We start from the raw sequence: 61,690 nt of genomic DNA on the forward strand, positions 1-61,690 counted from the left end.
CTCATTGAAGTCAAGGGAATTTTGCTACTGACTTCAATTTGTTCAGGATTCCTCTCATTGGGTATTAAGTAGTTTGAAGCTGAAAGACTTGATTTGCCAGGGAAGGGCGAGGTGTCAGGGTGGTAAGGATTTTTAATCTTTCTCTTCATTTCACCTTCTGCCAATGGAGCTTCCCTCCCAATTGGTTCTCACAGGTCTGAAAAAACTTAAGACCAGATTTTCAAATAACCAGCTGTTTTCCTGAGGAATTTCAACTCAGCATGTCCACGCTCCAGTCCAGTTTCATGTTTTGGGTTTTGTTTTGTTTTTTTTTAGTGAATCAGATTCAAAATGTTTATTCTCTAATGTTTTGCAACTTTGGGTGAAGAATCAGGGTGAAGAATTTGGGTGAAGAATCAGAGCTCCCTGCTCTATCTGATTTACATTCACCCCGGTGCAAAGGCCCAGCAAAAAGCCCACGAGCAATTTAAATCCCCTTCATAATAGGTCTCGTGCTCTTCCTCTGTCAACGAGAATGGTCAGACAAAGAGAATTACCATCCTGCGGGAAGTTCTGGCATTTCCACATTTGTTTTCATGCCCCAATAGTCCAAATGTAGGAACTTTTCATGGAACTAAAAGTTCTGAAAACGTTTCAATTTGAAAACGTTTCCATTCAACATTTTCAATAAAAACATTTAGTTTCCAGTCAGGTCAACATTAATCTCTGTGTCCACTTGAGCTTTTGTGGTGCCTCATGGGAGTTGTGGTTCCAAACCACTCATGCTCCCTTTCTCCTATATGGGCCCTGCTCGCTGGCCAGATTATATCTCTCATGAGGCACTACAGTCTCTCCCTGATGCTGAGCCATTTTGAAATTTTTTGACCAACCCATATTCTACCCTCTGTGAGCCTGAATCCCTCCCCTTTGTTTGAGGAGAAGAGTAAGAAGAAGAGTCTCCAACAGACGTTTCCCTCTCCCATGGGTTTTTCCACACGGAGAGACGTGATCTAGCCCTGAGACAGAAATAAGTGTCAGCCAACACAGGTTGGAAGAGCGGCCAGGGATGAATGGGAGGAACTGGCAGTGGGAAACTGCCTTTATAATTTGGTGAGGGCACAAAATGAAATGAGAAACTTACTCAGTGAGAAAACTGACTGGCACATGCAGTGCAAGAGAAAGGAGGCCCATGTGCTGTTAATTTCCAAATTCCAAAAGCTTGACTCCCTTGGGATAATTAACTCTGCTTTTATTCATTATTTTTAAAGGATGGGAAAAGGGACCTCGTGTCAAAAATAGCTATCTTAGTAAGATAACAATAACAACACCTAGTCCTTATGCAGTGCTTTTTCATCAATAGACTGCAAAGCACTATGCAAAGGAGGTCAGGATCACCATCCCTGTTTTTCAGATGGGGAAACTGAGGCACAGAAAGGCAGATAGTTGCCAAAAAGTCACACAGTAGGCCAGAAATAGAACGGAGGTCCTCTGAGTCCCTGTCCAGGGTGCTATCTACCAGGCCACGTTGCAAAGACAAGGTAGTATACTTCTGGAGCTAAATTTATATCTCCGAGTTTAAAGTACATTTTGGCCTTAAATGTTTGGAATAGAAGAGGCTGATATTTTCAATCAGCTGGAGAAACTATCTGTCTAGTGTTTTACACTGCAATGTTGCAGCGTTTGTCAACATCTCAGCTGTACACCACGCTTCATTGCTTCAGTTTTCAAAATAGTATCACCTTTATAGATTTTATGCTATGAGTAACACAGGGATATAAATCTAGTTGCCTCGTGCAAACAGATTTTATGGTTCACCCTATCGTGTAGATACAATAGCTGCAGGGGTTAGTAAAAATGTAATTCACTAACCTCATAGTAATTAGAAATGGAAAAGACCTATTAAAACACCAAGTTCAGCCTCTTGCAAAGGACGAAGAGACTCCCCTGATGGAGACTGTGTGAGATGTTCACAGAATCCAAGATTTTAAATCTCAAAGGGAGCATTCTGGTCACCTAGGCGGCTCTCCTGCATAACGCAGGCCAGAGAATTTCACCCAGAAATTCGCGCATCAAGCCCATATTAAAACCCATATTAAAAACGGATATTACATCAGGGACACCCTAGCAAATCATGCTGGTTATGGGGACTGTCCTGGTTAAGGCCCTAATTCATTCAAACACTTAAATATGCACTTAAGTCCCTCAATAGGGCTTAAGCATATGCTTAAAGCTAAGCGTGTTAAATGTTTTGCAGAATTGGGGCCTAAGAGAAGACACCATTTAAAGAGGTATATTGAATCCCTCAAATTTAAATGAAAATAACATGCTGGCCTGAATTAAAGGGCAAGAACTGAAATAACACTCCTTATTTCTCATTTGTATTTCTTCTTTGTTTGGCACTGGAGGGCCAAACTCTGTTGCGACTTGAAGTCAAGGCCCAAACTCCAAGATTCAGCCCTTAACAAAAACGCAGGAACTCAGAATTTCCCACTTATTTAAAACCTAGTTAAATACCAGTTATTGGCTGGCAGCAGGGCTCAGTAAATTACACATACCGCTTGGAGTCAGGTGATCTAGGTTCTGTTCCCCAGCTCTGGCTGCGAGATTTTGGACAAGTTGCAAACTCTCTGTCCTTCATCGGGCCCCTCTGAAAAATAAGCATAACATCAGTGCCTCTTATCATTTCCCTTTTAAATATATTGATGCAAAATGCCAAGTAAATACGACCAATTATTATTAACACTATCTGAACAGCTCACCATTAAGCCGAATGTATGACAATTCCCTCCTGGCATATCCACAGTCGTCATTATTTAGGATTATGAAGCTTTATGGACACCTAAACAAGCTAAATTGGTTCCCTGGGAGATTTCCCCAAAATATAGACATTCCAATGAAGTGCACCATAATTAAGAGGAGTTCATGTTACTACTAAGGAGAATTGAAGTGTGTGTGGGAAGCCAGTGTCCTTGCTTCTGAAAAGGCTTAAGATGCCCTTTCACCTCAATGCACTAGGATATTTACTGGCATATTTGCCTTTATTGTACAAGGCCGTGAAAAGCTGTGCTCTAATAGTAGTTGGGGAATGGTTGTACAATATCATACCAAGAAATCTTATGAACAAAATTGTTGAGTGAAGTTCTACGGCCTGTGTTATGCAAGATGTCAGCCTAGATTATCATGGAATCATAGGACTGGAAGGGACCTCGAGAGGTTATCTAGTCCAGTCCCCTGCACTCAGGGCAGGACTAAATATTATCTAGACCATCCCTGACCGGCGTTTGTCTAACCTGCTCTTAAAAATCCCCAGTGATGGAGATTCCACAACCTCCCTCGGTAATTTATTCCAGTGCTTAACCACCCTGACAGGAAGTTTTTCCTAATGTCCAACCTAAACCGCCCTTGCTGCAATTTAAGCCCATTGCTTCTTGTCCTACCTTCAGAGGTTAAGAAGAACAATTTTTCTCCCTCCTCTTTGTAACAACCTTTTATGTACTTGAAAACTGCTATCATGTCCTCTCCTCAGCCTTCTCTTCTCCAGACCAAACAAACCCAATTTTTTTCAATCTTCCCTCATAGGTCATGTTTTCGAGATCTTTCATCATTTTTGTTGCTCTTCTCTGAACTTTCTCCAATTTGTCCACATCTTTCCTGAAATGTGGCACCCAGAACTGGACACAATACTCCAGCTGAGGCCTAATCAGCGTGGAATAGAGCGGAAGAATTACTTTTCGTATCTTGCCTACAAGACTCCTGTTAATACAGCCCAGAATGATGTTTGCTTTTTTTGCAACAGTATTACACTGTTGATTCATAGTTAGCTTGTGATCCACTACTGCAGTTGTCCCTTTGGCCCTTAAAATCTCCGAAGCTACAAGCTGTTGAATTCACTGGAGTTGCTTCAGATTTACACCCAGGTGTAAACAGGGTCAGAATCTGAACATTATGAACAACTCGTCTTTCAAAACTTAAGAACACCATTCATCTGACCCTACTCAGGCACGACACACTTTGACTTCATGGTGGTAGCGATGCCTAAGGACTGGACAAGGGGATTGGTCCTGCTTTGAGCAGGGGGTTGGACTAGATGACCTCCTGAGGTCCCTTCCAACCCTGATATTCTATGATTCTATGATTCTATGACAAGGACAGTGATCCCTGGAAGCAGAAGGGTGGCAAAGCCGGTCCGTTCTGAAGCAAAAAATGCTAATGGTGCTGTCTCAGCAGCTACAACTTTCCTACTTAATTCCCCTCAGCTTGGAAAATGAAAGGCTGTTTGTGCAGAGTTAAAAGCAAACCCCGAGGGAGCCTTTGGAAAAAATTTTTTTTTAATAATCTCTGCAGTGAAAAGTACAGGTTGGAAAATTCTGGTTACCTTATGAGTTTATAAGTTGCCAGGATATTATGTTCCAGGTCAGCCCAGTGATTAGCGGGTTGGGAAAGATGGGCCACTGCCAGGCATACCAAACTGATTCATTCAGCCAAATGATCTGAGATCTTCTGTGACCAAGCCCAGCTCTTCAAACAGATAAAAAGGGGGAACACTCCAGACCTGAGCACAGAACGATCTCTCTCCTCCTTTGCATCTCATCCCAACAGCTCCTCACGCCTTGCGATTGGAAGCCATGGCTCAGAAAACCGTCAGCATTAGGTCAGGTGGAGCCACTAGAAATTTTAGTGCCTCCTCTGCCGTTATCCCAGGTAGCCGAACCAGCTTCAGCTCCATTTCTGTTTCCCGGGGAGGTGGTGGAGGTCTGGGACGGGTCAGTGCTGGTGGTTTCGGCAGCAGGAGCTTCCATGGTCTAGGTGGAAGCAACAGAATTTCCGTTAGCGGAGGCTATCACGCTGTTAGATCTGGATATGGTTATGGATTAGGTTACGGTGGGGCTGGGTATAGGATTGGCGGAGCTGGATATGGGTTCGGTGGTGGATTCGCACCCGGAGCTGGTGGCATCCATGAAGTCACTGTCAACCAGAACCTCCTGGCGCCCCTCAACCTGGAGATCGACCCCACCATCCAGAAGGTGCGGAAGGAGGAGAAGGAGCAGATCAAGACCCTCAACAATAAATTTGCCTCCTTCATCGACAAGGTAAGGCATGATCAGCTTCATCCGTGAAGCCTATCCTGGCATGCATGCCATTGGCTAGTCAAGATGTGTTAAATGTTCTATGATTCATATTGTTCTCCATTATGAGTGACAAAATCTTCACAGTCAGTTCATATCTGGGTTTTCACTCTGCACCCTGGTCAGATCCAGGGCATTAGTTCCACCTGCTACAATGATACAGTCCAGCCATGAAATATGGATTTCGATCCTTCATCATCCCGTCTCTCAGAGTTCTGTAACATTTGCATATGAAGTGCAAGATTCTTGACATTTTTTACTCACACAATTAGCTGGGGAAAATACTTTTGTTCTCTAAAACAGACAAGTTAAAACAGCATTACCCTCTTTGTGAAAGCAGGCAAGGAGATTTTGTGCCGTGGCTGGTCAATTTCCATTATGCATTTGCATGAGCATCTCTCTGAGCCTGTTTTCTTGCCAAAAAAAATAGATTGTCTAACAATTTGCATAAGAGTAGTGATTGAACATGAAGTTTAAAACAAATTGTAGTGCCTCTCTTTTAAGTCCCACCTAAAATAACATCTGTTTATCACTTATTAAGCACCCAACAATGTGAATAAGATGTAAAGGAAGATATGGTCTCAGTCCCAAGAGCTTAAAATGTAAAATGTTTACTGATGCTACAGTGTTGTTATCGCTGTGTCGGTCCCAGGATATTACCTCACCCACCTTGTCTCTCTACTGGCACCACAATATACACGCATTTATCTAGACAGATGGAAGCAATTGACTATTAGCCCCCGTTTTTCTGACTTGTGTGGTTGTGTATTAGATGTACATGCCCATTTAAAGCCATAATGCATGTAAGACAAAGTCCCGGACCAGGAGACCTTCACATCTAGTTCATAAGAAGTGTGGCTGAGGTGTTGTCTTTTTCCTGGTAAGTTGATGAGGCTACTTCAAATGCTTCAGTATTTTGTCTGATGGGATTCAGGTCCGGTTCCTGGAGCAGCAGAATAAGGTGCTGGAGACCAAATGGTGCCTGTTGCAGGAGCAAAAAACTGCGAAAAGTAATATTGAACCCATGTTTGAGGCTTACATCAATAACTTGAGGAGGCAATTAGAAGCTCTTGGAGGTGAAAGGCTTCAGCTGGATGGAGAGCTGAAGAACATGCAGAACACAGTAGAAGATTTCAGGATCAGGTAAGCAAAACTGGAAGGAATTCTATTCTGCTACGCAATGCTCTGCTATTGTACTCAAATTCTTATGCCATACCCATCGGTGTAGTACTGAAAAACAAAGGCCAGGTCTGCACTACAAACTTATATCGGCATCGGTACGTCACTCAGGGGCATGAAAATCCATCCCTGAGCGACGTAGTTATACCGACCTAATCCCCGGTGTGGACAGCGCTATGTCAACAGGAGAGCTTCTCCCGTCCACACAGCTACCACCTCTTGCAGAGGTAGATTATCCATGCAGATGGGAGAAGCCCGACACACCTGCCCTGGAGCAGCTACGCTGCTGCAGTGCTGTACATGAAGACAAGCCAAGAGGAAATAAAATGACACAATGTACAGAACTGCGTATTCATGCACCCTGACTGTTATACCATCAGCAGGTCAGTGGCAAAACTCTCACCGATTTCAATGGGGCAGGGTTTCTTCCCTGACTTTCAGAAGTCCCCAAAATTCCAGTTTAGGGACCCAATGCAGAAAAGCACTTAAGAACATGCTTGAATTTAAGCCCTCTTCCTGAATCATGATGCTTTTCTGAATCAGGGACTTAGAGCGTGTCGTTATGAAGTCTGCTGGGGTCAATGCAGGAATTACTGTGTGAAATTCTATGGTTTGTGTGACTCAGAAAGTTTAACTTAATCATCACCATGATCCCTTCAAGCCTTGAAATCTATGACTCTCGGGATCTGTTTCCAGGGATGGACCGCACAGCCCCAAGGGTTCACTCTGGCCCCATTTAGGAAGCACTGAGCATGCTCAGTGCTTCTGCTGAACCCGGCTGCCCTCACTCCCCCAGTATCGGCAGGCACGGGTTGTCTCTGAGGAAAGCACGTGCATAAGTGCTCTGCTGAACAGGTATGAATTGGAGCCGCTGTCCTGAAATTATCCCCCAGAATCTCTGGCTAATGGGAAAAGCCTGTGGCTTGTTTCATGGCTGTACATGGAGGCGGGGAGTTGAAAGGAGCATGGGAGATGCTTGCTCTCCTTGTCGATTTTATTTTAGTGGGTTTTGGAGGGGCGTTGTTCCGCTGACTTTTTAAACAAATTTGTCCCACAACAAGAAATACATACTCAGTTTGGCTTTTACAGAAATAGGCACATGCTGAATGAATTTTCCTTCTGTAGCAGCTAAGATACATATAAACCTATGCAGGCTGCCACTTTGTTCCATCATAACGCCCTCTAATGGGTGTTGTATTCCCGAGGCGGAGGTGTCTGAAATCTTTCCTTCCATGAAGAGTCAGGCTGGCCTGACTTGTTTTATTAGCTGCACAAAATCTCTCTTTAAATTGTAGCCCTTAATCTTCCCCTCAATGAATTAACTTATGATGGGCTGGGCAGCAGTCAGTGTTTAGTGTTAGCCTTTATACTCCCGCAAGTGCTCAGTGGTATCGCTATGTACTACCAAGCAGGAGAGTCAAATCCTGGACTCAGACTCTGGATTCTTCATGTACCAGAAACATGCACTGGGCCAGAGTCTGCCCTCAGACCCCCTGCATTTGCGGCTCCACTGAAGTCAACAGGACGAAAGGCATCAGTGCAGAATCCAGCCCCTACTGACTAACGCAGGTGTGGCACGGATGAGCTCAACCAGGTCTCCTCCCACCCCTTCCAGCCTGAGAAAAGCTACAGGGATTACAAGACTTCTTTCATGCAGGATGGAAAATTAGAGGAGGATAAAACATGCCTTTAATGAAGGCTTGTAGGTTCTCTGATGACATCCTTCCATTGTCTGGCCCCCGGGTACCGTATTTGTAACTAGACTGGTCACATATGCCTGCCACAATATAGGCAGAAGATACACAACATCATCCTGCTGCTCCTTCTGATGTCCAAGGAGGCCTGGGCCCAGCTGGTAAATGGTCTATCAGAACAGGCTCTGCCAATTTCCTTGATAGCCACTGTAAATATCTTGGCCATTAGTAGCAACAGCCCAGGGTATGCAAGGAAAAACACATGGCAAGGGCTCGGAGAGTGCAGGCAATGGCTACTAAACAGTTATACTTACACCAGCCGTAACAAGGCTCCTGTCTACCCTTCTTCCTGCCCAGGTACGAAGATGAGATCAGCAAGCGCACGGCTGCAGAGAATGAGTTTGTGGTGCTCAAGAAGGCAAGTGATCTCGATAAAAAAGGAACAGGGGACTTATTTTTTTAAAAAAGAATCGTTTGTATTTGTTTTACACTTTCAAGCCTGAGAGATCAAAGGGCGCAGCGCTCCCCCCAATCCTCGCTGGAACCCTTCTTGTAGGTAGAGCTGGCGGACCGGTCTGCCTCTCCTTCTGCCATCCAGCCAGGATAATGATGGGCCTCTGGATCAGCCAGCAGCACCAGAACTTCCTCTCCTAGGGCCTGGCCCAAAGCCCAGGGGACCAGCTCCCAAGGGACACTGAGTCAACCCCAGCTGTTAACCTCTACCCTGGCTGTTCTGCCACTTCTCAGATTGACACTACTCCCATCTCTCCATGCATATTTAGAGCATTTACCCACTCCCATCCAGCCTTCCATGTGCTCCCCGTCTCACACAGCCCCTGCCCAGCAATGGCTAGAAGTTAGCCCAGGAGCTGGGAGACCCAGCTTCAATTCCCTGCTCTGTTGCTTGGGTAAGTCCCCTAGGCCCAAATGCGCAAAAGGAGTTAGGTGTGTTAGGACCAGTTTGGGGACGACAAAACTCCCACCGAGTCCCGTAGGTGCCGAAACTCACTCTGCGCCGAAACGTCTGCCATGAAAGTTAACAGATGTTCACTCCCGCTGGCCGCCTATCTCCCGCCTAAGACCCAGAGCGATTCACAAACCACGGAAGAGAAGGCGTTCGGTGGCCCTAAGTCACATACAGGGCCTGATTCGGTGGGCCTGCTCTAGTTCATACCAAATAGCTGGGAAGGGAGACCTCCCTCCTAGCTTTTAGCCCACTGGTTAAGGGATGTGGGAGATCCCCAGTTCAGGTCCTCTCTCATCTGAGGGGGAGAAGTGATTTGAAGAGGGAACTGCTGCCTCTGAGGTGAGAGCCATCACCACTGAGTTACAGGATATTCTGACCTAGGACTCCCTTACTCTCTCCTGGTGAAGCTCTTGCATACTGGATTAAATAATTAGAGTCATGGGAGCAGGGGAACTGGCTCCTGGGGCACCCACCTCCCAGGTGAGTCCTCTACCCACCAGGCTAGAGTCATCTACCCTGCAATTTATACCTGTGCTGAGGGAGAGGGGGGCAGATGGGATGTGGCGTGTACGTACTCTAAATGCCGCCAAAAGTAGGATGCAGTGTAAATGCACCTTCAAAGAGTCAGCTGGGGCAGAGTCATCTGAGCACCACAATGGCTAACTCCTTTTGTGCCTTCAGGCCTTAGTGGCTCTGTGCCTCAATTTTCCAACTGTGAAATGGGGATAGTGCTTCCCCGTCTCATAGGGATACTGTGAGGATAACTCCATTAAAAGACTGCGAGGTGCTCCGTAACCTTGGTAACGATGGCCATGTAAGTCCCTTAGGTCCTGAACAATCCAGGGGGCAATAGACAAAGGTGTGTAAGGAAGTTCAGTGCCCAGCGCCCATGGGATTTGGGTGTTTAACGCCCTCAGATTGCTTTGGAAATTCCATTCAATAGCTACAGGGAAGATCATGGGGGAAAGAGACTGTTTAGAGCCACTCTACATTTCGTCCACCGAAAGCTTTTTCATCCAAAAACCACAGAGATCAGATAGCCCATACATCTGGGTTGTTCTCCGGCAGCTTGTGTTAAAGCCATGCTGGCCCTCACAGGGGAACACAGCTATGCAGTGTTTGGCTAGACAGTCTCTGTTCCTATGTTTTCAGGATGTGGACATTGCCTACATGAACAAGGTGGAGCTGGAGGCTAAAGTGGATGCCCTGACTGACGAGATCAACTTCCTGAGAGCTCTCTATGAAGCAGTAAGGACCATTCTAATTTTCCCAAGTCCCCTGGGGCAAACCTAATGCCATTTTTCACCCCACCCACCCCAGAAGCCAACTTTACATCAGAGAGAATCAAACCACTCAGAGATACATGCTCATAGCCATGCATGGAGTTTACAGGGCAGTGGTTCCCTTTATGTTGGTGTTTTACCATCTGTGAAGAAGGCTCAAAACAGGAGAGGAGGAGAGATCCAGACCCCAAAATGTCATTTTTCTTTGATTTCCAGGAATTAGCTCATTTGCAGTCACAAATCTCAGACACGTCTGTCGTCCTTTCAATGGACAACAGCCGAAATCTGAACCTGGACGGCATCATCGCAGAGGTCAAAGCTCAGTACGAGGATATTGCTAACAGGAGCCGAATTGAGGCGGAGTCTTGGTACCAAACCAAGGTGAGTGGCACTGGAGTTCTGAGAGTTTGGACTAGCATATTCATCACTAGGTTTGATGGAGAGACGTTCGTCAAACCAGTTTTCTGTGGAAAAGTGTCGTTCCAACCAAAGCGAAAATTTCCGCAGAATTGTTATCGATCCAGACAACATTTTAAAAAAAGAATTGGAGGGGAAAGTTTCAACATTATCAGAACACGTTTTGCTATTGAAATGACTTCTTGTTTCAAATTTATTTTATTTTATTTCTTTAAAAATAATTTTAAAAGGGATCAAAATGGAAACAAAACATTGAATTCATCGAAGCTGACCCGAAACACAATTTGCGGGGAGGGGGGAGAATTTCAGTTTGTGAAAAATTTTGAAATTTTGACTCTTTGCCCCAATTCAGGACAATTTTGTTGTGGTTGTTTTTAATCTCAAAAGTTTTTGCAGGATGGAAAAGTACGCCCCAAGAACAGACCTAGAGTTTCACATGGGGTTGTACACACGAAGGCTATCCCATACTGCCTTTCATACCGTCACCGTTATACTGATATTTTCAGTATGCTAACTTGATCAGAGCTAGAGCAGGTATGTCTACCTGAGCTGGAAACTACACCCCCAGTGTAGATACACCCTTAGAAACGCATTTCACCTCCTTGCCATATGGACCTTGAATCTTACTGAGGCAGGGGAACGGTGAAATGCGTTATAGTTTCTAAGCAAGAGCTGAATTTTAGGATATGTCTACATTTGGGTCTGGGTTGTGATTCCCAGCTCATGTAGACATACTAACCCACCTCGAACCTGTTGGTCCATATTCGGGGCAGCTAGCCCATGCCACCGTTGCCACTGCCCATGTGATCCCAACTACACTCCTATTTCTAGCACACCAGCTCAAGGAGAGCTAGGGCAAGTATGTCTATGCAAGATGGGAATCACACCCCTAGCTCTGAGCATCAATGTAGCTACCCACAAAGGAAGAGGTGGAAGAAATCGGTTCCCTTTAATAGTTTCCCGTGGCTCACTGTGATCCCCTATGTTGCCCATTTCACCCTCCTCTCCATGTCTGACTGTGTCACCTCTATCCCCCCCTCCCTTCTATCACAGTATGAGGAGCTGCAGCTGATGGCTGGCAAACATGGGGACGACCTGCACAACACCAAGATCGAGCTCTCTGAGATGAACCGCATGATTCAGAGGCTCCACTCTGAAATTGACAATGTGAAGAAGCAGGCATGTTACATTCTGGGACATGGGCGAAGGGGAAGGAGGGATCTCAGAATTTCAGGACTGGAAACCCTCCTAGGAATTCAGGACTGCCTTAGCAGCAGCTCCATGCTACCAAAAGTGTGAGAGGCAATGGCTGGAGCATGCTGTACTCCAGCAATAACGGGCAGTGTGGACAGATGGGTTCAAATCCTGGCTCTGCCACTGGCCTGCGGGTGACCTTGGGCAAGTCACGTCACCTTTCTGCTTCACTTTCCCCTTCTGTAAAACGGAGATAACTACACTGAGCTCCTGTGTAAAGGGCTTTGAGAACTACTGAGAAAAAGCACAATATAAGAGGTAGGGATTATTATGATGATGGTGCCGAGAAGGCTGAATAAGTTACACAGCCCTGAGGTTGTTTTAGGGGGCAGGGGCTGGAGGGGGAGTCAAGCTTAGAGATCTAGGGAGCGCAGAGGTGGCTTAAAGGAGATCTGGACCAATCTCTATAACCCTGAGTTTCATATTGAGTCAAGAAATACATACAGACTCCCCCCAACTTACGCAATCGTTCCGTTCTGGAAAGCCTTGCATAACTCGAATTTTGCATAAGTCGGAAACGTATACCCATACGTTGCGCAAAAATTTCCGCAACTCGAAAATCCTATTTCTGGCTTATAGAACTTTTTCCGTAAGTGCAAATTTGTGTAAGTCGGGTCTTGCGTAACCCGGGGAGTGTCTGTACACACAGTTCAGTGATACGGGCCACAAGCTTGCAACCTTTCTGCTAGCATCCTTGCCACCCCTGATTGGTCCCGCTGAAATGCTCAGTCTGGTAGATTGCAAATGCACATGCGCTCCCAATGGGATTCATTCATCATACGCATTTCCTGCCTTCGCAGTGCGCCAATCTGCAGACAGCCATTGCCGATGCCGAGCAGCGCGGTGAACTAGCCCTTAAAGATGCCCAGGCAAAACTAGCTGAGCTGGAGAAAGCCCTGCAGAAGGCCAAGGCAGACATGGCCCGCCAGCTGCGGGAGTACCAGGAGCTAATGAACGTCAAGCTGGCGCTGGATATTGAGATCGCCACCTACAGGAAGCTGCTGGAAGGAGAGGAGAGCAGGTGGGTGGGCTATACATTAGAGCTGGCTGAAAAAAATACGTTAAAACAGTTCTGGACAGAAAATGGCTTCTCGGTTTAAATTGTTGCAAAAAAAAATAATAAAAAATCAGTTTTTGTCAAAAAAAACCCCAAAGTCCAAAAATTTCAATTGCTGAAAAGGAAACATTTTCACATTCCCACTGAAAACTCCAAAAAAATTCAACCAGGGGGAGGGGTTGAGGGGAGGAAGATTGATCTGGGGGTGAAGTAAGTGAAAGCCTGAAGAGTTTCAAAGACATTTTTTAATAAAATGGGAAAAGGGTTCGTTTTTGTTGAATTTTGTGCAGGGAAAAAGAAATCAGCCCTCCAATCTGCAACAGAAAGAGGAGTTATTAAGGCCTGTGAATATGGGACACAATTCGATGCTCAGAGGATGAAACTGAATCCAGATCAGATGGCCAAAAATATTACATGCGCACCACTTAAGAGACTCAGGGTATGTCTACACAGCAACTAGGCACCTGTGGCTGGCCCATGCCAGTTGACTCAGGCTCATGGGGCTCGGGCTGTGGGGCTGTTTTGTTGCTGTGTAGACATCTGGGTTCGGGCTGAAGCCCGGGCTTTAGGACCCTGCGAGGTGGGAGGCAATGAAACAGCCCCGCAGCCCAAGCCCCGTGAACCCAAGTCAGCTGGCCTGGGCTGGCCACAAGTTTTTCTTTGCTGTGTAGACGTATCCTTAGGTGTTACATAGGTCTTTTGCACTGGCCTTCTGCCCAGTGGTGAATTTCAGGGACAGATCTTCCAATGATGTAAACGTTGGTATCACTCCACTGACATTGACAGGGCTAGGCTAGTGTACATCAGCTGAGGTTCTGGTCCTAAAACTGTATTTCAAATTTCAAACATAGAATGTATTGATCTTCCTACAAGTTAATGGGTATTGTTTCAATTTCGCATCTGAACTTCACCAAGGAAGACTGGTCTTACTGTAGTGCTAAATGTTTTAGCCTTCTAAATTACTCAGTACCACAATCCTGGGCGGCAAATTGCTTATAACAATCATAACAACACCTTCCTTTTTTTCCTCCTCTAACAGGCTAGCTGGAGAAGGTGTTGGTGCAGTGAACATCTGTAAGTATTCTGGCTCCCAAATGCTAGATGCTCAATGAGATGACAACTCAAAGAGAGTCATTATTCCTAGGAAGAGCTAGGGTTTGCTGATACTGCAGAGCAACTGAAATACAAAGGGATGGCGATCAATTGTTCTCCATGTCCACTGAAAGTAGGACAAGAATTAACGGGCTTAATTTGCAGCAAGAGAGATTGAGGTTAGACATTAGGAAAAACTTTCTGATTATAAGGGTAGTTAAGCTCTGGAATAGCTTTCCAGGGGAGGATGTGGAATCCCCGTCATTGGAAGTTTTGAAGAACAAGTTGGACAAACCCCTGTCAGGGATGGTCTGGGGTTTCTTTGGTCCTGCCTCAGCACGGGGGGCTGGACTTGATGACCTCTCGAGGTCCCTTCCTGCCCTACATTTTTATGATGCTATATGAGGCTGCAATAAATTATGGTAGCAGATATCAGAGGGGTAACTGTGTTAGAATTCACAAAAACAAATTGTTTTTGTGAATTCGTTGTTTTTGTGGATACCCCTCTGATACTTAGTACCACGCAAGGTAGCAGATATGTAATGCATTCGGGGTTTTGAAGCTCTGTATGGCACAGTTGAGACAGCAGTACCCCGAATATTTCTCTTAGGTCAGATCTCGAACATGAGAACGTCTCATCATGTATTTGGGGCGCAAATCACCCTTGTGCAAAGGGGCAAGCACAAGGCACGTGAACCTCCTAAATCCCACAAAAGTGGCGCAGAGTCTCTGTGCGTCGGAGTCTGAATAATAGTGATTTCCACCCTTGGGCCTACGGAAGGCAGTGAGAATACTCGTGTGAGAAAGGGCTATTGTCAGTGGAACGGAATGCAAGGGTCTTGCCCCGAGAGCACCTTTTGTGACCAGAAAGACATCAACAAACCAACAAGAATCCAGAATTAGACCCACGGTCTGGAGGGTAAAGATTGAAAGACCTAAATGGGTCCTATTCTGCTCTCAGTGACAGCGGGAGTAACGCCATTGAGGTTGGCAAAGTCATAAAATCAGTATAAATGGGAAGAATTGGGGCTGTACTACATAGTTTGGCCCAATAAATGATAAGGAGAAAAAGCATATGGGTCCATCTCTGAGAGACAGGTACTTGTAGACCAGGAAAGGAGAAGCGTTAAATTAAATGAGCAAAGGGGAAACTTTAAGGGAAGCCAAAATTAAGCAGCCTGATTTCAATGGGATTTAGTAACCTGCCCCCTGCAGGGGGAGAATAGAAACTCTGCATGAGTATTAAGCAACTGCATGGTGATGAAATATACTAGACAGCAGGAGGATCTCCAAGGGACCTGGTGGAAACTGTTTGAATCCCCAGGTTCAGCCATTTGAAACAAAAGGTTTGCCTTTCCTTCTGTGACTGGCAGGCTGCTGCTCCGTGCCGTCTAAACCTCTGCTTTCTTCCGCTTCACAGCTGTGGTGAGCTCGGCCGGTGGAAGCAGCTACGGCGCTGGGGGTGGGCTGGGCCTGGGGGTCGGGCTGGGAAATGCGGCCGGACTCGGCTACGGCATTGGAGGAAGCAGCTTCAGCGCCAGCAGCGGGAGAGGTCTGATGGGAGGATTCGGAGCTGGAGGGGGAAGCAGCTCCAGCATGAAGATCGTCTCGAAAACCACCTCGACCAAAAAGAGCATCCGCAGCTAAAGCGCCAACCAAGCCCCCAATTCACCCCAGCCTGAAGAGAAGAAATATGACACTGCCTCCTTGTGGCAGCACAGCCCAAACCATCTCCAAGGCACAGGCTTGCAGGGGAGGAAAAGCTCCCGGTAAATACCATTTAAGAGCTGCATGAGGCACCTTCCCATTAGGTGAGGCATTTATTGGCTTAAGGAAGACAAGCCTTTTCTCCACCCCGCTTAACTCGCAGGCGTAGCGCATCAAACCCCAGCCGGCGCCTTAACGGCTTCATGCGAATCGTGAATGAATAATCGGCCCTGCTGGTTAACGAGTTCCGGGGCGGCAGAACTTTGCTCATCGAAATTAACAGATTTTGATCCTCTCGCTGCTCTTGCTTGGATCAGTGTAAATCCGGAGTAACGCCAAATCCAGATTTACACCAGTGTAACCGAGAGCTGAAGCTGGCCCTATGCATGGCTACATGTAAATGTTTTTTCTCTAAATAAACATCAGGCTTGCCTAGTGAGTCATGTTCCCATCTTTGTGTTCCACATTAGTCAACTAACAGAGGCCTCTCTCTCCCCCTAGTGCTTGGAGGTGCAATATCTCTCACCAGCGGGTTTGGCGAACAGGTGTGTTACATCCAATAAGAGGCGGTCTTAATATTTCTGAATTCATCTTGGTCCTACCATATCCCCTTTCTCTCTGGGGTATTTTTCTCACACTACCTGCGTCATATAATATAGTCTTCGTTGCCACTGGTTCGTCTTCTATACTAGACTACCGCTTGCTTAATAGTCAGTGGATTCGCTACTCAGCCCTCGTAACTCATGCCTATATCCAATGGGGCATTAGCACCCACACAGCCACAGGCTTCTAGATCCTGTGCAAACCTCACAATTGAACCAAGCTCCTCTCTGTCAGCCAGGAGAGCATGAACATGAAGTAGAGATAACACAAGATCTATGGCTTATATGTGCACAGTAACAAATACACAGAAACGAAAGGGTGAACATTATGCTTTGGTGACTGTTACGAGCCGTATCACATGTAAAAAATGTCTGTATCTCATTGCCTGTGTTCTTCGCTTGTGTTTTTATCCAGGGGGCGGAAGGGGAGGAGGTTCCGAGCTTTTATGTACCACGATCCCCATTACCACATTTCCTATTACTTTATGCTTGTGTTGAAGTATCCTGATTTCATGAAACTTCTTCAGTAAACTGCAATCAACCTATCTGTCTGCAATGTGGCTTTATGGTCTGTTATGCAATTTACTCAAAAGCCTAACTTTATAACACGTTTTATAAGACTGGCCCTATGCACAGATGGAATTATTCATTACTTCCCATATTTTCCTCCTAGCTATTGCAGTCTGAGAGACAGAGTTAAGTCGAAGGTAGCATTTAAAATATTTGGTGGGAATTTTCCCTCTCTGCATATGCTGCCTTGTCTACTTCTCAATTCAAGGCCACGCAGCTGTTTGCTTTTTTCTTTTCGATTTTTTTTTAACTGTGCCATTAAATTCACATCAAGCACTTTTAGTGATGATCATCTTTGCTCCCTGGCTGTGTTCAGCTTCATGAATGTTCTGATCTGCATAAGAGTTAATTACCCAGAAGGACTCCTTCAATAGTTTGCCTTCTAGCAGAAGAGGAAGGGGTCCTGCAGGAGTCCCTAAAATCCCAGCTGCAACAATAAAGGTCCTGATTCTGATCTCACATTAGTTTTACACCAGTCTAACTCCATTGACTTCAAAAGAGTCATTCCTGAGGCAAATCGGTGTAAAGTATCAGTGTCACTCCACTGACTTTCATGGAGTCACTCTTGGTTCACATACGTGTAAATGGGCTATGACTTCACTGGAGTTACTCCTGATTTACATTAGTGAGTTCAGCAGCAGGACTCGCTACCTGTACACAAATGCGAAATGTGGGTTGTGTGGTTAACACAGAGAGCAAATTCAAACGATGTTACAGTGTGGTCTGGGGACTATGGTGTGACAACACGATCCCTGCCTTGATATAAATGTCTATGTAGATGGTCCCTATTTGGGTTCACTCCTTTGTGAAAGAGAGGAAATGAGAGCACACAAGAAAAATGGAAGGAAGCAGGAGCAATGTGGGGAAATGACAAATAAGAAAGAAATAGGGATGAAGTGAGAGAAAACAGATGCAGAACCCCCAGCCCTCCCTGCCCCCCAGCCCCTGACTGGGGAAAAAGGGGGGCAATGAACATATTGGGGGCCCATTTTAACCACTGTATAAGTGAGACAAAAGAAGCCTGATCTCTCGTTCCTATGTCCTACATGGACTGATCTGAAAATAATTAATTAGAGCTGAGCAGAGGATGGAAATTCCATTTCAGGGAGAATTTCGAGATTTCAAAATTTGTCTTTGATCCAATTAGGAATGAAACTGGAACATTTCTAAATTTGCCACTAAAGCAAAATTGTGGGGGAAAACCCTGGATCAATCAAAAGGTTTCTGTGTTTTAATTTTATATCATAATACAGAGTGCAAAAAGTTTTAAATTTCAAAATGAGAAAGTCACTTAAAAACTAAAAAATCAAAACATGTCCCTTTGTAAATGTCAAAATGGGACATTTCAATATTGTCTCCAGAGCCCAGGATCTGGAATATTCTATCACTTTGGAGAGGTTCAATCTAGTTTCCAAACTTTACCACTGAACAGAGCAAATCGGAAAACCTCCCAACTTTGGGAAAACATGACTCTAGATCTGACCCCTAAATCCCAGCTCTATAGCTTGTGTTGAGAGCTAAAGTCCACATAACATTTTCCTCTTTAAGGCTCAAATCCGGAGATCTGTACTCTGTGTCAGCCTGTGCTTTGTCACTGCATGGGTACACCATGTGGAACAAGGAGGCTTCCACACCACCCATCGCACAGCTTCCAGACACAGCTCCTGTGCCTGAGCACAGGGACTGCTCCCTACTAACGCCCCCATGAGGGGTGGGCAAGGGGAGAACGGAGGTGGGACCAAATTTCTGTCCCTATTCTCACTAGCCAATGGAGCTTCAGGCCACGATGGGCGAGCTCATGCTGACGGGTGGCATCCTAGCGTGCCATCATGATGCCAAGTCTGCTAAGAACAGAGCTCACAAGTTTGTGTTGGTTCAGCAGACTTGAACAAGGCTGGTTCACACAAGCTGATTAGTCTGAGCTCTTTCCATGTCTACAGTTATAAACCTGAGAGAAAGAAAGAAAGAAAGAAAGAAAGAAAGAAAGAAAGAAAGCTAATTTCATGTCTTTAGTTTTACAGCAGATGCCAACAGACTAATACATGTCTCAGGTGTTTCTCAGGATCTTGGGTCCAATCCTGAGAGATGCTGAGCTCTCACGATTCCTGTTGGGCTAAATCACCAGAGGTGTTAATCACATGTACCTCCCATTCAACCTCAGCCAGCAAAGGTGCTGAGTAGGAAGGTGTGGAACAGCTCCCTAGTTTGTGCACGTCAGTTTCAGGAGTCAAAACTGTGACCCTGCCTGCCAATAATTGAGACTTCCTGTGAATGTCAGAAGAATCAGGCCAGGGTTGAACTAGCAGCTGCAGATACATAAAAGTCTGAGACTTCCATGGCCAGATCCTCAGCAGGTGTGAATCACTGAAGTCAATGGAGATTTTTCACCTGCTGATAATCCAGCACAGTCGATACTGAAAAAAAGACCCAACACAAAAAGATCTGTCCATTTTACCTGTGAAGACTTGACCAAACTTTCTTGTTCTCTCACGCTCTTAAATTCAGATCTCAGTGCAGACAAGCCACCCCAAGCACAAGGATGATTCAAACATTAATTTTACAAAGGTTTGTTTAAAGAAATCCATGAGAAAGCAAATTATGGACCCAATTCTCCTCTCACACACCCCAGGTTTACCCAGGTGTATTCCCTCTGGGCCTGAATTTGCTCTCTCTTATACTAATGTAAACAGTGAACAGCTCCACAGATTCCAAGGGAGTTACAGCTGTATAAAACCAGTGCAAAGGCAAGGACAATCGGGCCTACTGGTAGAGTTACACCAGATTTACTCTCGTCTAATTGAGATCAGAATCGGACCCTATGATCAAATCACCAGAGTGTTCCCAAGCCTGTGCGGGCAACTTAATAAACAAGATACATTTTTTCCCACAAGACAATTACTGCTTTCCTAATTCGCTGTATGCTAAGCCCATCAAAAGATGGTTTTTGCTTCTCTTTAATCCCTATTATAAAAAAAGGGAGTTTTACAAGCACAGTTTTTATAGAGCTGGGATTCCCTGCAATGAAACTAGACCGTCTCCTATAACTTATGATAGGTGTGTTTAAGTATAGCTCAAGTTGCTGCTCAGCAAAATGTGCAGAGGGGCTAACACCCCAAGCTCATAAACCTCATCATTACCCAGCCAAGGCCCGTTCTCCTAACAGATAAAAAGGTGAAAGCATCAGTTCTGATTTCAGAAGGATCCACGCTTGGCTACTTTTCACTCTGCTGCCCTGCTCAAGCATTTCTTAACTTCGCCATCTGCCTTCATTCCTCCTCTAATCAGCTACAATGTCTTGCCGATCCTATCACATTAGCTCTGGAGGCGGGGGTGTCCGGAATTTCAGTTCTTGCTCGGCTCTCATACCAAGAAGCATGAAGCAATACAGTTTCAGCACTGTCTCATCTCGGGGAGGCGGTGGCGTGGGCTATAGAGGGCTAGGATACTTTGGCAGCAGAAGTCTCAGCGGCGTAGCCTCTGGCAAACCCAGAATGGCTGTTGGTAGCTGCCATTCTGCAAGATATGGGTATGGGAATGCTGATCTTGCATATGGCTATGGCGGTGCTGGCTTTGGCTACAGAGTGGGTGGGATCGGTGGGCCTTGTCCACCCACTATCACCACTGTCCAAGTCAACCCGCTCCTGCTCCAACCTCTCAACCTGGAGATCGACCCCAATGTTCAGTCGGTGAAATACCAGGAGAAGGAGCAGATCAAGTGCCTCAACAACAAATTTGCTTCTTTCATTGACCAGGTGAGATGGGCGATCACAATCTTCACTAGCGGTTCGCCATGGGAATGTCAGACACAACTCGCACAGACACTTCAGAGATGAAGCCTGAGATTTTCTATAGTTTTTAGAGGTTCAAAATGTCTAAGGGATTTGGAGTTCCCAAATAGCCTAAAATTACAGTGAGGGTCTGATTCTCATTCACCCTAAGGCCACTTTATGGCACTCCAGCAGTGCAAAAGGGCCTTAATGGGGGGTATAAATACACTATCAGAGTGGGGTAAAGTGGTTTTAATGTAAATGAGAATCCGGCTCCAAGTTTCTAATGTTATATTCAGAGAGCTCCTTGTTTTCCTCCCACGCCAGCATAAGTGCTGATTTCAGTGGAGTTACTTCCGATTTACATGCGTGTGAGAGACTGTCTAGGATCTGCACTGTTTCAACCATAAATAGTATATACCAGAGGAACGCTTCACTTTCTCTGTAACTGATTGATCCATTTCTCATGTATACCAGTATGTTTCTGAATAACCTCATTATAAAGAGATGAGCTCAGAATTTTACATTTCTGTTATCTCCATTCTTCTGAAAATACATGCATGACTTGTGTCTTTTCTTTCTAATTTTGCCAATTCTGGGGAATCCCTTCTGGCAGTAATATGAGAGATTTCATAGATTATAAAGCCAGAAGGGACCACTCTGATCATCTAGCCTGACCTCTGTACAATCCAAGCCATAGGACTTCCCTGAATTAATTCCTTGTTTGAACTATTGCTCCTATTTGTTACGAGTCTAATGCATTGATACGTTTTGAAAGCTTCAAAAGTGAACTTTCTTCCTCTTGGGATTCAGGTCCGATTCCTGGAGCAGGAGAACAAGGTGCTGGAGACCAAATGGAGCCTTTTGCGGGAACAAAAACTCTACCGGAATAACATGGAGCCCATGTTTGAAGCTTATATCAGTAACTTGAAGAGGCAGCTGGAGAACCTGGGATGTGACCGAGCTAATCTGGAGACAGAACTGAACAACATTCAGGACATTTTGGAGGATTACAAGAGAAAGTAAGTGTGAAAAGATGCAGTTTAATAATAGGTTGTTAAACGAAATGTCTCCAAACATGTACATAGCTGCATGCATTGTTGACTCACCACTATTCAAGAGGGTGGAGAAGCTTCTAATTATAGGTAGGCAGTTTCAGATATATCTTGACTAACTAAATAACTGCCCGGCTTTTCAAAGATGCTGAGTGCTCAAAAATCACAAGAACATCAGAACGGCCACACTGGGTCAAACCAATGGTCCACCTAGCCCAGTATCCTGTCTTCCAACAGTGGCTGGTACCAGATGCTTCAGAGGGAAAGAACAGACCAGGGTAATTATTGAGTGATCCATTCCATCATCCAGTGCCAGCTCCTGGCAGTCAGAGGTTTAGGGACACTCAGAGCATGGGGTTGTGTCCCTGACCATCTTGGTTAATAGCCATTGATGGACCTATCCTCCGTCAACTTAGCTAATTCTTTTTTGAACTCTGTTATACTTTTGGCCTTCACAACATCCCCTGGCAATGAGTTCCACAGGTTGACTGTGTGAGGAAGTACTTCCTTTTGTTTGTTTTTGTTTGCTTATTAATTTTACTGGGTGACCATAGGTTCTTGTGTTATGGGAAGGGGTAAATAACTCCTCCTTATTCACTTTCTCCTCACCATTCATGATTTTATACACCTCTTCATATCCCCACTTAGTAAGCTAAAAAGTCCCAGTCCTTTTAGTCCCTCCTCATATGGAAGCTGTTCCATACCCCTAATCATTTTTGTTGCTCTTCTCCATACTTTTTCCAATTTTAATATATCTTTTTTGAGACCTGGCAACCAGAACAGAACACAGTATTCAAGGTGTGGGAATACCATGGATTTATATATTGGCATTATGATATTCTCTGTTTTATTATCTATCCCTCATCACTACTGATCTTGGCCTTGGGTGCCACCTCTAGGCAGCCAAGTTTGTAAATGTGTTATTTATTCCACAAATATACTATAGCTACAGCATAGGGTTGCCAATTTTGGTTCAACGTATTCCTGGAGGTTTCATCACATGACATAATCTTTAATTAAAGATTAATCTTCAATTCCTGAAGACTCCAGGACAATCCTGGGAGGTTGGCAACCCTACTACAGCTCCTGGTACAATGTAATCTTTCTCCATGGGCCTCCTGGGTGCTACTGGGATATAAGTAATAAATAATAATATACTAGGACATTATCACTTTGGGAGAGCTATACATTACACCAATTATGGGTTTACGCTATTCATTAAATAATCTGCTTGAGGAGAACTTTACAACATTTTAGTTAAGTAGAGCTCTCGGCAGATAATGTGAATGTGAATACGTACAACCAGGCTTGGAAGGATTAGATTTTTATCAGTAAACATCAGTAAAGGTCAATTTCACCATACACACACAAACAGATGAAAAAATATTCCCCTCGATTTACAGGTTGGCAAAGTAAGAGAAATGCTGCTTGAGACCTCTTTAGAGGTTGATTTAATTATATTTATTTTGTGCCTTTTAACTTGCGATGGTGACAATTTGTTTCTAATGATTATAAATCTTTACGGTTTTGAACCACAACATCTACTGTCATTAAATAATTTCTGTCTGACCCCGCCCCATTCTCTGAGCCCCCCGCATAATTTCCTGCAACGGTGAAAATGTAAATAGATAACAATAAAAAAAAACTGCTTAAAACCTATAATGGTGCACAATTGTGAATATTTAAATCAATACAAATTTCAAAATATCCTCAAATAAATGTCAACATTCTCTGTTGAAATGACAAAAATATCAAATTCTGAAAACATACAACATAAGGCACATACAACATATGGTACATCAACTGACTGAGTGCACAGTTGTTCTGGAATTCCAAAATGCACCACAATTTTTGTTCCTTGGCAGGGGAGTGTGTGTGAGATCCATATTGTTTTCTCAGCTGAATAGCTAAACAAAAAATAATCCTCTATTCCCCATCAGGTATGAAGAGGAATGCAATCGTCGAACCTGTGCCGAGAACGAGTTTGTAGTACTTAAGAAGGTGAGCGCAGATAGGCTACAACCTTATCAAACACCTGCTGCCCAGATGTTAATAGAACACTGATGGGATATAGTGATTTTAAACTCATCTGAAGGAAAAATAATGCAAAGTTCATACTTACATAAATAGAGCAGGCTGAAATTATTTGAAATGCCAACCACTTTTTCCTGAAAAATGTAAAAAAAAAAAAAAATCACTTTATTTTGCCATTTTAACCACTTGAAATAATAATTTGTCGAATGATGGTTAGAGGTGAAAAAATTCCAACGTGCATATGTGACGTTAGAGACGAATATTTTTAAAGATATTTAGGCACTAATATTTAGGCAGTAATATTTTTAAAGATATTTGGTATTGCTCCCATGAAACTCACCTAGATGCTTTTGAAAATCCCACTAGGCATCTATCTGTATCTCCAGGTATCTAAATACATTTGTAAATCTAGCCTTTAGTCTCACTGAAAGTCAGCAGGATTTAGATTCCTAAGTGCCTGAGTTACTTTTGAAAATGACGCATGTGCTTCTAAATCACTCAAGTGTTTTGAAAATATTATCCTGCGGTCTTTGTCCATTAGAGCTTTTGAGGATGCGTGCTTCCTGGAAACTTTAATTCCTCTTATCAGAGACATTTAGGGCCAGATTTTCCAAAGTACTCAGAACTAGAGTTGTATGAATAACAGAATTGTTGACTCATTGGCAATTCTGAAAACTCCAATGGGAGTTAGACGCCCTTTGAGCCTTTTAAAATCTCCCAGTAGCCACCTAGCCTTACCCTGGTTTGGTCCTTCTGGCTGTTGATACAACAGACCATTAGGCTGGTCTATGGAGATGACCTATTTATCTTCCTTTCTCCTGTATATTGATTATTTTGCATGTGAAACTATAAAGATGGAAAGAATGAAATAATATGGAAAAATTAAACTGCTTAGAAGTGACAATCCAGGTGATGAAGTTATTAACCCAATTTTGTTCTAGCATTAACAGAAATGTCTTATAATCAATTAGAAGTGCTTTCACTGTATTTCTGATTCTCTGCAGGATGTGGACTGCGCTTACATGAACAAGGCAGAACTAGACGTCAAAGTGAAATCCCTCATAGATGAGATCACCTTCCTGAGACACGTGTATGAAGAGGTAATTACATTTCCTACTCCAGTCAGGCTTTTATGAGGAGAAGAATACAATGAATGCTGGTATTTTCCAAAGGGCTTTATGGGAGTTAACCTCCCCAACTCCTGCTGGCGAAATTCATGGGGTGTTTGGTGCCAGACTCCTTTAGTCTAAGAATCAGAGAGTTTGCAGCCAGAAGGGACCACCAGGTCATCTAGTGGGACCTCCTATGTAACACAGGCCACTAAACTGTACCCAGCTTCCCCTGTATTGAGCCCAATAATCTGGATAAGGCTAAAGTATTACAGACCTGAGGAGACTAAACTACTGTGTGCCACAAGCAGGGGACAGCAGGGACCAAGATGCACCAGTGCCTGAGACCCCTTCAATGGCAGAGAATTGAAATTTGGAAATCCCTTTTAAAACCCCTACCTGAAGAGAATAATAATGCCTGGTGGCAGATGATCTGTTAGAGGAACGAAAGAGACAAAGGCCTGGTTGGTGTAAATGGGCACATTTGAATGTGCCCATTTACCTCAGAGGAGGATCTGGCCCTCTTAGTCAGCTGAATCTATATCGAGCCGAAGGGACTAGTTCCATGGCGCGATCCTTGGTAAGACCCACAGGCCCAGATCCTCAAAGGTATTTTGGTGCCTAACTCTCATTGAAATCAATGGGAATTAGGTGCCTAGCTACCTTTGAAGATCAGGGCCTTAAGGCCTGATTTTCATTTACACTCTGGTCTTTCTTACACCTTTCTTACACCACTCTGGCAGTGTAAAGGGGCCTGACAGTAATTTACCGTGGGGCGACATTTGCACTTGGTTTAAGGCCTCTTTCCACTGCTAAGCCCTTAGGGCCAGTTTCTTCTTTCACTTGCTCTATGCTGACGCCAGCTTAGCTCTACTGATTTCAGAGGACTCCTTCTTTGTGAAAGAAGAAGACGTCTGCCTCAGGCCTGGTCTATGCTTAAAATTTGGGTTGACATAGCTACAGTGTTCAGGGATGTGAAAATCCAGACCCCTGCAACCACAGCCGGGTGCAGAAGAAAACTTCCACCAACCTAGCTCCCATCACACCAGCCAGAGGAGTTTCTACAGTGACGCACAGACTTACATTATGGGCTTACGAGGACATAGCTACAGTGCTGTAGCGCCCACAGTATAGACATGGCCTCAACCAACCTTGCTGGAAAAAGAGATTAATGGACACATTTAACTGAAAACCGGGTGCATTCAAATAAAAAATCCCTCTCCTCCATTTTGGATTAAATGTGAATCTGCAAAATATGTAGGAAGTATCTTGTTACCTGTGAACAGAGGACCAAAGCCAGGAAAGCACCTAGAAGCAAATGACTGATGAATGTAATGTCTCCTGCAGGAAATTGCTTACCTCCAAGCGTCCATTTTGGACACCTCCATTATTGTGCAAATGGACAACAGCCGAGGACTGAACATGGATGACATCATCGCTGATGTCAAAGCTCAGTACGAGGACATCGCCAACAGGAGCCGAGCTGAGGCAGAGTCCTGGTACCAGTGCAAGGTGAGAAAGGGATTATGGATGGCTCTGACACTGATCTCATCAAAGAAATAGTTCAACCCACATGAATGAGAGCGCATACAGACAGGACACTTTCCGTAATTCAAGAGATGCATGAAATGACAGACAGGCTATGTCTACACTACTGTGGTAAGTCGACCTACGCTACGCAACTCCAGCAACGTGAATAACATAGTTGGAGTCGACGTACCTTAGGTCGAGTTACCGCGGGGTCCACACAGCAGGAGTTTCTCCCGTCGACTTACCTTACCCTTCTCGTCAGGGGTGGAGTACAGGGATCGACTGGAGAGCGATCTGCTGTCGATTGGGCGGGTCTTCACTAGACCCACTAAATCGACCCCCGGTCGATCGATCTCAAAACGTTGATCCTGGCTGTAGTGTAAACCTGCCCACAGTGTATGAAATCTCCCAAAACTGTGTTAGGATTTAGTCTCAGTGAAAAATTATCAAGATATAGGCTATATCCTCAGCTGTTCACACTTAACTTCAGTGGAGTTACACCAGTTTATATCTGCAGAGGATCTGGTTTTACGGAAATATTATATCTTCCCATTCAGATTTAAGGCACTTTTTAAAACTCGGGTTCCTTCTCTTAATAATAATAATAAATAACAGTAATTAATAAAAGCAGCAAAGAGTCCTTTGGCACCTTATAGACTAACAGAGGTATTGGAGCATAAGCTTTCGTGGGTGAATACCCACTTCGTGGGATGCATGTGACGATGCATGTGACATGCATGTTAATAATACCAACTTCTTCTATAGCATATCATTTTCTTTGATATATCTCAAAGTGTTTTACAAAAGGGGTCAGTAGCATTACCCCATTTGACAGATGGGGAAATAAAGGCACAGAGAAGGAAGGGACTTGCCCAAGGTCACCCAAAGCAGTGGCAGAGCCAAAAATTGAACCCTGTTTTTCTGAGGCCCAGCCCAGTGCCTGTTCCATAGGCCAGTCTTGGCTAGACAAGAATACTATGAAACATGTTTTCACAATATGTGTTGCACCTTCAGCCATTACCCACATAGAGGACAATAGTCTCCTACAGCTGACCTCTAAAGGAGCTCCTCTTTTAGCTCAAGTAGTAGAGGTCTGTGCTTTAGTGCTCAAGATATAGCATTCAAACCCTGCCAGAGACCCATGAGTAGCTCATCATAGTTACACTGCAGCTTTTGGTACTTTGTAACTGGTCTGTTTATTGTAATTGCATCTTCTCTCTCACCTAAGTATGAGGAGCTGAAGGTAACCGCTAGCAAACACTGCGACAACCTTCACAGCACAAGGAATGAGATTATGGAGCTGAACCGGGTGATTCAGAGACTGCATGGAGAACTTGAAAATGTTAAAGCCCAGGTGAGTGTGACACACTGGCATAGTGTATCTAATGTATCAATAACAACACACAAATGCTATGTATAGGATCCAATGCTACGTGATAACCAAAAACTGTCCCATTATAACAGCTCAGCAGTAAAAAAAAATCTTAATTAAAAACTAGGTTGCACCCCTTGACCGTTCTGAAGAACTGCTGGTGCCTAGACTAGTGACCAAGCCATGAGAGGGTAATAGTTTACTACTGCTACCAGCTAACAGAGTTACTCCTTAACTCAAGTGGTAGAGGCCTGTATTGAGAAGCTGACACACTCAGCAGAAGTCTAAAGTTAAGCAAAAAGAGTTAACAGTTTTGGATGTATAACCAACTCGAAAGAAAGAAAGAAAGAAAGAAAGAAAGAAAGAAAGAAAGACACTAGCAGAATCAATGGTTGGGTTTTTCAAAGCCCATTCAAATTAGTGAGTTGTGCGCCTAAATCTTCTAGTCAGCTTTGAAACTCTCAACCAGTGGCCCTATCTCCGGTAAGCTGTTTATAAAGCAAAACAAGATAACTAGAATAGCTGGTCTGTCACCAGAGGCCCATGTCATGGCAGCTAGCCTGTAAGATCTAAATCTAGGGACTCAGTGCCCCAGGCTGTGTGCTGGGTACCTCAATGGGAAGGCATCCTCCATCCCTCAGATGGCAAAGTGGTCGTGAATTTACTCCAAGGAGCATACCTCAGCCTGATCAGTTTTTCAGACCGAATCCAAAATGTGAGCATTCAATTTGTAACAAATGAGAGGCCATCAGAAAAAGAGTCTCTTAAAGTGAGTCACACGGAGTGCATTTATCTCCTGCCTCTGCAGCGATGCAAACTGGAAGGAGCCATAGCAGAAGCCGAGGAACAGGGAGAGATGGCTCTCAAAGATGCCAAGTGTAAACTGGCCGACCTGGAGGCTGCACTAACGAAAGCCAAGCAGGACCTGGCTTGCCAGCTGCGGGAGTACCAGGAGCTGATGAACGTCAAGCTGGCCTTAGATATCGAGATCGCCACCTACAGGAAGCTGCTGGAAGGAGAGGAGAGCAGGTGGGTTCATAGCACAATCCTGCAAATCACTGCTCAGGGAAGAATAACAATTAATTTAAAATGCCCATCAAAACAGAGGGTCCAATCCTGCAACCCTTTCTTCAAGTTATAGTCCATGTACTTGCAAGTCATCTCATTGCAAATAGTGGGGGAAATTATCAGAAGCACATAACTGATGTAGAAGTAAAGCTGAGTGAAATTCAGCTGAAACGTTTTTGCAATGAAAAAATGCAGATGCAGGTCAATTGAAGCATTTTATGAATTCATGCTGAATTCACCCAATTATTGCTGAATTCACTGAATTATTACACTTAAAAAACCCCCATGGACCAAAAATAAAAAGTCTCATTTTTGTTCCTTTTAAACGAAAGGGTTTGATTTTTTTTTCCATCTGAAATGACTTTTCACTTCAAAGTTTAGTTCACTTTCACTAAAACAAACTTTAAAAAAATTAAAACAGAACAAGACAAATGAAACTAAACATGTCATTTCAAGATGAATGAGACATTTTGTTCCACCTAAAAGGAATTTTTCCCTGATATGTATTTTTTTTTTTTTGGTACTCTGAAAAATTTTGTTTCAGGTAGACCCAAAATATTTTTGTTTCTTCAGTTCGGTCATTGTCTCAGAAAATCAGTTATTTGCACAGCTCTACTTACGACATTAAATCCCTTTTGAAGTCAATAGCACTTAGGGTGACCAGATGTCCCAATTTTATAGGCACTCTCCCGATATTTGTGGGTTTTTCTTATATAGGCGCCTATTACCCATGATCCCCTGCCCTGATTTTTCACACTTGCTCTCTGGTCACCTTAATAGCACTTAGGAGTCTAATGCACTTATGCACTTTTGATAAATTTACCCAATAGGTCTAATAGAATGAGTAAGTACTGCCCATGTGCAGGATTGGGGCCTATCGGAAAAAAAATTAACAATGTTTGTGTGTATTGGACAGTCAAATCACATATTTCCAAACCACAGTCCGAGTCTGCTGCGAACATCACCTGATCTCAAGGCTTACAGCTAATTAATTATATAGGTGATGATAATAAGCAGGTAGCTAAAACATAAGAACATAAGAATGGCCAGACTGGGTCAGACCAAAGGTCCATCTAGCCCAGTATCCTGTCTTCTGACAGTGGCCAGTGCCACGTGCTTCAGAGGGAATGAACAGAACAAGTCATCATCAAGTGATCCATCCCCTGTCGCCCAATTCCCAGCTTTTGGCAAACCCTGTTTCTTACATTTTAAACCTTTCTTCATTTTCCCCTTCTAATAGGTTGTGTGGAGAAGGTGTCTGCCCTGTCAATATTTGTAAGTACCAGGAGTGTTCTCCTTCTTAGAAGTCCCATGTGATTCATCTTTTCCAGCAAAAGTCATAACCTGAGCTGCAATCACTTGCTTTTTTTATTTGCAGCTGTGTGCAGATCCCAAGGGGGGGTTGTGTGTGACGGCGACCCCTGCTTCGGAGGCAACTATTCTTCCAGCAGCAGAACGCTACTCAAAACGGGAGGTGTTCTTAGCAGTGGAGGTCTATGCGACGCGAGAAGTGGAAGAAGCATCGTCACAAACTTGGGAGACGTATGTGCACCGTGCAGTCCTACCGGCGGGTACAGCACTAGCAGTGGAAGGAGTTCTAATGTCAAATGCGTAACAACTACCAGCTCCTACAGAACAAAATATTAAAGGAGAACTTTAGAAAGTCCTCCCTTCACTGCCTAGTGACAGCAATACCTGCTACCAGCACTAACGTCATTAGGGGATTTTAAAGATTACAGCCCATTCTACATTGCTTGCTGCATGAAGCATCTTTAATTTCTAGAGTAGCTTCTGTTACGAGGCAGCTGCCTGACCTTTAGTTTTACAAAGCTGCTCTTCTGAAATTTTCCTTTTCCTCCTGGGTTACTGAGGTCTAGCTTGTCTGGCATTATAACGCCATTTGATTAGGGTATATTGTTAGGGCACTGTATGTACTAAGGAATCGAATCATTTGTGAAGATATATGGCTCAAAAGGAGGTCTCAGTGATAGAGGGAAATTCAGAGTCTCACTGTTCAATGCCTTTCCTCAAACGAGTATGAACCAACTGCGAATATGAAGATCTATCATTTTGCAGCTCCTACAGTGTATTCCATATTATTAGCTAACTGCACCAGTTTACCACGACACCATGGTTTGCAAAGAGCAAACCACTGATGTGCAGATGATATCTTGTTCATAATTTCCTGCCACCATGCCTGTTTTGTTCCATTTTTCTTTGTTTTATTCCATTTTTCCAATAAACTGACATAGCAGATCAACACTTGCAGTCGGGTGATTTCCAGTTTTGAAGTTTTAATTAGGCAACAAGGCACGTCTCCTTATCGAGACACTTGAAAAAAATTCAGTTCTAACGAGTGAGTTGCTCCCAGAACTCACTGGCCTTTGGAAAATGTAAGGGTAATCTTCTAATAGCTGTAAGAAAAGATGGAAAACCCATCAGGTGCTGAGAAGCACATTGATAGCACCTTGAGAAGTGCCAGATAAATACAGAGAGATCCCTACAAAGACAGATAGATAGATAGATAGATAGATAGATAGATAGATAGATAGATAGATAGATGGGGTGTATGGGGATAGATAGATAGATAGATAGATAGATAGATAGATAGATAGATAGATGATGGGGTGTATGGGGATAGATAGATAGATAGATAGATAGATAGATAGATAGATAGATAGATGGGGTGTATGGGGTGTATGGGGATAGATAGATAGATAGATAGATAGATAGATAGATAGATAGATAGATAGATGATGGCGTGTATGGGGATAGATAGATAGATAGATAGATAGATAGATAGATGATGGCGTGTATGGGGATAGATAGATAGATAGATAGATAGATAGATAGATGATGGGGTGTATGGGGATAGATAGATAGATAGATAGATGGATGATGGGGTGTATGGGGATAGATAGAGAGATAGATAGATAGATAGATAGATAGATGATGGGGTGTATGGGGATAGATAGAGAGATAGATAGATAGATAGATAGATGATGGGGTGTATGGGGATAGATAGATAGATAGATAGATAGATAGATGATGGCGTGTATGGGGATAGATAGATAGATAGATAGATAGATGATGGCGTGTATGGGGATAGATAGATAGATAGATAGATAGATAGATAGATGATGGCGTGTATGGGGATAGATAGATAGATAGATAGATAGATAGATAGATAGATAGATAGATAGATGATGGCGTGTATGGGGATAGATAGATAGATAGATAGATGGATGATGGGGTGTATGGGGATAGATAGAGAGATAGATAGGTAGATAGATAGATAGATAGATAGATGATGGGGTGTATGGGGATAGATAGGGTACATGGAATAGATAGATAGATAGATAGGTAGATGATGGGGTGTATGGGGATAGATAGATAGATAGATAGATAGATAGATAGATAGATAGATAGATAGATCGTGAACAATAAAATCAACTAGAGACAGAAAATGTGAAACTGGATCCAGTAGATAGCAGTGAATAAAAACGATAAATACAGTTGTTCTAAGAGAGGGACTCTCAAATATTTCACCATCGTCCCCCATTTTTATCCAAGCAAATGGCCTCTGGCAACCTCCATCCCATGTGCTGATCACATTCCTAGAGATCAGCAACTAATGAAATACTAGAATACTTGAAATACAGGCAGTTGTAGTAATGGACTTACTGTGACATGTCCCAGTGACCTTGTTTCTGCACACACATGGCGTATCCAGTCAGGCAAAGGCTGAGCCAAATTGCAGTGCAGTGGCCTGCCAGTCCCCCAAGTGTGGCGGGGGTCCCCAAAGGCGACGGGTGTTCAAGGGAGGAGGGGCGCTCAAGACAAGGGAGGGGGGCAAGAGTTCCAGGGAGAACAGGCTGAAGGGGCCTAGGGAAGTTGGCTGGGGAGAGTGGGACTCCCATCGGACTCCTGTTCCCCCAGTTCTGAAGGGGACAAGGGGAAGATGATGGGGAAATAAAATTAAGGGAACAGGCACTAAAGGGGAGGCAGGCTGGCAGGCAAAGCAGTCCCAGCCTCCCACATTGCACCACCTCAGTCAGTCACCCCTGGAGCCCTCCATCCTGCCCCCTCGCGTCCCTGCCAGCAAGGTCTCAACGCCGGCAGCTCTGGCCGATACCTCTTCTGCTAGGAGTTCCCTACTGGCTATGAACCAGCAGGGGGAGCACTGGAAATGCCCCAGTGCCAGATTCACAACCATCCCCCCCCCCCCCCCCCCCGCAGTGGTGGGAAAGAGTCACTGCAGGGCACACCATAGTCTGTCCACAGGCGATCTGGCAATTACAGGCCAGTGCGCCTAACTTCAGTACCAGGCAAATTGGTTGAAACGATAGCAAAGAACAGAATTGTCAGACACCTAGATGAGCACGATATGTTGGGGCAGAGTCAAGACCGCCATTGTAAAAGCTCGAGGTGGAGGGTCCCGGTCAGCCCCGGCGAGAAAGCTGGACTCAAGGAAGACCACAAGAGGCCCAAGGCAGCGAAGAGGCGGGGAGCCTGCTGGGGCTGCCATGAACCAGGCCACATTAGGAGGCACAGCCCTCTCACGGGAAGAGAGGGGCCGCAGAAGGAGGTGCCTGGGGGCCTGGAAGGGTCAAAAATGAACAGGGTCGATGCCGCAGTGATAATGGCACGTCGGCTGACGGGCCACCACCGGGAGGGGGCGGAGGCAGCAACGGGGACGGAGGGGACCCAGCGGGAGGTCGGGACCCAGACCATCACCGGGCAGGTCTCAGACAAGGGAACTGGGACAGAGTGGGCCCAGCAAGAGGCCGGGACCCGGGTGGTCATGGAGCAAGCCACAAAATGGACCCAGACCCTAAAGGTGGAGGGTCTGGGGGATGCTGACCTGCGTGCGAAGCTGGAGGAAGTGGAGCAGGCCCGCCGAAAGGCGGAGACAAACCCCCGGGAAATGGCCAAAGGATGGGAGGCGGCAGAAAAGAAGCGGGCTGCCCTGGAGGTACAGCTTCGGGGAGCCAAAGGGAGGAGTCCCCCCCTACCCCCAGGGGTGGGGATTTTGAGGGGGGGTGTGTGTAGCGGGGGCAGTTACCCCGCTCCTGGGGGAAAAGGTAGGCGGATTGGGGAAGCGGCCACAGCTGTGTCCACACCCAATCAGGCCACAGCTGGCCCTGATGTAAGGGCTCAGGGAGGAGCTGGGTCAGTCTCACTCCAGCTTTGGAGTGAGAAGGACCTGGCTGCCCCGGAGCTCAGGGTACCTGAAGCAGAGCGGTACTCAAAGTGTCACAGCTAAATACAAGGTGGAACTGATTATTCAGCAGAAATAATTAACATATTCTAAGGGACTAGTCAAGGTGAAGTGGCCTATTAACACCTCCGCGATCATAGGACAAAAAAGGGGGGAAGGTGGTTAGTGGATTACAGATTGTTGTAATAAGATGTAAATGTCTGTATTAAGATCAGGTTTCAGAGTAACAGCCGTGTTAGTCTGTATTCACAAAAAGAAAAGGAGGACTTGTGGCACCTTAGACACTAACAAATTTATTTGAGCATAAGCTTTCGTGAGCTACAGCTCACTTCATCGATGCATCCAATGAATTGAGCTGTAGCTCACGAAAGCTTATGCTCAAATAAATTGGTTAGTCTCTAAGGTGCCACAAGTACTCCTTTTCTTTTTGTATTAAGATCATGATTTTTCGTGTCTAGCAAAATTATGAATTTAAGCTCCCAAGTTCGTCTTTTGAGGATGTTGTGCAGGTTTCCTTTGAGGACAAGGACTGAACGGTTAGCTATGGAGTGATCAGTTTGTGAAAGTGTTTGCCCATACGTGACACAGTGTTCCTCTCTCTTAACATTTTCCTGGGTGAGTTCATGCAAGAGCGTGGTGACGGTCTGTTTCATGCTGGAAAGGTCTGACCCCTAGTGGTTATAATGAATGGCTACAGTGCATACTGAAATGAACATGGGGAATGTAGGGTAGCAGGACTGAAGGCAGGGTTGGCAGCCTCCTTAGTAAAAGCTAATCAAATTAAATAGTATTACATTATTTCCAGCTGATATGTATATTATCTGTCCGGAGTCTACACGTGGCTACCAAGCTTTGAGATGCTCCTCCAGGGGCATTTGTTGCTCTGTGAGGTGTTGGGCATGACTGAAAAAGGGGGGATTGAGGAGGGTTGGGTGTGTCTGAGGAATATTGGGTGTCCTGGGGTAGAGCAGGGTGTGGGGTGTGCCTGAGGAGAGTCATGAGTCCCCCATGGAGTGTGAGGTACACCGGACGGGGTATTGATTCCTTTAGGGAGTAGTGGCTGGCTGTGTTCAAAGGGGTGTTGAGTCTCCTGGGTGTTGGTTGGGGGGCTATTGGGGGAGAGTTGAGGGGGTGGAGTCCTCTGGGGGTGTTGGCTGTGTCTGATAGGGTATTATGTCCCTGGGGTGGGTCTAGGGTGTGCCAGGGGTATGAGATGTCTAAGGGGGTGTTGTGTCCCCTGAGGAGAGCAGGTTGCGTCCCCTAGGAAGGGAGGGTACCCAAGGCGGTGTTGTGTCCCCTGGGGAGGGAGGGTTCCTGAGAGGGTGTTGTGTCCCCTAGGAAGGGAGGGTCTCTGAGGGGGTGCTGATTTCCCTGGGGAGGGCGGTTGGCTGTGTCCCCTTGGGAATGTTCAAGACCCCTTCACGAGGCTGTATGAGCAGGAGTCTGGGCAGGGAGGGGATGGGGCTGCTGGGTATGTGGGGTGGAGTCTGAGAAGCCTGTAGAAATCTAGGGAAGGAAGAGTCACCGTCTCCTCACCTCCTTCCCTGTAGCTCTGTTGCTCCTTCAAGCCAGCAAAGGGAGCAGCAAGAGGGGAAGCCGAGAGGCCTGGTCTCCACGTTGGCTGCATGCAGCAGCCCACCTGGATGCTTGTAATTCCAGTGCCATTTTTGCACAACAGGTGCCCTGAATGAGGCCTATTCCTCACATAAGCACCCTCGAGTTCCCAGCTGCTATTCTGGTCTAGGTTATACCTGACAACAAAGTGGCAAATGAGCGGGACAGCAAGAACCAGGCACCTGGCTAAAAAAATAGATGTCCTTCGGAAAGGCAGTGGTGATCCAGTGGATAGAGTGCTAGATTTGGGTCTGGACCCCTGCGATCTGTTCCCAGCTCTGCCACTGGCCTGCTGTATGATCTTGGACACTTCACTTCTCTGTGATTTTGCATCCCTTCCTTCACCTTGCCTGATTAGGCTATCGGTGCTACAGAGCAAGGCCCATAGCCTGTTTTGTGTTTCTACCAAGCCTACCAAAATACAGTCCTGATCCGGACAGGGGCCTTTAAATCAGCGTTGCTAGTTCTAAAGATTTGATTGTGAATCTTGGAATAGTTTGTTTTTTCTTAAAGCTCCCAACTCCTAGAATCAAATGATTATATGAGAATCTTGGCTTTTCCTTAAACAAAAACAAAGCAAAAATCAAGTTTCTAGCCCACGTGGTTGCTTGGAAAGCTTGACAATGTGACCTCAGTGCACCCTACTGTTGCAAACAACCTGGCAGGGAAACAAAAAGAACCCCACGTTTATTATTATTTTTAAACTCATGATTTTTAAGCCAATCAAATGGTTTGGGGGGAGCCAGACACCTTGAACATTTTGGGTTGGCAACACCGCATAATACAAATAATAAGCTTGCGCCTGGCGATAAGTCACAAAAGGAAATATTTCTTCACACAACACACAGTCAACCCGTGGAACTCTTTGCCAGAGGATGTTGTGAAGGCCAAGACTATAACAGGGTTCAAAAAAGAACTAGATAAGTTCATGGAGGACAGATCCATCAATGGCTATTTGCCAGGATGGGCAGGAATGGTGTACCTAGCCTCTGTTTGCCATAAGCTGGGAATGGGTGACAGGGGATGGATCACTTGATGATTCCCTGTTCTGTTCATTCCCTCTGGGGCACCTGGCATTGGCCACTGTTGGAAGACAGGAGACTGGGCTAGATGGACCTTTGGTCTGACCCGGTATGACCGTTCTTATGTTCTTAAGTAGAGCTCAGGGAAAATTTTCAACCAAAACTTTTTTTCTGGTGAAAAACGCAGATTCAGCCGCACCGGAAACGTTTTGCGAATTGCCCATTGTTTTGCATGTGATACGCTTTTTTTCCAACCACGAACGGAATGGATGTTTGCTACAATGATTGCACTTCATAAATTCAAATAGCCGCCGCACGTAGGCAATGGTTCATCTATTCTTAACTTTTCTATTGGTAAATGATACCCGCCATTTGGCCAGGTCAGCCACAACCAGGAGGCTGATTTCGCACAGTGAAGCCTTATTGTAAACACCGGGTGGGAGGAATCTTTCCTATGAATTCTCAGCCTCATTTAACTCTGCATTTTTCATGCTTTGTCGGTAGGGGTATAAAGAAGCAGGCCGGGTGCCACAGCGCTATAATAACATCGCCATGCCAAGCAGATTAAATACACCCCACCGTATCCAGCAATTATGAGGCTATAGAACAGTAAGGCCTTGGGGCCATGCTGTGTGTGGTAGAAGAGTCCCTGGATTATTTCCATGTGGCAGCTACAGAAACGGGACGTTGGGAAGGGTCACGTCTAAAGCTACGTCTTTGTGCACCCTACATCTCTCTGAACCATAATCAGCCACCTGAGAACAGGCCCTTGCCAGTGTCAGGAATGTATCAGCCTTGCCCTGCTCCCACGGCCTGCAAAGGGAGCAGTTTCTCATTTTCTGGGCTAGACTGGGTCTCTTCTGCCACACCCCTGCCTAGGGTCACACTGCCCCAGAAGAAGCATTGGGCGGGGGAGTGTATTTCAGGCATTGTCTCTCCTGGAGCTGCCTCCTCCCCATGGGGAGTGAACAATCTTTAAGGATAAGTAGATTGCTCTCCAGGGTTGTCCAGCCGTGTGTGGATGGGTCTGGTCCCACCTCCTTTTTGGCCCCTTTCCAGCATCTTGCTCGCCACAGGAGGAAGCAGGAACGCACAGTGCACCCAGACACAGGAAGTTGAGCGACCGCTGTTGCGTACAACAAACTTTTTTTCCATCTCTTGCAAAGAGTTTCGACAAAAACGTTTTCTCCGTTTTTGCCAAAATTTTTCTACAAAACTTATTTCAGGAGTTTGTCAAAAAAACTAAAAACACCCAGTATGCAATTTTTGTTTTGGTTTTTGGTTGGCTGGTCGGTGTGTTTTCAGCAACTGAACGCCTACAACTTTCAGCCAGGCACGCAAAAACAAGAACTCATCATCTCTCCGGATCAGGCCTATACTGAGTAGTTAACTTGCACATGGGAAAGCTGCTCTCTATTAGAGCTGGGGGAATAACCAATTTTTCAGTTCAGTGGCAATTCTGAAAAATTGGGGCGGGGGGAAGCGTTTTGAGTTGACCCAATAACAAATTTTTTCAAACCTTTTGGTGAATCAAAAAGTCGGGGAGAAACCCTGTGTGGGGTCTGTCTCAGTTGGCTGGAACCAAAATGTTTCATTTAGATTTCAAGCTTTTAAAAAAAATATCATTTACCATCCTTTATATCACTCTCAGGGCTATAGTTTAGTTTGAGAATAACAGCGCCTAGTTCTTATATAGCCGCTTTTATCTATCCATCTCAGAGTGCTTTACAAAAGAGTTGCATATCAAGATCCATAGTTTGCAGATGCAGAAACTGAGATTCGCTGAGGTGAAGTGACTTGCCAGCTGGCCAGTGTTAGAGCCAATAACAACACATGTGTCTCCTGAGTCCCAGTCTAGTGCTCCATCCACTACACCACACTGCCTCCCCTAGTCAGTGACTATGAATCCAGTGCTCTAATACTCCAGGGACAAGGATGCTATAAAGGGAGCCCAAATAGATAATAAGACATGCCATTTTTTAGAAGCTCCCAGGCTTTCCTGCCCCCAACTTCAGTATGCAGAATTCCACAGGCAAGAAAACCAACTGTGATTGCAAATGACTACAATGGGTTAACTTTATTAAAGGCATGATGCACACTCCCATATCACAAACTCAGGAAACTTCAACCGCAGCTACATTGCAGAGAAGATATGGTTGATAATGCAACACAAAATTCTTTGCAGGGATTTTTGTTTTGTCTCTCATACAGTCACAACAACAACAACAAATGTGAATGGGGTAATTAGTTATTTCCATGAGACATTTAAACCTAAAGACCTGTCTTGACTGGCATAGCCAGTTATTGTAATGAAATAAGAACACACCTAGCCCAGTATCCTGTCTGCAACAGTGACCAGTACCAGAGCTTCAGGGGGAGTGTACAGAACAGACGTGGACAGATCCACCTCTTTCGTTTTCCCCTCCCAGCTTCTGGCAGTCAGAGGTTTAGGATTGCCTCAAGCATGGAATTGCATCCCTGACCATCTTGGCTAAAAGCCATTGATGGACCTATCCTCCGTTAACTTCTTTAGCTCTTTGTTGAACCCAGTTACACTTTTGGCCATCACAACATCTCCTGGCAACAAGTTCCACAGGATAATTGTGCGTTGGGTGAAAAACTATTTGCTCTTGTTTGTGTTAAACCTTCTGCCAATTCATTTCACTGGGTGACCCTGAGTTTTTGTATTATGGGAAAGGGCAAAAAACACGCCCCTACTCACTTTTCCTGCACCATTCATGATTTTATAGTCTATCATATCCCCCCTCTTAAACAAGGACAGAGCATGATCTTCCTTAGCTCTGGCAGAGACCTCAGAATCAAGGAAACAATTCTCACTCCTCGGGGCCAGTTTTTTAATACTTTCTAATGCTTTGGTGGAGGCGTTGTGGTATTGTATTGGTGTCAATGAGATCAATACCAGCCCTATTACTATCTTAAGCATCTGAACCCAAAGATAGAATAAGTATAGCACTGATAGTAACCTAAAGATATCTGAGCAATTTCTAGCCGCACTCCGGCTTCTTTTATGGCAATCAGGGAGAGTCAAGCAGGTCTCTGTTCTTCATTACAATTCCCAACCCATAAGCTTTTTATTCATTCTTTCTTACACTGCAGCCACAAAGCTCTCTGGGCCAAATGACGTCACCCATGTTGTAGCAAAACCACAAAAGAACTGGGAAGACAAGGCATTCGCTGTATAAACTACAGAGTAACAAAAGAGGAAGAGCGTGGGAAAAATCTGCATCGGAAAGCGACGACAACTAGACTTTTAGTGGCAGATCCTCAGCTGCAGTAAGTAGCACACCTCCTCTGAAGTTAATAAAGTGACATCGATTTATACCAGCTGATGGGTTGTGTGCTTGGATGAAAATGAATTCAGTTAGACTTAGGAAAATCGAGCGTATCTCTGCTGAAGTCAACAGACTAGCACTTTGCGTGTGAGAGGAATCTGAAGCCCTCCTTGGGCCAGAATTTCAGCCGGTATAAATGTGTATAACTCCACTGAAGCCAATGCTATGCTGATTTACACCAGAAGTGTATCTGGTCCATTGTCTGCTGCATGTGATATTAAAGGTGTATGGAGTAAGATCCCAGTGTTTGCAACTTATGTCATCATTTACAATTAAGCAAAGGAGTTGCAGAGTGTCAAACACCACCTGTCTGAGTGACAGCACTTTGCACACATATAAATGACAATACAAGCTTCAAGAGTCCCTAAATATTTCTACCATAGATAAACTCTTTGGGCTTGGTTCTCCTGTCACTTGCCTCACTTTTATGTCTTTACAATTCCAGAGGCTTTTATGGAGTCACTCCTGATTTGCACCGGTGTAAGTGAGAACAGAATGTAGTAACCATATTGCTTACATTTTGTGGTGAAACAAATTAATTCCCACCCTCTGCACGCTTTTAAAAGAAGATTGTTAATGCAGTTTGTACTGAAATAACAAAGTAAACTCTTATGGGCCATGGCACCATGTATTATCTTGGAATGGTGGAAATAAACGGAAGCTATTTATTTTTGATCCAGCATACCAGATTGAAAAAAGAGTGGCCAGAAGAGAGGCCCAAGGCTGAAGAATGTATTGCAAAATTTAAAGTAATTTTTTGGACATTTAGTTTTGGGCAATTTTATGCCCTTCAAGCTTCACTGTGTGTGCGTGAATTTCTGCATTCTAAAAAGCCAAGTTTAAATCTGTCTGCATTTTTTTCTGTAGAAAGAAAGAAAGAAAGAAAGAAAGAAAGAAGCCAACTTCTTTTTTTAACAAAACATTTTTGGATTCTTAACTAAGAGCTGGGGTTTTCAAAACAGCCTAGGGGGTTTAGGTGCCCAAATCCTATTCAGAGGGAGTTCAGCACCTTATTCGCTTGGGCTCATTTGAAAAATCCCAGCAGAAATTTAGAAAAACTTGATGTTCAAATGGTTTTGCCTTTGGGTGGGTGAAATTCACCTTCATGCAAAGAACCAGACAAAGGGCTATAGTAGGACTTAAGTCACGTGTAGGCATTATCCTGCCCTCTGCACAGGGGTGAATTTCACCCTAGATCCTGCTCTTGGTGGCAAAGCTCAATGGGGCAGAGTCAAGCCCTGGGCTGTCTGCGGTGGGGTCATGCACTGTGATGTATCTTACTGGCATTTCATTCATCACTGCACAATTTTGCAACCAGTTTGGCTGTCAGGAGACAATAAAACCTTTGTCTTTCTATGCCATTTATTTATTTTTGTACTCATATTCCAGCAGTGATGAGCTTGGTTTTTGGAGCTTAGTTCCTGTCACTTCTTCTTCTGAAAGAGGTCGTCCTCAGAGAGTACGCTTTCATACCACCAGGGCTCCCTCCGGAGGAAAAGGAGAGTCCCCCGCTGCCCATTCCGCTTCCCAGGCCAGTTCCTCCTCCAAAGCCATACCCACTCGCGCTGCTGTATCCGCCTCCAGCACTAGAATTGACCACAGCTATGGTGCAAAAACAAAACCATCATAAATGCCTGGGTTTGCAGATCCACTCCAGTCAGGAGAGCACAATGCAATTGCAGCTGTGCCCAGCTGGTGCAGAGAGGGCCTGATTCTCCATCGCCCTGCACCTTGTGTCATGATTCACCCCAGTTCAAAGAGACTGCCAAGTGTACAAAGCAGCCATTTTGAGTGTACTTTGCACTGATTTTGCACTGGTGTAAATCACAACAAAGGGTGCAGAACAATGGAGAATCAGGCCAAAATGGTGTCATGGGAACAGGAGCATGACCTGGCAACAAGGCCCCAGTCCTGCATTAAGAAGCACGTCTGCCCACCCCTGTACCCATGCAGACTCCCATTCACAATGGGACTCCCACAAGGAAGCAGGAGTCTGCACTAGTGTATCTCATTGCAGGATCAGGGCCTAAGGGTGGCCAGTGCATGGCAAATGGTGCATTTTGGTGCTAGCTAGAGCTGTGTGGCAACTGGATTTTTCCTTTTCACAGGAAATTCCATGCATCCAAAAAACATTCTGTTCCAGAATAGAATGAAAAACAAATTTGAAATTTTAGTTGAAATAATTTTTTAAAACAACTGTTTCAGATTGATCGAAACGTTTCTTTTCAGTTTTGGCTTTTGAAAAAGAATTAACTTGCCTATTATCAAATAAAAGAAATTAAACGAAAAGTCTTTTTGAAATGTACAATTGGAACGCTCCATTCAGATTTTTTAAATGACATTTCATTGAAATCGACACGTTTCTGCAAAACCCTTTGGTTTCAACAAAATGGCATTTTCCGATGGAGAAATGTTCAGTCAGAAAATTTCTGACCAGGTTTAGTGCTAACATCGCACTGACAGAACGTCTGGTGGATGAGTATTTTGGATGGCTCCAGCAGAGTCTCCCCCATCAAAGTCAACTGAGCCCCACTTCACGATACAACAGCCTTATTGACTTCAATGGGATTATTGATGTACTTAAATTTAAGCATGGGCTAAAGTGATTTGCTGGGGCTAGAATATTCAAAATAAATAAATACATGAATAACCATTATGGAAAAATCCTGTCAAATTTGATAGGAAGTTATCCATTTTCACACACACTCTCATATTAAGCTGCCATTTATAAAGGGTTCAATAAATGACCAATAGGTACTAGAAGCATGTCACAGTCAAGAGGGGTATGTGTCATAAACAATTATAACTGCACAGCCTGGCACAATAAAAGTGTCGCACAGTGAGTGGAACCAATTTTTGCCCCTCTACACTGCGAGTGCGGTAAGTAAACAGGCTACGTCTGCACTGCATGCTGGGGCTGTGAGTCCCAGCTCCTGTAGCTCATCTGAGCTAGCACGCTAAACACAGCAGCAGAGCTGCGGCAGCTCTGGCGGTGGGGTTCAGGAAGGTTTGTACGTGGGGCAGCTACCATGGCTGCGCTCGTGATTTTAAAGCCCTAACTCAAGTGAGCGCTGGCGTGAGTATGGCTACTCAAGCTGGGAATCACGCCCCTAGCTCCTAGCCGTGTCAATGAGAATCAGGCTCTGTAGGTTTGGAGGGTGCGTGAAAGGTCTATAGCAGGGGTGGGGATCCTATAGCTGGCGGGCCGGATCCGGCCTGCTGCTTCATTTCATACCGCCCGGGGCAAGTGTCTGCGCCGTGGGCCGGAAGCCCCGAGACTCGGCACTCCCCGGCCTGTGGGGCTGGAGCTGTGAGCGCTGGCTCGCCAGAAGTCCGGTCGGCTCTGCGCAGTGACCAGCCGCGACCAGCATGTCCCTGCAGCCCCTAGGAGCAGGGGCAATCCACGCGCTGCCCCCGCCCCCTGTGCCGGCTTCGCAGCTCCCATTGGCCGGAGGAACCGCAGCCAATGGGAGCTGTGGGAGCAGCGCCTGCAGGCACGGGCAGCACGCGCCGCACAGAGCCTCCTGGCCCCTCCGCCTGGGAGCCGGGCATGGCGGCCGCTTCTGGGAGCAGCGCAGAGCCAGGGCAGGCAGGGAGCCTGCCTTAGTCCCGCTGCGCAGCTGACTGGGAGCCACCTGAGGTAAGCGCCACCCAAACAGAGCCCACACCCTGAACCCCCTGCCCCAGGTCAGAACCCACTCCCGCACCCGAACTCCCTCCCAGACCCCCCCCCACACCCCTGCCCCAGCCCTGAGCCACCTCCCACACCCAAACTCCGTCCCAGAGCCCACACCCCAACCCTCCTCCCGCACCCCAACCCCCTACCCCAGCCCTGAGCCACCTCCTGCACTCCAAACCACTTGGCCCCAGCCCGGAGGCCCCTCCTGCACCCTAAACCCCTCATCCTCAGCCCCACACCAGCATCCGCACCCCCAGCCGGAGCCCTCACCACCTCCTGCACCCCAACCCCCTGCCCCAGCCTGGAGCCCCCTCCTGCACCCTGAACCCCTCATTTCTGGCCCCACCCCAGAGCCTAGGGGAAGCCCTGAACCTTTCCCCCTCCCCTCCCCCGTGGGGCTTTGTGTGGCCCATGACTGATTTTTTCGGGGGGTCAGTGGCCCTTGATAGAAGAAAGGTTCGCCACCCCTGGTCTATAGGATACTATTGGGGTCTTCCTCATTCATTTTCTCTAGGGATCCAATAAAATCAAATCAATGGCCTGTGAACTTCGAAGCACGTTTTCTCCAACCTCTCTAGGGAAGGAATTAATTGTAAAGCCAACTCACAGATGCTGACATTGCCAACGTGGTCCCCAGCCAACCTGTGGAGGGAGGAAAACAAAGGCAAGAAAGAAGAAGTTTGGTTAGACTTCTCATCAGATATGGTACCCAGAGGCTTTTGGCTTTGAAGACCAGCACAATGGGAATGTATTATGATTGCTATTATAAATAATGAATACGAGACAGCTGTATCATCAGGTACTTTATCCATTACTAACAAATGTGCTTCATCCCTTCAAGACATGCATTGTTAATGGCACGTCCGACTCCGACAGGAGCTGATGGGGTAAATCTGGTTGAAAATTTTCCATCTACGTGAGTTATTTTTAATAGAAAACCATTTTGTTGGGGGTTTTTGTTTTTTTTTTACGAAATGGATGTTTCCATGGAAAATGTCCCTTTGGTCAAAACAATTTTGGAATTTGGGTTCAAAAAATGAAAATTTTCCCACACCCAATAATCTGTTTCTACACTGAATTTTTTTTTGCCAGCAAGAGAAAACAGAACATGCTTTGAGCAGGGGGTGGGACTAGATGACCTCCTGAGGTCCCTTCCAACCCTGAGATTCTACGATTCTATGATTTATTTAAAAAAATGAAATGTTTCAAAGAAAAATCCCGTCAAAACTAAAAAAAAAAAATTCATTTTCATTGAAATTTTTCACCGGGGAAAAAATCAGCTCGAAATGGGATTTTTGCCATTGATGTCCATGGGAACGCAGCAGGGCACTAAAATCTGTTCTGGGCTCGCGTGGGACTGATGTGGTGCATTCGCTTTTCCCTGCCTCTGGGGTTAACTGTTCTCCCACCTCCACGAATATTCCCAATCGACAGACACACCTTTGCAGTAATGCCCCAATTCAGAGAGGAGCTGAGAACTTGCCTCTCCCATTGATGATGACGGTCATTGAACCCCATCTCTCAGGATCAGGTCCTGTAAGTCATTTACCTTTATGGAGCAGTTTTAAAGCCCTGAATCCTGCTCCAGTTAAGACAGTGGTAAAACTCGTTGACATCAAAGGAAGTAGGACTGAACCCTGGATACAGTAAATGATGTCTCATGGGAAACTGTGAACAACACTGGATCTGATTCCTCACTGCCTGGCGCCTGTCACCATTCACCCCCACGTGCAAAACCGGTGTAATGCCCCCGTTCTGATGTGGGAGCATCACACATCTTCTTTGCACAGGTGTAAATAACCATTTAAAGAGTAGGACAATGGAGAAATGGGTCCTTCTTTCTAGAAACGATTTTGCGTGCTGCACACACCATGGGTCAGACCCTCTGGGGTAAATTGGCCTAGTTCTGATGAACTATGCCAATGATTTTAGGCCTGTATATTGCACCCACCTGCTCTCTTCTCCCTCCAGCAGCTTTCTGTAGGTGGCGATCTCGATATCCAGGGCCAGCTTGACGTTCATCAGATCTTGGTACTCCCGCAGCTGGCGGGCCATGTCCTGCTTGGCTTTATTCAGGGCAGCCTCCAGCTCCTCCTGTTTTGCCATGGCGTCTTTGATGGCCCTCTCGCCACGTTCCTCGGCCTCAGCAATGGCTGCCTCCAGCTTGGCACGCTACAAGTGCACAACACGGGACTTCAGTGTGTGTTTCAGCCCCTTGGTGTGGTATTTCTGTTCTACTATCTAGCTATGCCCTCTATGGTATCCATCCATCCCTCTACGCCATCTATGGTATTCATCCATGCATGACATCTATAGTATCCATCCATCCCTCTATGCCATCTATGGTATTCATCCATCCATTGTTGTACTGGATGGACAGACACACAAATAGCTAGACCTATCCATCTATCTATCCATCCATCTATCTGTCGATGACATCTTTGTATCAGCGAGAGATACACACAGAGAGAGATGGACTATCTATCTATTTATCTATGTATCTAATCTAGGCATTCCCAATGCACAATGAGTTAGTTGACTTCTTCTTAGAAGTCACTCCAGCTGGAGCTGCCATTCTAGATTGGACCTTGGGTCCATCTATGGTAGTTGGGCAATGAGCAAGACCTGACCTTCCAGAGGAGGACAAAAGACTCCCAGTGCAATCTGCCTGTCTACAGATGGATTGTATTTCTAGTGCACCCTTTACTGTAGGATCAACATTACATACATATGTAGAATAATACAACTGTTGGGTTGGAAGGCTTGCTTTTAAACTCCCATTCATTATTCAAAAGCCGCTTTACTGGCTCACACTATTTGCTTATGAATGTGTGTTCCAGCCACCCTGCCCTGAAACCAAATAAACACCGCTGAGTGATTTACAATAGCTTATCTCCCCACTTTTTGTGCACTCTGGTTATTCATTGCAAATATCCACGCCTTGCAGGCAGTGAGCCATCAGCTTTGCAGGAGTTTTAAACATCCCTTTGATGCACTGATTAAAGCGGCAGGATGAAGTGAAGAAAAACCCCAGCCTGGCTGAATGAGTGGATCGTGTGCACACCTGGCTCTTCCCTGATACAGAAAGGGAGTGGAGAAGTTAGGTGGATGGATCATAGAAGTCAGAGATGGCAAAGAATTGGAGCGTTATGTCCCTCTCCGTAACCCATGCAGGATTGCTCCCTATTGCACTGAAATTAAAAACCCTGGATGGCTCGTGGCAGCTGACTTGGGCTTGTGGGTCTCAGGCTGTGGGGCTGTAAAACTGCATTGTAGACCTTGGGGTAGAGTGGCCATATGTCCCGTTTTGGCTGGGACGGTCCCTTTGTGGCAAAGGTGGGCATTTGTCAAAAAAGTGGGGTGTGAAAGAACATGCGGGGGGCGAGTGGGGATGCCAGCCCCGTGCAGAGTGGGAGGCAGGGCTCAGGCAGGGGGCAGACAGGGCTTAAGCAAACAGCTACGCCAGCCCCAGCCTTGCGTGGGGGGCAGGCAGGGCTCGGGGGACCAGCGATGCCAGCCCTGCGTGGGGGGGCTCGGGCAAGCAGCTCAGGACAATCCTGTGTGGGGGGAGGCAGCGGAAGGTCTCAGGCTAGCCCCACACAGTGTCTCTTTTTCCCTTTGGGAAATATGGTCACCCTACATTGAGGCTCAGGTTGGAGCCTGGGCTCTGAGATCCTCCCCCATCACGGGATCCACCTTGAATTGTCCCTTAGAGTATATACTAACTACCTATGCTAAACAATGTGTTCCACCTTGAATTTAGCTGTGACGCTCGAAGTTCTTTTCCCAGACCTGAAGAAGAGCTCTGTGTTGTTTCTCTCACCAACAGAAGTTGGTCCAATAAAAGATATTATCTCCCCTGCATTGTCTCTCTATTAACCTGTGTGTCAAGCGCATCTGCTGCAGTGCTTCATGGGAGTTGTAGTCCCCTGTTCCTCGTGGCCCCATTCTTCTTTATGGGCCCGGCTCGCCAGTCAGACTCCATCCTCCATGATGCACTGGAGTGCCTCGCTGTGGCTGAGCCATCATGACATAGAGCCAGGAATAGAAACCACGTTTCCCGACTCCTACAAGAGTGCCCTATCCACTAGACCATGACTGTAATGGAAATACTCCCAGAGTAAAGCACTGGCCAGTGGAAGTCATGGTGGCAGTACTGGGATCAATATAATGAGGGACACCTGGACATTTGGCTGTTGCCTTCCCTCGCAAGATCTTCCTCTTCTGACATTATAACTGCAGCTTTCTCCAAGTGCTTTTAATAGGCACTGACCTTAAGACCTCTTACTGTATTTATGAACCTTCTTTCTATTAAATTCATGACTCAACACTCTCTGGAAGAAGCAGCAGGAAAACCCGGCCAACGCCTCACCTGGCTTTTCACGTTGTCAATTTCAGCCTGCAGTCTGTGGATCATGCGGTTAATCTCCGTGATCTCGGTCTTGGTGTTGCGCAGTTCATCCCCGTGTTTCCCCGCAGTGGCCTGCAGCGTCTCAAACTGTGGTACACAACAACAGCTCCATAAAGGACAGTCATCATGGTAGCTCTCAATGGCCCCTCACAGACTAGCCTCTCCAGACACATATTAAATAGCAGAAACTCCGAGTTCCCCTATTTCCATCATCGCTCACCTTGGTTTGGTACCAGGACTCAGCTTCCATTCGGCTCTTGTTGGCCATTTCCTCGTACTGCGCTTTGACCTCAGCGATGATGCTGTCCATATCCAGGTTTCGGCTGTTGTCCATGCTGAGGACCACAGAGGTGTCAGAGACCTGTGCCTGCAGCTCACGAAGTTCCTGCGAATTACATTAAACACATTATAATCTCAATTGGCTAATTTTCTATCTCAGCTGAGCTTCGGGGTTGCCAACTTTCTATCTGCAGAAGACCGAACACCCTTGCCCCGCTCCCTGCCCCGCTCCTTTTCCAAGGCCACGCCCCCCTGCTCACGCCATCTCCCTCCCTCCGTCGCTCGCTCTCCCCCACCCTCGCTCACTCACTCATTTTCATCGGGCTGGGGTAGGTGTTTGGGGTGCGGAGGGTGGGGAGTGGTGGTGAGGGCTACTGGTATGGGCTCTGGGGTGGGGCTGGGGATGAGGGGTTTGAGGTGCAGGAGAGGGCTTTGGGCTGAGGCAGGGGGTTGGGGTATGAGAGGGGGTATGGGATCTAGGCTGGGGGGTGTGGGCTCTGGGATGGGGCCATAAATGAGGGGTTCAGGGTGCAGGAGGGGGATCCAGGATGGGGCAGGGGGTTGGGGTGTGGGGGGGTAAGGGCTCCAGCTGCGGGTACAGGCTCTGGGATGGGACCAGAGATGAGGGGTTTGGGGTGCAGGAGAGGGCTCCGGCCTGAGACAGGGGGTTGGGGTGTGGGAGGGGGTATGGCCTATGGTCTGGGGGGTGCAGGCTCTGGAGTGGGGCCATAAATGAGGGGTTCAGGGTGCAGGAGAGAGATCCAGGCTGGGACGGGGGTTGGGGTGTGGGGGGAGTGAGAGTTCTGGCTGGGGGTGTGGGCTCTGGGGTGGGGCCAGGTTTGAGGTGCAAGAGGGGGCTCTGGGCTGGGGGAGGGGGCTGGGGAGCAGGAGGGGATGGGGGCTCTGAGCGGCGCTTACCTCAGGGGGCTCCTGGGAAGCTGCCAGCATCTCTCTCCGGCTCCTAAGCGGAGGCACGACCACGTGTCTCTCTGCACTGCCTGCACCTGCAGGCACCGCCCCCTCAGCTCCCACTGTCCAGGGTTCCTGGCCAATGGAAGCAGCTGAGCTGGTGCTGGGGGCGGGGGCAGCGCACAGAGCCCCCGTGGCCACCCCTCTGCCTAGGAGCCAGAGGGAGATGCCGGCAGCTTTCCGGGAGTCACACAGGAGCTTGACTTTTAACGTCAGTGGTGCTGACCCGCAGCCGCCAGGGTCCCTGGGTTCCAAAACCAGACACCTGACAACCCTAGCTGAGCTGTCTGATCTCTCTCTTCTGTTCTAAGGTGTTACTTGTAGAAACCAATTAAGATCAGAAAAGAGAAGCAAAGGAAAGGAAAGGAGATAAGAAGAAACTTGTCAAATAAATCATTAGCCAGGAAGGAATCCAACTAAGTGTCACAATACAGTAGCTGCCAAAACAGATCATTCTGATGCTGCAAGGTGAAGAAAAAAAGCAGAGATGTACCTGACACCTGTATCCAAACTCACCCAAAGTTTAAGGGGGTCAAGGAGCTTTGCCCCTCTGTAGAGAAAAGAGCCCAGCTGTGATGTGAAGGGGCAGATCCAAATTCATTCAAAGTTTGGATCCAGAGTTTTGGATCAGGCCCAACTTTACTACAAAGTTAGGGCCAGATTCTACCACTCTTAGCCAAGGATGTAAAGAGACTATCTCGCCATCTGAGCAAGCCAGGTTTAAAGTAAGAGGGCAGGGAGGGATAAATTAGAGATGGCTGCTCCTACTCTCCCTAGCAAAGGCAGTGAGAGCTCCTGCAATGGGGTGACCACCCCACACGGGACTAAAAGGGTTAAGGTGGCCAGGCAGGCCAATGAACTCCAGAGGCTGGAGGAAGAGCCAGGAGTAGGGAACTAATTGGAAGCAGGTTCAGCTGGGCAGGAACAGGTGGGGCCTGTAGAAAGCCAGGTAGCTGGCAAAAGTTGAGGAGTGCTGGGAAAGGCTGCAGGAAGGCAGGCAGCCGTCACTCCCTGGGAAGCGGGAGAAGGTTTGGAGCTGGTACACCCAGAGGGAGAAGGGGAACCAGGTGTGGTAGGAAGCAGTCTAGGGAAGGAGCAGTGAGGACGGAGAGAGGAAAGCCCAGAATGGCTGAGCTGGGGGGGGTCCCTGGACTGGAACCTGGAATTGAGGGCAGGCCTGGGTTCCCCTGCCAGCCACTGAGGGAGTGAATGGGAAGACTGCCTAGGATGGCTGGACAGGAAAGACTGGAAGGGGGAAAGTGCTGAGCGATCTAGCCGGAAGGAAGAAGATGCTGCGGTTCCTGGAGTGAGAGTGTGGCTGCAGACCAGAGGGAGAAGCGGAGCAATGGCATGCAAACTGCAGAAGGGGCGTCAACCTCAAGAGCTAATCCCCAGAGTGACCAGGAGGAGGCGCCAGACCAGAGGGGAGTGGTGCACTCTGTGACAATTTGGTGGAGAACGCAGGCACATGGTTGCTCTTGCTACAAGGGGAGGTTGAGAGACTGTGGTGGACTGTGAAAGACTGTATAAGGCAGTTACCCTGATGCAAGGGGAGCAGGACAGACTATAATAGAGACACTTGAGGCAAAGCGGCAACGGAGCCGCGGTGCGCGGAAGCTTTCTTTGCAGAAGGCATTTAGACCCTCCCAGGCTGGACTCCAGAATCCCCCCACCCCCTGCAGAAGTTGGGGGGATGACAAACAGCAGGGATGGATCCAGGCCCTGCTGCAGCAGGTGCTGGAGAACCCGCAGAGACAGTGGGAGACACGTTGGTATGTGCAGAATTATTTGGCGCAGCTGGCCAAACTGCAGCAGGCTCTAGTTATAAGCTCCTGCAGGACGAAATTAGTAGAGGCCGCAGGGATCGAGATAGGAAGGAAGATATCGGAGCTAGGAGGCTGGAGGCCTGGGCACCAGGAGTGTTATGCCTGTGAGTGAGGAGAACACCAGAAAAGGGAATGCCCCTACTAGGATGGGGAAGAGGGGAAATCCCCAAAGAGTGCGTCCTGTGGGGAGAACAGGAAAAGGAGGGGCATGTTTTGCCTGTGGTCAGTGGGGGCACCTCTGGAGGAGATGCCCATACATGAGCTGTGAGGTGAAGGCAAGCCCAGGGGAAGGGGCTGCGCAAGAGAAGGCCAAAAGGAAGCCTTGCTGACAAGGCAAAGACAAGGGTTTGCTTTGGGTGCCATAAGGCTGGCCATGTAAAAAGGCATTGCATTGCCCACTTAAGAGAGGGTGTGGTAGCAAAGGGGAAGTATGGGTCCCAATGAGGCAGGAAAAAAGGGATTATGAGATAGAACAATTGGGACAGAGAGGGCCCAGGTGAACGTAGGAACGACCACAGAAGGGCAGCAGACTACGGTGGGGACCCAGACCCTGACGGAAAGGGTATTGGAGGCTTTCCAATCGGAATTGGAGGGAGGCCCAAGGTGGAGTCTTCAGGCATTATGACCAGGACTCAGTGAACTTCTTTTGCCACCAGAAAATCAATATTAATTTTTTTTTAGCTTGCCCCACTTGCATCTTCTGCAGTAAACTCCCTGCAGAAGGAAACCTGTGATCCCCTGGCTCCCGAGTCTGTTTAAATACAAAGCTCACATGGAACAAAGAGCCGGATTTGCTAAGCGGTGATTTGAGTCGTCCGTGCAAATTACGATCAACCAGGGGGCCTACACATGTTGCCACAGGAAGAGCTCCATTGTCAACTGTCCAGGACCCAAAGGGAAAATTTCGAAGTGGGGTATAAATTAAGGCTGTTTGAAAATTTTCCACTGAAACTGAAAATTGGATTTTTGACTAAGCAAAATAAAATTTTGTGAGAAGTGTCTGGTTTCCAGGGCAAATTTCAATTTTTGGCGAGAAAATGGAAAGCCTGAAAACGAAAATATTTTGATGATTAAATGCCACGGTGGTGCCTCATGAGTAATTGAAGTGCTTTGTGCCCCCATTCTCCTGTATAGACCAGGGTCCCCAGTTGGACTTCATCTTCCATGTTGCACCACTGCTTTGTGAGTGCCGTACTACACGGCTTTCCCCTACCATAAGGAAGGACTGTGGTGCAACATGGGAGACATAGTCTGACTAGGGAGTCTGGTCTATAGAAGAGAATGAGGTCCTGGAAGTACAACTCACAGGAGGCACAAGGATGGCATTTCACAATCAAAATATGTGGGGTTTTCGCCAAATATTTTGTCTAAAACACACACACACACTTGCATTTTCCAATCAGCTCTATTAGAAATGCAGTCACAAAATAAATTCACAACACTAGAGTTCTTCTTCAGCTCTTGTGTCTTTCATCACGGATGACAAGAAATCATTGCATGAGATCACAGGGACTGCAAACTTCATTTGATCAGTTTTACCCTCAAGCTGTTGCCTGGGTGGCCATGGACTGTATTTTATGACACCGGGAGACTGGGACAAATATAGCACTTTAGGGCTTCATTTTTGAGCATCACTGAACAGATCCTCACAGTCTGAACCTCTTGCCCATATGCATAGGACCTGATTCTCCTCCTTACAAACGTATAACTCTATTATCTTTCCGGAAGCTATTCCTGATTCTCACTTGTTTAAGTGAGAGAAAAATCAAGGTCTATCCATCCAATCATCCATAATATTTACATACCATAGCCACAAATCACGAAGCATCTCCTTGGAAACGTCAATCACTGATGGAGTTACACATTATCAGTCTGTCTATGATAGAGGGAAAGGGCACTTACTGCTTCGTAGAGAGACCTCAGGAAGTTGATCTCATCGGTCAAGGCATCTACCTTGGCCTCCAGCTCCACCTTGTTCATGTAGGAAGCGTCGACATCCTGAAGAATAATCAGAGACACCAAGTTTGGCTTCAGTGGAGGTCAGGGGTGCTCATTGTCTCTGAAAATCAGGGTGTTTATTCAGGTGCCCAGATAAGGATTCGGGTGTTGCCTACGTCCAGGGCTAGTCTATACTAGAAACGTTACCGCACCTCCGGCCCTTTGAAACTCAACTTCTGCGATTTCGTTCAAAGATTGTGCCACTCACCTTTTTGAGAACGACAAACTCATTCTCTGCTGTCGTGCGCTTGTTGATTTCATCTTCGTACCTGATGGGAGGAAAGGAAGCGGCGTGCGTGAGAGTGAAAGCTGGTCAGGAGTTTTTAGACAAAACATTTTCTCGTTGTAAAACGCCCGTTTGTGGAAACGGACACTATCGGTTTGGATAAATCTCCCGATTTGAGAAATGGTTTTTTTTTTTCATTTTGAAATTGTAGAAACAGGACTGTTTTACGTTTTAGACACAAAGCTTCATTTTTCGGTTCCAAGTGACTTTTTTGTTTTGAACTTTCACTTCATTTTCTTGACCTTAAAAATAGCCTTAAAAATGTTAAAACGTTGAAATTGAAACACAACATTTCAGTTGGGCCCAATCTGATCTTTTCCCAGATTATCAGTTTACACAAATCTGGGGGATTTTGACTTTTTGTTTTGATATGGGGTGGGAAAAAAGTCAAATCTCAGAAACTCTCATGGAATGGGAAAGCACCCACCTCTAGCTAGACCCCAGCCAAAAATTCACAATGAATAACTTAGCTGATCAATTTAGCCTCTTGCTCCATTTGAGAATCATCTCCAGTCAGTGTATGATTTCCCACGATGTGTTTGTCATTTGAAATTGTTTGCTGCAGGTTCTGCAGAGTGCTATTTAAAGTGGGGGGGGCCACATAGATTTGCTCCCTCCCTCATCTTACCCTCCTTTTCCCTTCTTAGGGCTCCCCCAAGCCGCCTGACCTCCCAGCCTATGAGCAGCCCCTACACTCACACCCTCCAAATTTAAGCAAATAATCCTTAGCCCTAGATCCTCAGCTGGTATAAATCAGTGATGGTACTACTCCTATTTACATCAGCTGAGGGCCTGACCCTTGGTCTGCCCAAACAGCTCATTGCAAGTGTCTAATATTTGAAATTCATGCTGTGTTATTTGTCTTTGATTGGACACATAAGTCACATGCTATTGTTTAGGCTGCCTGTTTGGATGAGCGGTAACTCATGGAATCAGGTTCCTGGTGCAAATAGTCACAACTTCCTCCCCAAGATACCCACCAAAAGCAAATGCTGGTGCAAAAAGGGTGTGAACAGTTACAGCAAATTCGTCCAAACATCTTCCAAACTTGTCTGGCAGTATTTCCTCCTCCTCGTTATCATTGCTATTGTTATGCATATCTTTATACCAGGATTTCAAAGCATTTTGCAGGCATTGATTAAGCCTCAATATACCAGTAGAAGGTAAGCAAGTGTAATTAGTCCCCTTTCACAAATGGGGAAACTGAGTCACAGAGAGGCTATGGCTCAAATTTTCCAGTGCTCTCTAATTTGGGCTGCATCAGTTTCTGGTTATCCATTTTTATCACTAGCTGTTTGTACTACAGTCGCATCTAGGAGCCCGGGTGACGGACCAGGACCCCATTATGCAAGGCACTGTACAATCACAGAGCAAAAAGACCCATCTTTAGATGCAATGGGCTAGATCCTTTACATCTTTCCACAGTCTTAACTGGAGCCACACTAATTTACACCCCCTGAGGATCTGGCTCATAAACCCTGATTTTTAAGAATGCTGAACATTCATAACTCCAACTGAAATTAACCGGCACTACTGGAGCCCAGCGGCACCTCTGAAATGCAGGTCTGCACGTAAGTCACTTGCCCAAGTGAATCCACAGCAGAGTGGAAAATGCAACCTGGAACAACCTGAAACCCAGTACAACAGCCCCTGAAATCCCCAGCAGAGCAACGCCGTGTTTTTCATTCTAGCTGAGCAGAGCCAAGGAGCTGTCTGTGAGATACTGTTGTTGGGATCATAATAGCTGCTCTGTTTGCTTACACGGCTGCTGCACAGCTGGTACAAAACCAAAGTGCTTTGAGGAACCTTGAGTTTAACAGGCACCCTGTAGGCTGCAGTTCTGGTTTATGTTGCCTGCAGCAGAACGGTGCGTTGCATATACAGAGTCAGGTCTTCGGCTCGTAAAACTCAATGCGACTCCATTGAAATCAATGGAGCTGCACGAATTTATAGGAGCTGAGGATCTGGCATTCGTGAGCGAATTGCATACCCTGACGTTGACACTGGCATGCTCTGCACACAGAACCCGTAGTATGGAGAGAAAGGGAATGAAATAAGTGAACGGATGCCAAAGGAGTTACCTGCCTCACCCCAAATAAGGGTATGTCTTCTGTGCATGTAGGTCTGAGCCCAAGCCCCTTCCATCCGCATACAAATCATTCTGACTTGGGTCAGCAAGCATCCCGGTCCCAGAACCCTGCTTGGCCAGAGGGTCAGAGGCCAAGTCCCGCTCAGCGGATGGGTCCAAGCCCTGTCATTTTGCAGTGTGGATGCAGCTCAAGCCACGGACCCGAGTCAGAAGGACTGCGTCATACACTATGAATGTATTAGCACAGCTGGGAGACCCGGGTCCAGCAATTGTAAGCCCCAGTTTACAATGCAGTGTGGATGGTCAAGCGCAGATGTGGAAACACCAAGTCCACAAGCCTGGGTCCCACAGACCCGGGTTTACAATGCAGTGTTGGCATGCCCGTTATCGGTGCCAATCCAGGTACCGAATTCAGTATGACTCGCGCCTGATCGGACGTATAGTGGTGTAAATCAGGAGCAACTCCACTGATGTTACTGGTGTAAAACTGATATGAGTGAGAGAAGAATCACAACCATCTTGATTAGCTTCATGCTTCAAATTCTTAGGGCCCGATTCTTATTTACACTTTGACCCTTTTTTACACTGCTCTGCCTTTGTAAAGGGGCCTTGCAGTGAGGGTTAATTACAGGCACACTCAATTTAAGACCCCTTCACCTTGCCAGAGCATTGAAGTCCCTGTGCTTGATTCTCTACTGCCTTTGCACCTGGGCAGGCATTCACCCCCACTTTGCACGGCACCAGAGAAGCTACACTTACGCCAGCTGAGGATCCTGGGCTGAGGAATGGAAGCTTTTTAAATCCTCTTCGCACAGGGGTAAAGCACTGCTCCATAGGTGAGATATTAATAAACCAAGCAAGGGGGGACATCCGTTAGGCAGGAGATAATGCAACCCCCAACAGTCTTTGTTTTGTTTCATCTACACGCCCCCTCAGCTGCACCTGTGCAGGGATTACCGGTTATTGACTTTTCTCCTGACACTCCCGGGGGTTTATCTGCACTATTTACAGTTCCTGTCTGCTCCAGTTTGCCAACTCAGATGGGCGTGGCCTGGGATGAAAGAACGAGGAGTGGTTTGAGTTGGACTTTCCCAAAGGAGTTGGTTAAGATTGAGAAGCCCCTTGTTAGGTCACAAGTCATTTCCCCCCCCCCCACTGTTTCCATGGGACTATGTCAACGACAGGTATGTAACATTATGAATCATAAGGACCTACGGTATAGGCAGTGTTGCCTACTGGATAGTGCTCTGGACTGGGGCTTGGGGCATGTCTACACTCCCCACGTTACAGCGCAGCCGTGGCAGCACTGGGACGTGGGCAATGTAGACACGCTTTAGGGCCGGGAGAGAGCACTCCCAATAGAAAAACCCCACCCCGAATGAGCAGCAGTAGCTTTAGCGATAAAGCGCTGTCTATCCTGGCGCTTTTCAGTGCTAAAACTTTTGTCGCTCGGGGGGGGGGTGTTTTTTCATACCCCTGAATGACAAAAATTTTAGCACTGAAAGTGGCAGTGTAGACACAGCTTCGGGAGACCTGTCTCTGCCACTGGCCTGCTGCGTGGCCTTAAGCAAGTCATTTCACTGCCCTGTGCCTCAGTTTCCCCATCTGTAAAAGCGTTGTAAAGTGCATTGAGACCTACTGACAAACTGTGCTGTATAAGAGCTAGGTATTATTATCTTTAATAGCTGTGATATATGCAATTTAGCATTTTATATGATGATGTTGTGACATTACCAAACCAGAACATGGTGATGTTTTCAGGAAGAACTGTTTTGAAAGCGCCATTCCACACACAAAAAAACTGAAAAAATTCCTCTTGTCTGTTACAATTCAGAACCAAAACACATTCTGAAACGTCAGCATTTCCCCCCGGGAGTGGAAATGCTGTTTCCCAGCCGTCTTTAGTACAAAGTCTCTGTCTGCAAACAAAGCTTTCTCCCTGGCTGCAATCGATCTGTCTTTCCTGCTGGAGAGGGTTTCCGTTCCCTCTTCCAATACTGTAACTCAGCCAAAGGTCAACCACTGACTACAGGGTTGGAAATCTCTTCTGAATGAGCCATCTCAATTGCCTTGGCACATGCAGATCACGTCCCTTAGACGTTTAGATAGATTCTACAGAACTGTGTTGCTAGAAGCGCGTGTGTACAAATGTAACACCGGCAGACCCTGGTCGTCGGTGGGCGGGATCGAACCTGGGACCTCAGTGCATGAGCCTCTACTGCATGAACTAAAAGCTATTTGGGGACACATACAAACACACCCCCATATGGCCCTGAGCTAAGGCTGTAGAGCAGACTCATTAATATCACACACACACACACACATACACACACACATCTCGGTGCCACTAGATGGGACAGAGCACCACACCAAGAGGTGTGGCGGGATACACAAGCAAGAGCAAGCAATTACTGTGCTGGCGTGTAAGCTATTTTCTGCAGGGGGTCGTAGTCCCCTGCCTTAGAAAGGATCCCCCATTGAAGAGCCTGAGCCATCTTTGCAAGGATGTCAGACAGCTCTCCCGGGCTCAGCATACCGTTAGACAACTAGATGATACATTACTTGTTCCTGAAATCCTCCACAAGATCCTGCATGTTCTTCAGCTCGCCCTCCAGGCGCCCTTTGTCATTCAGCCACCCGTCGAGCTGCCTCCGCAGGTTGTTGATGTAGGCCTCAAACATGGGAGCAATGTTGCTGCGGGTGGTCTTTTGGTCCTGCAGGAGGCTCCATTTGGTCTCCAGTACTTTGTTTTGCTGCTCCAGGAAGCGGACCTGCAAGCCAGGAGGGGAACCAGACCTTGTTATAACGGCACAAAGCTAGGAGAACAGTCTATCACTGCAAAGACATGCACGTTATACGAGATGTGGGGGAAGGGAAAGGCATCTGAACTATTCAGGGAGAGGGTTTGAGATTCTGAAACGAGATAACACCCCAGATTTCTTACTACTGGTTCACTAGGCAAATGCAGCTTTTTCTTGTTAGAGAGGGACAGATTTGGCTTCCCTTGGGAATCTGCCTAATGACTTTGAGGGTAACTGGATCATAGAGCTGAACGCCCGTCACCCTTCGAGGGGATTTAAAAACTCCCAGCCTGGATTCCCATCCAAATTTTACAAATGGGTCAGTTGCCCAACTGGGGTAAAAAATTGACTGGGGTGTCAATTAACTTCAGTAGAGCCACACCGATTTACAGCAAGCCTTGAGAACAGGTCAACTCAAAGCCCCAGATCCAAGCACCGCCTTGAATTTGGTGGCGTTGGATTGGCACGCAGATTGGATTGGGGCTTCTGAAATCCCTGGGATTTTTACAGCGTAGCCTAGGTTCCCTGAATGGCCCCAGCTTAATCAACAAGGAGCAAGCACCAAGGCCTTCACTGAAGCAAAAATTGTTGTGGAAGTCAACATGAGTAAGAATTCAATAAGGGCTACAGGGTAATTTTACCATCCATCTTTAGAACTACGGGGCCTGATCCAAAGTCTAGGGAAAGTCCCCCGCTGGTTTCACTGGGGTTTGGATCATCTCCTGAGTTGCCACCCGTTTCTGCATCTCACCTTGTCTATGAAGGAGGCGAATTTGTTGTTGAGGGTCTTGATCTGCTCCTTCTCCTCTTTACGGACCATCTGGAGGGTGGGGTCGATCTGCACGTTGAGGGGCGTCAGGAGGCTCTGGTTGATGGTCACCTCTTGGATGCCGGCAGGTGCGAACCCACCACCGGCTCCTGCGCCAAACCCAGCGCCCAGCCCATATCCAGAGTGGACGCTGTAGGAGCTGCCTCCTCCAGCGCCCAGCGAAATCCTCTTGTTGGCAGAGCCTAGGCTATAGAGACTGGAGCTGCCAAAGCCACCTGCCCTTCCCAAGCCGGCACCCCCGCCCAAGGCACGGGTCGAGGAGACAGTGCTGACTCGGACCTGTCTAAAGCCCCCTGGGGGAGCAGCCGAGCGAGAACTGAAACTTACAGACCTCGACATGGTTACTGGGCTGGGTTCTGTTCTTCCCCTCCCGAGAAAGCTCAGGCAGGCTACAGGGGAGATCAGGAGAGATCAAGTGCGTCCCTCTGAGCCTCCCTCTCCTTTTATCCGTTAGAAGAGCGGGGCTTGGTTTGAGGGCAGAGAAAGGATCATTTTACGGAGGGGTGGGTGTGTCTGGCAGCTGGCCTACCTCATTCAACCTGCTGAAGGCGGAGCATTGACATAGTATCTCTGCTCTCCTCTCACAGATGTTAGCAGAGGGTTCTTTTACTCCTGAACCTTCCTTTGTTTCCTTGCGGCTTAGCGAGAACTTTCACAGCCTCGAGACATGGGCATTATTTTGGATATTTCCTCTAGGTTCACACAAGCAAAAATAAAAGGCAGCCATCCCCTAGCAGTAATTTCAAACACAGGGGGACCTGACTCTCATTTACACAAAGCCCCTTTACACTCCTCTGGCTCTGCACAGGAGCCTTAAAAAGGAGCAAATGCACGTGAGGTTGCCAGGGCTGTTCTCCATGACACAGCCAGAATGGGGGGAAAGGGGCCTTTTGAGAATCAAGCCCAGACAATCTGACATAAATCAAGAAATCTACTGCAACCACCTTACTTCCTCCACAAGAAACAATACAGTAGAACCTCAAACACCTTGATAACGGAGGTTGTTCAGAACTCTGAAATATTCGTAACTCTGAACGAAACATTAGGGTGGTTCTTTCAAACGTTTACAGCTGAACATTGACTTAATGCAGCTTTGAGACTTTACTATGCAGGAAAAAATGCCACGTTCCCTTGATTTTTATTAGTTTACATTTAACACGGTACGGTCCCGTATTTGCGTTTGTTTTTGCTTGTTTTTCTCTGCTGCTGCCTGATTGCGCATTTCTGGTTCCAAATGCGGTGTGTGGTTGACTGGTCAGTTCCTAACTCTGGTGTTCGTAACGCTCAGGTTCTACTGTATATGGCAGATCCCAGTTAAACTTCACAGAGCAGGAGAAATAAGGAAAGGCACTCAGTGAGCGCTCCTCTGAACGGAGCTGCAGCCTATATTATAGACGAGCCACGCAGTGTGCCTGGCATCTTTCCATTTCTTCTGACTTGTTTCCCTTCTTGATCTAAAATAAAAGCCAGCTGAGCCTGGAAGTGCGTGTTTTGCACTCTGGGCAAGGAAACGTGCACCTGTGTAGCTCTGTGGTCAAAACAAGGAAGGTCAGATGGATGGGGTAATCCATCTGACTCCCGCACAGAAGGAGGCACAAAGTAAAAATATTTTTGAAAGCCTCTCCCACTTCTGAATGTCTGCAACAAGAAAGGGTATGTCCCTGCTAGGCTCTTTAAGCCCTGCCCTGATATTTGAAAATCGTGCATGGATATTTAACCCCCTGTGCTCTTCTGCAGGGCAGAATGGGGGGGAGGGGGGACGAGGGGGAGTCAGGGAATGATGGTACAATGTTCTGGCTAATTCACTTTCAAAATATTTGCCCTCTCCTGCGTGGGCAAAGTGGCAGGCAGCTGGAGTGGATCTCAGCCATTCCAAGCAGGATCCTCTATGTTAACCATGTAGGAGAAATAGCCATGAGCTTTATTGACTGACAGACACATTGGGTCTGCTGCTTTCTTTCTTTGCACCAGCGCTCAGGTTGGATTCAGTTAACACATGCTAGCAAAGGCCAGCCCCGGCATAACCTTTTGCCTAACATAGAACTGGTTCTTGGTTTTTAGCTGATTGAGCTTGACCGTTGACTCCTTTGTATTGTCATTTACACGAATGCAAAATGGGGATAAAATGCAACCAAGAAAATCTGGGTGTGTTTCACGTTCAGTTTGCACAGAGAGAAAAGGACAACATAAATTGCAAGGCAGGAGGGAATCAGACCCATTAAAAGGTAACCTTGATCTCAGTTAAATCCATATAAATCCAGACTTACACTGATGAAGCCAATGGCCCGCCCTGATTCAGATGTCACTTATACCAGTTCTAACCCACGGTAACTATTTATCACAGTGGACTTAGTCCTGATTTACATCAGCAAGAGAGAAGAATCAGGTCCATTAAAAACCAGTTTCTACTCTCATTTACACTCAAGTAACTTCACTGATTTCAACCGAGTT

General features: G+C 46.3%; 3 protein-coding genes across 3 annotated transcripts; 2 read left to right on the top strand and 1 right to left on the bottom strand.

Moving 5' to 3' along the window:
• Window positions 1–4,541: 4,541 nt before the first annotated feature.
• Window positions 4,542–17,353, top strand: LOC102931833 (keratin, type II cytoskeletal 5-like). The gene is made up of 9 exons (XM_007058536.3): window positions 4,542–5,069; window positions 6,040–6,248; window positions 8,336–8,396; window positions 10,098–10,193; window positions 10,445–10,609; window positions 11,699–11,824; window positions 12,700–12,920; window positions 13,996–14,030; window positions 15,469–17,353. The coding sequence occupies exons 1-9, from the start codon at window positions 4,605–4,607 to the stop codon at window positions 15,693–15,695; spliced, it is 1,605 nt and encodes a 534-aa protein (XP_007058598.2). The 5' UTR covers window positions 4,542–4,604; the 3' UTR covers window positions 15,696–17,353.
• Window positions 17,354–20,217: 2,864 nt separating this feature from the next.
• LOC102931603 (keratin, type II cytoskeletal cochleal) lies at window positions 20,218–30,509 on the top strand. Its single transcript, XM_037883819.1, has 9 exons — window positions 20,218–20,679; window positions 21,508–21,716; window positions 23,690–23,750; window positions 24,788–24,883; window positions 26,240–26,404; window positions 27,651–27,776; window positions 28,603–28,823; window positions 30,103–30,137; window positions 30,241–30,509. The coding sequence occupies exons 1-9, from the start codon at window positions 20,218–20,220 to the stop codon at window positions 30,507–30,509; spliced, it is 1,644 nt and encodes a 547-aa protein (XP_037739747.1).
• An 8,895-nt stretch (window positions 30,510–39,404) lies between these two features.
• On the bottom strand, window positions 39,405–59,701 carry LOC102937262 (keratin, type II cytoskeletal cochleal). Its single transcript, XM_037883817.2, has 9 exons — window positions 59,162–59,701; window positions 58,172–58,380; window positions 53,443–53,503; window positions 53,139–53,234; window positions 48,383–48,547; window positions 48,124–48,249; window positions 45,703–45,923; window positions 44,359–44,393; window positions 39,405–41,674 (listed from the first exon to the last, which is right to left on the bottom strand). The coding sequence occupies exons 1-9, from the start codon at window positions 59,576–59,578 to the stop codon at window positions 41,487–41,489; spliced, it is 1,518 nt and encodes a 505-aa protein (XP_037739745.1). The 5' UTR covers window positions 59,579–59,701; the 3' UTR covers window positions 39,405–41,486.
• Window positions 59,702–61,690: the final 1,989 nt, after the last annotated feature.

This window comes from Chelonia mydas, chromosome 20 (genome assembly GCF_015237465.2).
Source record: "Chelonia mydas isolate rCheMyd1 chromosome 20, rCheMyd1.pri.v2, whole genome shotgun sequence".
NCBI lineage: Eukaryota > Metazoa > Chordata > Testudines > Cheloniidae > Chelonia > Chelonia mydas.

Excerpts from the sequence above, each read along its gene's own strand:
- LOC102931833 (XM_007058536.3), top strand. The coding sequence starts at position 4,605 with ATGGCTCAGAAAACCGTCAGCATTAGGTCAGGTGGAGCCACTAGAAAT. Across the intron at positions 10,610-11,698 it reads AGTCTTGGTACCAAACCAAG|TATGAGGAGCTGCAGCTGAT; the intron begins GTGAGTGGCACT and ends CTTCTATCACAG. Across the intron at positions 12,921-13,995 it reads CTGGAAGGAGAGGAGAGCAG|GCTAGCTGGAGAAGGTGTTG; the intron begins GTGGGTGGGCTA and ends CTCCTCTAACAG.
- LOC102931603 (XM_037883819.1), top strand. The coding sequence starts at position 20,218 with ATGTCTTGCCGATCCTATCACATTAGCTCTGGAGGCGGGGGTGTCCGG. Across the intron at positions 20,680-21,507 it reads TTGCTTCTTTCATTGACCAG|GTCCGATTCCTGGAGCAGGA; the intron begins GTGAGATGGGCG and ends CTTGGGATTCAG. Across the intron at positions 28,824-30,102 it reads CTGGAAGGAGAGGAGAGCAG|GTTGTGTGGAGAAGGTGTCT; the intron begins GTGGGTTCATAG and ends CCCTTCTAATAG.
- LOC102937262 (XM_037883817.2), bottom strand. The coding sequence starts at position 59,578 with ATGTCGAGGTCTGTAAGTTTCAGTTCTCGCTCGGCTGCTCCCCCAGGG. Across the intron at positions 53,504-58,171 it reads GTGGAGGATTTCAGGAACAA|GTACGAAGATGAAATCAACA; the intron begins GTAATGTATCAT and ends TCCTCCCATCAG. Across the intron at positions 48,548-53,138 it reads TGAGGTCTCTCTACGAAGCA|GAACTTCGTGAGCTGCAGGC; the intron begins GTAAGTGCCCTT and ends TGTAATTCGCAG.